General features: G+C 42.9%; 1 protein-coding gene across 2 annotated transcripts; it reads left to right on the top strand.

Annotated features, from left to right (window-relative positions):
* Positions 1–14137: 14137 nt before the first annotated feature.
* Positions 14138–55999, top strand: AQP9 (aquaporin 9; the record flags this gene model as incomplete). 2 transcript variants are annotated; one of them, XM_081083935.1, is made up of 6 exons in its annotated part: positions 14138–14248; positions 40991–41117; positions 46818–46955; positions 47734–47852; positions 50291–50508; positions 54086–55999. In XM_081083935.1, the coding sequence occupies 6 exons, from the start codon at positions 14138–14140 to the stop codon at positions 54258–54260; spliced, it is 888 nt and encodes a 295-aa protein (XP_080940061.1). The 2 variants fall into 2 exon arrangements, with proteins under 2 accessions (XP_080940061.1, XP_080940062.1); XM_081083936.1 differs by lacking the exon at positions 50291–50508 and having other exon boundaries at positions 54086–54097.
* Positions 56000–72089: the final 16090 nt, after the last annotated feature.

The raw sequence follows: 72089 nt of genomic DNA, 5'->3' as shown, positions 1-72089 counted from the left end.
TTAGGATGATGGCTAAAGACAGTGTAAAGGTTGTGTTGCAAAGAAGACTCAAGACAGGGAGAAGTCAATTTCAATTGTTCACACAAAAGATGGGGGAAAGATTTCTAGAAATAAATTATTACAAGCTCAGAATATGTTGAATACAGCTTTCATTAAAATTAAAGCCAGACACCACCAACTTCAATGTCTGTAACTTTCCCATAAGTAATTTTATGAACAGCAAAGTACTTGAGTAACCTGTCACCTTAGTTTATACAGGTAAGAGGGAAGACTAGCAGATACTGTTTTTAAAAACTTAAATTATGTCTATCTTTCTTCTAAGCTGGTCTTCAGAAGGTAGATAGATGTTCATTGTTTACTGAAGAAGACAAAAAATTTCCTGCAATATTTAGAGGTTTCTTTTCAAGTTCCAAGGATTGTTGATTTGAAACACTGAGAATATTAATCATTGCTAAAGAAAGAGTATTGTTTGTTGTTGAACATTGTATTTGTACAGTAAAACTATAAATTATAATTGCAATAAAAAGTTGTTATTTACTAATTACATGCTAATTAATCTGCTTACCATACATGACCTCATTCATGTAGTTGTAACAGTTCACATAAGCCCTGACCTGGGGGCTCAGTTGGTCATCCTGCACACCAAAAGTTTTCAGGTTTGATTCCCGGTCAGAGCACATACCCAGCTGCTGTTGGATCTCTGGTGCGGGCACATAAAGGAGGCAGCTTATCCATATTTCTCTCTCTCTAAAATAAAAAATAAAAACAATAAAAATATACTCTCAGGTGAGAATTTAAAAAAATTGGGGGAGCGGGGGGAAGGATTCACTTAAGGTCAAGAATATAGCTAAGGCTTTCCTTCTTGTAAAAAAAAGCCATTTACCAGGAAAATAAAGAAATGACTCTAAAAGATCAACTGTAAAATATAATGTAGATCTAATTTTTATTCAGCAGGTTGAAAATTGAGGGGTGGGGAAAGATACAGCAAACACTATAAAAACAGAGGTGGCAATACTATAATATGGAACCAGAAAAACATTTAAGGATTTAAAGAGAACTATTTGTTTTGATAAAAGAGGTAGCTCATAAAGAAGTTGTGTAACAACATAAACTGATAACAAAAATAGATCCATAGACCAGGAAGCATCGAACAGACCATCAAACTTGAGAGAAGGCGGGAGGGTGGGGGAGGGAGGGGGGGTAAGAGATCAACCAAAGAACTTGTGTGCGTGCATATAAGCATAACCAGTGGACACAGACACTAGGAGGGTGAGGGCATGTGCTGGGGGGAGGGGAAGTGGCCTGGGAGAGGTCAATGGGGGGAAACGGAGACATATGTAATACTTTAAACAATAAAGAATTTTTAAAAAGCTGTAAAAGTCATGAAACTATGCAAAAACAATTACAGTGGAACCTCATTTCTTGAGCTTAATTTGTTCCGGAAGTGCTTTGTTTGAAAACCAAATCATTTTTTCCCATTAGAAATAATGTACATTGAATTAATTCATTCTAGACCCCCCAAATGAATCCCTGTTTTAATCTTTCTTTTAAATCTTATATACAGTACATGTCTAATGTACTGTTTAATTTATAAATAAGCGTTTCTTTTCTTACATTTACCAAGCCACCGCCCTAACCCTCCCCCCCCCCCCCGCCCCCCTTAGCCTTAAACAAATGTTTCATATATCACTGCCTGGGAAATGCTATCACCAGCTAACTGCTTTTCCTTTATCTGATCAACAACAATTTTTCTACCTATTCAATTGCCTGTGACTTTGGTTTTGTGAGCACTTTCACACCCTTAGCAACATTAGCACTCTTGATGGCCTCTTTATGTTTTAAGATTGTGCTAATCATTGATCTTGCCAGCAATAAAAGCATTCTCTCCTATGTTTGTTGCCTGAGAGACACTTTTTGTTATGCTGAGGTAGGTATCAGCATGAAAGTGTCAGGTCAAAAAGTGAAGTTTTAGTTGACAACCAAGACATTTTTTCTGTGTACAACTTGCTTGAGAACGGAATTGTTCAAGATGGGAGACATTCACGAACCAAGGTTTGACTGATTAGGGTTCAATCAGAGAGGCAGAATCACGTGTGTGTGTATATGTATATGTATACATCTATATCTACATCTATACCTACATCCATATAACCATGTATGCATGTACTAGCATACATATACGTGTGTGTAAAGGTATCAGGAGTCAAAGGAACTAACGATGGAGCCATGGGAAGGTGGGGCAGTGGCAAAAAGGCGAGCCAGCAGACAAAGGCAACACGTGTGAGCTACAAAACAGTCACTGCTTCCATTCTGTTCTCCATGCACATCTTGCACAAGAATTATCTGTTGGCTCACCTCAACAAGAAATACACAGAAAAGGGAATTCTGGGAAATGCATTCAGCCTAGCCAAGTTGACACATTACAAAGCTACCCTAAACAATATACCATGGACATATATTAAGCAAATCTTCCAATAATATAAGGAGAATTTCATAAAATCAATACATATTATGGTGGAAATTTTGATCAAACTTTACTCAGAATTTGAAAGGTTCAGTGTGGTAGGCAGAAATCTAAGATCATCCCCAAGTTGTGTATACTCTCTATAATCTACTCCCCTTAAGAGAGCCAGACTTGTAAATATAATGGGATATCACTCCTGTGTTTATGTTATGGTACATGGCTGAAGAGATTTTGCAGATATAATGTAGGTCCCCAGTTAATTTAGAGTTAACCAAAAGAGTTTATACTGGTGCACCCTAACCAGTTTGGCTCAGTGGATAGAGCATCAGCCTGCGGACTCAAGGGTCCCAGGTTCGATTCCAGTCAAGGGCATATACACCTTGGTTGTGGGCACATCCCCAGTGGGAAGTATGCAGGAGGCAGCTGATCAATGTTTCTCTCTCATCAATGTTTCTAACTCTCTATCCCTCTCCCTTCTTCTCTGTAAAAAATCAATAAAACATATTTAAAAAAAAAAAAAGAGTTTGTACTGGTGGGCCAGATCTCATTTTAATGGCTCCCATAATTAAAACATTTTCAAAGTTTGGCTCCTATTTGTATGTAAATGGGGGCCAATTAATTTCTAAGAAACAGATAATTCTTGGGTTATTTCAGCTGTCTCATAAGATAGAGAAATATGGAAATCTTTCCATTAGAAATATGGAAATCTTTCCATTTTATTTACTCATGACTAGTATTAGTGTGATATCAACATCTGAAAAATAAAATGCAAATCACCTATTTATAATTTTATTTGTAAATATCAAAGCCAAAAAATAAATACTGAAAAATCAAAATATAATTTAATTTAATAATAACATGAGTAACAGAAGAATTTTTGAAATTCAACATCTTCACTAAATATTCAAAAGACATTTGATAAAATTCAACATTCATTTTAGTTTTAACAAAACATTTCTTGTAAATATTTCTCTCTTTTCCGCATCCTGCGAGGCTAGGGAGTGGTCCCGGTTTCCTGAGTAGTGGCTGCTGGGGATTGAGAAAATGAAAGAAAGAGATAGACACAGAGATGGAAGGAAAAAGCTGGGGCCGGGTGGGACCACCGTCCTCTGATGGAGAGACAGGGACAGGGACCCAGAGCCGATACAGCGTGTCTATTTTATACAGCAACAAACAGGAAGTTTTACTAAAAGTCAAGACAAAGGAGATTATGCGCATTCTTGGGTGGGCCCGAGTCATATCCATTCCTGGTGCTTGGCTGGTTTTAGTTAACGAAACCCAGCCCCTGGCACCTGGGCTGAAGGTCAAGCTGACAACACTCCTGCCTCTGGCAAAGCGTGTTTCCAGGACGTGGCTCTGCCAACGCCACTGGATTCAGCTGACAATAATTAAAGAAATGCTCATGTGCCTTCCCAGGTGCTCTCTACAATTTCTCAGTAAAAAAAAAAAAAAGTTTAGCTGGGCCAGTGTGGTTCAGTGATTGAGCATTGACCCATGAACCAGGAGGTCATAGTTCAATTCCTGGTCATAGCACATGCCCATGTCGTGGACTCGATCCATAGTCAGGGGTGGGTGCAGAATTAAAATAAAATAAAAATAGTCTTCGCATAATAAATAGGAAAAATGAAGCTTAATAAATGGGCCACTAGAGGCATTGTCTTTATATATTTCTCAATTTTTATTTTATTGATTTTTTTATTTTTATTTTATTTTGGAGGGAAGAGGAGAGAGAGAGAGAGAGAGAGAGAGAGAGAGAGAGAGAGAGAGAGAGAGAGAGAGAAACAGATGTGAGAGAGAAACATTGATTGGTTGCCTCTCACTTGTGCCCCTACAGGGGATGGAACCCGCAATCTGGGTATGTGCCCTGGCCAAGAATCAAATCCACCACCTTTTGGTGCATGGGACAATGTTCCAACTAACAGCCAAGCTGGCCAGGCAAAACATTGTCTTTAAATTCAGGAACACTATAAAGATGTCTGTTTTCATTATTATGATCCAATAGTTTTACAATGATTTACATCCATACAATAGGGCAAGGAAAAGAAATAAAAAGAAGAATTAAAAAAGGTAGAAAGTAAATAAGGATTATATATAGTTCATATTATTCTACCTCAACAGTCTAAATAATCAAACAAGTTAGGGCTCTCTAATATTGACATTAACAGAAATCCCATTCAAACTGACTTTGAAAAGATAAAATATTATAGGTTTACATAACTGCAAGCCCAGAGATGGAAAGGGACTCAGGGTTGATTGATCTAATAATTCAGTGAAGTCATTTAGGATTCAGGTATATCCTGTCTTCAAGCCCTGCTAGTCTCTGTGTCAGCTTACTTAGGTTAGTTCCCCCACAAGATTGTGGGATGGGTTTCTGTAAAAGTTGGTGCTATAAACTTCCTTGTCATGTCCAGGGGATGATAGAGAACTGGGTTCTTCTAACTTTCAGAGAAATGAGAGATTCCTTTCCAAAGCCCCGGGAAGCTTCTCAAACATCATTGGACCAGATTAAATCATATTATAATTTCTGAACCAGGCATGGTTTCAAGGGACAAAAAAATGATTCTGATAAACTTAAAGTAATCAGTGTTTACCTTTAAACCTGAATATAATCTGTGTTCCACCCAACACCTATAGTTGCATAGACAAAAAGATAGCTATTCAAATGAAAATCTGGTGCTATTAAAAAGAGGGAATAGATGGCAAATAGGCAACTAACAATGTTAACTATAATGTCATCTACAAAACTATTTGAAACTATAAAAATGCCCATTAGGATGGACAGATACAAGACACACAGAAATAGAGATTTGCTTATAATGATTGGTTAGAAAATGGAATAAAAAAGGAAAGCTCATTCTAGTCCCCAAAATAAATATGACTAAATATCAAATGCCTAGAAACACACTTAAGAATTTTTAAGACCAATGGAAAAAACAATGTAACTTGATTTGAGAACTGAAAAGAGACTTGAACAAATGGAGAGATAGAAATTATAATTCTAACTGGGAAAGTTCAATATTATAATTTTATCCATCCATAAAGTTAATGCTTTTTCATTAATTATAGTTGGGAGGGCATGGAATTTAAAAAATTATTCAAAAGTTCATCTAGATAATAAATATTTTAAAATAATAATCAGAAGGATCTACCAGAAAGATAACAAAAAGTGTACCAAAACTAATTAAAATCACAATTTTACTTTGGGGAATTTTTTATACAGAGAAGATGAAATTTCAAATCAAATAGTGTTGAAAACTTGTCAACCTATTTGGAAAAAATATTAGAATTCTACCTTACACTATACATCATAATATATTTTAGAAAAATTAAAGATTTAAGTGTAAAAAGTAAAATCATGAAAATAATATAGGACAAATTTTAATATTTTTATAATTTTTATAATTTTTGGATAGAGCAGATCTTTCTTAACATACCATAAATGCCAAGTTGGAAACCTTATAAGAAAAGTTTATGGACTTAGCACGTAAATTTTCTAAAATTTTATATGGCAGCCAAATACCATCATTTTAAGTGAAAGATAAATAACTGGAAAATTAATTGCTACATATAACAGATAAAATATTTACATTTACATTAATTTTTACAGTATTATACTGTAAAGAGTGACAAAAATAAGTAAAACATTATACATACATGAAAAGAGGTAGAGGACTGAAATAAAAAATTTGTAAAAAAATAAATATAAATAACTAATACATGGAAGATGCTCAGCCTCACAATTAACTAAAGAAATGCATACTAAACAACATTATTTTTTTAACTATTAGATTGGGAAAAGATTGAAAGGATTTACATTGACCAATATTGAAAAGAATGGGAGCCCTAGCTGGTTTGGCTCAGTGGATAGAGCATCAGCCCTTGTTCGATTCCAGTCAAGGGCATGTACCTTGATTGCAGGCTCCCCGGCCCTGGTCAGGGTGTGTGCAGGAGGCAACCAATCAATGTGTCTCTCTCATATTAGTGTTTCTCTTTGTTTCTCTCTCTCCCTTTCATTCTCTCTAAAAATCAATGGAAAAATATTCTCAGGTGAGGATAAATAAATAAATAAAAGAATGGGAGACATAGGTTCTTTTAAAACACTATATATATATTTTAAACACTATATAATTTATATATTTTAAAATACTATATATATTTTTTTTCTTTGACCAGTAATTCAATTTTTAGACATATTTTAGACATTTATGCTAAGTACTCAAATATATACATAAGGATGTTCATTTAATGGGGAAAAACTGAAAATAACCAACTGTTCATCAAAAGAAACATTTAGCCCTGGCTAGTGTGGCTTGGCTGGTTGGAGCATTGTGCTGTACATCAAAAGGTTGCAGGTTTAATTCCCAGTCAGGGCACATACCCAGGTGGCGGGTTCAATCCCTGACTGGCAACTGATTGATGTTTCTCTCTCACATCTCTCTCTCTCTCTCTCTCTCTCTCTCTCTCTCTCCCTAAAAAAAATCAATAAAACATATCCTTAGGTAAGGATTAAAAAAAGAAGAAACATTTAAATTATGGCATATTTGTGCATTGGAATATTACATAATCATTAAAACATGTTATATATTGGCATGGAAAGACAAATGAGATATTTTAAGTGGAATATATACTTCAGTATATCCTATCTAATAAAAGAGAAACATGGTAATTAACCGTAGCTCCAAAACGCTTCCCATTGGCTAATCAGGGTGATATGCAAATTAACTGCCAACCAAGATGGCGGCCGGCAGCCAGGCAGCTGAAGTGAACAGGGAGGCTTGCTTGCTCCAGTGATGGAGGAAGCCAGGTTCCCCCCTGCCGTCCTCTCAGCTGCTCTCTAAGAAACAATGTTGCAAATATAGAAGCTAAACAAAACCCAGAAACCTGCTTTCAGTCAGCCAGGATCTCAGAGCTGGAGTCGCAACAAAGTTTCAAATACAGAAGGTAAACAAAGCTCAGAAATCTGCTTTCAGCAGCCGAGGTCTTAGAGCTGGAGCCGAGCCTCAGAGCTAAAGACAGCTCTCAGCTCCAGTGACAGCCATAGTAGGTAAATAAATCCCAGAATAAAAAAGAAAAAAGAAATAAAAGAGAGGTTGGGAGCTTCAGTCACCCACCAGCATGAAAATGGCCCTCAGGCCCTCACCCAGACTGGCCAGGCACCCCAGGGGGGACCCCCACTCTGAAGGGGGTGTGACCAGCTGCAAACAGCCATCATCCCCTCACCCAGACTGGCCAGGCACCCCAGTGAGGCCCCCCACCCTGAAGGGGGTGTGACCAGATGCAAATAGCCATCAGCCCCTCACCCAGGCTGTCCAGGCACCCCAGTGGGGACCCCCACCCTGAACCAGGGCACCCTTCAGGGAAAACCAGCAGGCCCCCACCCATGCACCAGGCCTCTATCCTATATAGTAAAAGGGTAATATGCCTCCCTGCACCTGGATCAGCGGAGCCACAAGGCCTCCCGAACCCAGGATCAGTGGAGCCATGAGGCCTCCCAGCCTGGGACCAGCGGAGCCACGAAGCCTCCCGAACCCGGGATCAGCGGAGCTGCGAGGCCTCCTGGCACCGGAATCAGCAGAGCAATGAGGCCTCACTGCCCCTGTGTCAAGTGGAGCCACAAGGCCTCCCAGCACTGGGATCAGTGGAGCCGCGAGGCCGCCTGGCCCCTGGAGCAGCGTGACAGGGGGCAGAGCCCAAACCTCCTGATCGCCCTGCGACTCTGTGTGTGACAGAGAGCGGGGTCACAACCTCCCTATCTGCCCTGCTCTGTTCATGACAGGGGAAGGTGCACAACCCCCTGATCGGCCCTGCTCTGTGCCTGATGGGGGGAGCTCCCCAACCCCCTGATCGGCCCTGCTCTGTGTGTGACAGGGTGCAGTGCCCCAACCCTCCCATGGGCCCTGCTCTCTGTGTGACGGGGTGGAGCCGCAACCTCCCCATCGACCCTGCCTTGAGTGTGACAGGGAGTGGCGCCCCAATCCCCCAATCAGCACTACCCTGAGCGTGACTTAGGGTGGCATCCAAACTTCCTGATCCGCCCTGCTCTGTGCATGGCAGGGGGCATCTCCCCAACCCCCTGATTGGCCCTGCTCTGTGTGTGACAGGGTATGGAGCCCCAACCCCCCTGATGGGTCCTGCTCTGTGCGTGACAGGGGGGAGAGCCCCAACCCCCCGATCGGCCGGCTCTGTATGTGACAGGGGGCGGCACCTCAGCCCCCCAATCGGCCCTATCCTGAGCGTGACTGAGGGTGGCATCGCAACCTTCTAATCCGCCCTGCTCTGTGCATGACAAGGCGCGGCACCCCAACTCCCCAATCGGCCCTGCTCTGAGCCAGACCAGGGGCTGCACCTAGGGATTGGGCCTGCCCTCTGCCACCCGGGAGCAGGCCTAAGCCAGCAGGTCGTTATCTCCCTAGGGGTCCCAGACTGCGAGAGGGCACAAGTTGGGCTGAGGGACACCCCCACCCCCCCCCCGCCAGTGCACAAATTTTTGTGCACCGGGCCTCTAGTATATTATAATTCCACTTTTAGCGGGAAAAGGAAATATTTATATAGACCTACTGAAAAAATAATCTGGAGGGTTGTATTTCAACCTATTAAAAGTGCTTAGCTCTGGGCTGGGATTATGACAGATATTTTGTTTTAATTATTTAAATTGCCCTGCCAGCATGGCTCAATGGTTGAGCTTCGACCTATGAATCAGGAGATCAGGGTTCGATTCCAGGTCAGGGCACCTGCCCGGGTTGCAGGCTTGACCCCCAGTAGGAGTCATGCAGGAGGCACCCAATCAATAATTCTCTCTCATCATTGATGTTTCTATCTCTCTCTCCCTCTTTCTTCCTCTCTGAAATCAATAAAAAATATATATTTTTTAAAAAAATTAAAAAAAATAAACACTCCTGAATTATTTTTATTTTGTCCAATTTAATATGATTTTATGCTCAAGGGGAATTGGTTATTGCTTCACCAAGTAGAAAAGAAAGTGGAGAAGACAGTTAAAATGGTTTCCATACAATGAATGTTTGCGTGTCCCCCCAAATTCATATGTTCATGCACTAATCCCCAATATGGTAGTATTTGGAGGTGGGATCATTGGAAGGAAATTGGTTTTGAATGAAGTTATGGGGGTGGAGTCCCATGATAGGATTGATGCCCTTAAAAGGGGATAAAGAAACCATAGCTGTCTCTTGCCATGTGAGGATACAGTGAGAAGGTGGTTGTCTGCTAGTCAGGAAGAGGGACCTCACCCAAACCTGACCACACTGGCACCCTAATCTCAGACTTCCAGCCTCCAGAACTGTGAGAGAGAAAAAAAAGAAAAGAAAAAAACAAAACAAAACACGTTTGTTGTTTAAACCACCCAGTCTATAGATCTTGTAGGCCAAACTGACTAAGATAATGAGATTCATGGTGAAGTAACTTTGAAGAAATATTTTTCAGTATAGATAAGACTTGAGCTTGTTTTAGGCCCTGGGAAAGAAGCCAATGTGGGAAGAGATTTGGGAGGGTGAGGGGAGCATTAACCAGCCAAAGTCCCAGAGGGGCTGGAACAGTACACCAGTATCAGGGCTAACTTTAGAAAGAAGGAAAGGACAAAAGGCCAACATAAATGAAGTTAGGAAATCTTTTTGAAGAGGGAAACAAAAGGTATTAAAACCATTGAACCCATGTATTTTCCCAATGAATTGGGAGAAATGATCATCATTGGAGCAGGAGGGCTAGGACTGGGAGCTGGAGGGGTATAAAAGAGGTATATTGCTGCTGGATAAAATGAAATAGGCACACTATCTGAATTATCAGTTATGCTCATGAAATTCTTGATCTTTATCCCAGATCTACCAAATCATAGTCTCTGCAGGTGGGTGATCCTATTGCACACTAAAAATCTGGAACCTTTGAAACTAAAGGTTAACTAAGGATATGGGGCTGCTGCTGATGCTAGATAACGATTATTTGAAAGAGTCAATTTGTATGATTTTCTCCAGCATTATTGAGAAAAATCAATAGCTGGATATACCCAAAGTTGGGCTTTGGCAATATGGGTGTAGAAGTTAAGTTGATGGATGAATGGAACTTGAGATGCTGGTAAGGGCATCATTAACTTGGGTAATCACAAGGTAAGAATAGGGTGGAGAGAGAGGAGTTGGACTGGAACTTATGAGCAGGATGTAAAGCAGATTTCTAAAAGTCAGAGAGTGGGTGAAATGCAAGAACTACAAGTTCTGGTCAGTGAGATGTGTCCTGGTGTAAAAGATTTTGAAAAGGAGATGGTGACACAGTCCTCACAGTGGCCATCGAAGGGGCTTCTGAACTGCTAGAGTGGAAATAAAGTTGACCCAAGTAAAAGAGGTCAGGGTGTGAGATGGTTATCCTTATGAACACCAGGTTTGTTGGATCCAATGGGTAAAGGTGAAAGCGGAACTCAAGACCAAACCAGATAGGGAAGAAGAAAATGTTAGGGTCAGGGAGGATGAAAAAAAAGTGTGACTGTTGTTTGAAGATAGAATAAAAAGTAACAATAAAGATTTCATTGTTCTCTACCTGAGCATGAAATGTTCAGCCCCTGCTCTCTTCAAACTTTCCCTAGGTAACCTCATCTTTATTCACGGTTTTAATGATCACCTCTATGTGCACACAGGCCTTCCTTCTGAATCCAGATCCGTATCATTTTCTACTTGACACCTATCAGAAGCACCAGAGAACCCCTGAGGCTCACCCTGTACTAGCAGAGTTCATGATCTTCCACTGCAATCCTGGTCCTCTTCCAGAGTTTGCTCTCCCATTGCTTATCACCTCTTCTCCACAAGCCAGGATGAGTCAGCAATCAACTTGGATGAGTCCCTTTTCCTTATCTTCTACCCATCAAGACTTCCAATCCTCTGTAATAAAAGCCTAATATGCTAAGTGTCCTGCCGTTCTTTTGACCGTTTGACCAGCCACTATGACATGCACTGACCATCAGGGGGCAGGCACTCTGACTGGTAAGTTAGCTTGCTGCTGGAGACTAGGAGAGACTGGGCCAGACACACCCTGGAGTCTTCCTTGGTCCCTCCCTGACCTCTAAAATATTTCTTCTAATTAATTTCCTTTCAATGTGCACGAATCCATGCATCAGTTCTTTAGTTTAAGATGTAAAGAACTTGCCCTAACTGGTTTGGCTCAGTGGATAGAGCGTTGGCCTGCGGACTGAAGGGTCCCGGGTTCGATTCCGGTCAAGGGCATGTACTTTGGTTTCAGACACATCCCCAGTGGGGGGTGTGCAGGAGGCAGCTGATCGATGTTTCTCTCTCATCGATGTTTCTGATTCTCTATCCCTCTCCCTTCCTCTCTGTAAAAACCAATAAAATATATTTTTTTAAAAAAAGATGTAAAGAACTCTTGAATCATTATATTTCCATTGTTAAAACCACCACCCAGCCCTAGATTTCTGTAATACCCCACAGTGGGCCCACGTGCACCCCCAGGAGGCCCCCTCCAATTCCCTCTCCACTCACCAGCCAGGATGATCTTTCCAAAACTTAAATCTGTAGGTGTCATGTTCCTGCTTAAACCACCTCAAAGACTTATTATTGGGTTTAGCCCTAAACATGATTTACAAGGCTCAGTAAGGTCTGAGCCCTGCCCACAGCCCCAGGCTCATTTTTGCACCACTCCTTCACTGGGAGCCAGCTGCAATGGGTTTGTTTCATTCTTAGATAGGCATCATTCTATTCCCATCCCCAACCCCAAGGTCTTTCTACATGTTCTTCCTTCCCTAGTACCTGTCATTTACCCCTACGCTCCCTTTTGATCTCAGGTCAGGCATGATTTCTTTTGAGGAGCCACCAGAGATTTCTCCAGCAAGGTCCAATCTCCCTGTTACAGTCATTCATATCCCCCAGTTTTATAGCATACATCTCAGTTGTGATTTCACATATTTTTGTATGTGTGATTATTTCACTTATGTCTGTCTCCCTCACTAGACTCTTAGCTCATGACGGCCAAGAACCCTCTGTGTTGTTGCTAAGCCCAGGCAGGGCGTGACACATAATGAATATGCCATAAATATTTCTTAGATGAGTGAATGAAGAGACCAAAAACCACCTCTGCCTGGTGTTAGCTATAGTCCCAGTAATAAAGGTTTGTTTCTCCTGTCCATCCCTTGTGACTTGGGACTAGTGTGGTCATAATGGACTCTTCTAAGCAATGATATCCACGATAGCTTAACCAGCAGTTAAAGCCAAAATGCTTTATTCTTGTCCTGGCTCCATAGTGGTGTGCCCTCAGATAAGATCTGCATTTTTTTTTTTTAGCCCTAAACTCTGTGTTTTACCTATAGATCAGGTGTCTCCTTTTGTCTTTGAACTTTCAACAGCTGTTTCTCCAAACCTCTCCTCCATCCCTTCCAGCCTGTCTCCCAGGCTGGAGATGACTGCTGGCCTCCTGCAAAGGTAGGCGAGGTCCTAAAACAGAGCCAGCTCCTCCGTGGGAGGGTTGGGAGGAAGTGTGGGACTGCCTTTGTATTCCGAAACAACTGCTGGATTCTATTTCTTCAGACAAACTCGTTTTGAAAAGAACAAGGCTTGAATATTTGACATGACAAGGAGCTAGTTCTAAACACTGTTGCCTGAAAAGGTGTAATTCATCAAACTGAAAACCTAGGAGCCCGATTTAGGTGAATTTACCCCCTTCCTTGTTTAATTGGGCTCACATATATTCAGATTGATCTCTTTCTAGTTCAGTGACGTCTAAGCAGTCTGAGTTTTCAGGCTGCTATTGTTTATTTTCTAGGTAGTTTGCCCAAATATGTCATGGGAAGTGAAGGGGAGAAACTTGGTTTTCACACTGGAATGTTTCTTCGGAAGAAACTCAGCAAGTTGCCTTCTCCACCTTTCTGATTCTTGGATCCCAAACTATCCTTGGTAGCTGAAGTGCAGTTTCAGACCCCATCCTGTGCTATAGACTCGCAGTGTGAAGCTTGTCATGGTCTCTCTCTATGTTAATTTCTCCATCCCTAGAATGGATGCAATGGCTCTAACCAGTCTCAGGAACACATCATTAAATCACGGAAATGATATCAGAGGAAAACAAGAATGACTCATCTCGCAGAAAGGCATAGCTATATTTTCTTCGTGTTCTCCAATGTGCATGAAAATCTCGTTCAAAAAAGATGTATTTGTACCTGATTTGACAACTCCAAGCTGCACCGCAACCACCCACTTCCGAATAGGAGGGGGAAAAAATGAGAACCATTTCTGTGTGCTATTGTGTAACACAGAAATCTCTGGCCTGGAGCCCATCGCTGTGGTTTGGCAACACAATCAGCACATCTCTTTTTTCATCTCTTGGAGAAAAAAAAACACAACACACACAACCCAACAGAGAAAGCACCTTGAGAATAAAGGTAATGATTAATCCATCAGGCACAAAAAAAAAAGGATAAAAAGATCCTTTTGGGATTTCAAAGGTTTTTACTCACTAATTTAAATAAATTGCAGCGAACAGGGAGTGACAATTTCACCAGGAGAGGATTAAGTCACGAGCTGTAATTGGGACAGTGCAGAGTCGAATAATCTTATCAGAGATCGCAAGGTATTTATGAGCAGTTGTCAAAACTTCCTTTTACACGTGTGAGTGAAGTAGGGAGCAGCAGAAGCCGGTACTGGTGGAAAGAGTGGTCCTTGAAGAAGCCACACAATGCAGCCTGAGAAGGAATGGAGGAGGAAAAGCTTCAAGCAGAGACTGGTGTTGAAGAGCAGTTTGGCTAAAGAAACACTCTCTGAGTTCTTGGGCACATGTATAATGATCGTGAGTATTTTCTGATTTTCGGATTTCCAAACCAATAACGCCTCCCTATCAACCTAGTTCCTGGTAGAGAGTTTTGTTTTGGTTTCTTTAAGTTTGTCTGTAGATTCATGTCTTCCAGGAAGCAGCAAGTTACTTCCAGGCTGTTTGACTACTTAATTGTCTCAATATTAGGTTTCCATTTACTCATTTATTCACGAGAGTTGGTGGGAGTGGAAGAGGAGGGAGCTTGGAGTACTTTTTTTATTTCAGAGGTTTACTCGGACTCTAAGGTGGCCTTGTGATTAATGTCAGATATGAAAATTTTTTTTCATTGATTCATTGATTTATACCCTGTTTGTTTCACACAAACATTGGGGTGACTCAGTCACTTGAAATAAGTATTGACAGCCAATAAATATGGATGGTAAGAAACAGTTCATTATTGTGTTGATAGATCACTTGACTCTTAAATTAAAAAATTGCACGAGACAGTAACAGTGTACTGTGCAGTAGCCCAGCTTTGGCTTTGCACCATTTTCTCCTCTAACTCAAGCTGATCTCTAAAGACTTTTAATTAGACAATTACAAGTACCTTCTATATATATAAAGGAAGGGCTGATTCTAAACCTCTTGAGGATTTTATCTAGCGATTTGCACAGCTATTAATAAAACATCAGAAAGTTTACTTGAGTAGCATGGGCTTTAGGTTTTTATTCTGTTGCATGTTTTCTCACATTCTCTGGACCCTGAATTTTCAGTTGGAGCCAGACCATGTGTGTGTGTGTGTGTGTGTGTGTGTGTGTGTGTGTGTGTGTTTAATCCTCACCTGAGGATATTTTTCCATTGATTTTAGAAAGAGTGGAGGAGAGATGGAAAGACAGAAATAGCGATGTGAGAGAAATACATCAATAGGTTGCCTCCTGCATGCGCCCAGATCAGGACCTGGGCCTGGAGGAGCCTGCAACCCAGGTGCATGCCCTTGACCAGAATCAAACCGGGGACTATTCAGTCTGCAGGCGGACACTCTATCACTGAGCCAAACCGGCTAGGGCATGGTGCCAGACCATTTGTGAACAGAAAATTAGATCTTTGATTATTCTTATGTGCAGCAACTACTGATTTTAATTTGTTTTTAAAAATAATCTGCTCAAGGATTCCCTTCTCCAGGTATAAATAATTTTATTATTCTTAAGGTAATAGAGAATTGACCATAAGCTTTATACATTAAACGTTATTTGGTAAGAAAAGAATAAAGAAAAAAGTGATTTGGTAATGTACAGCATGGTGACTACAAATGATAATACTGTAGTGTCTATTTGAAAGTTGCTAACTAGATCTTAAAATTTATAAGAAAAAGTTATAAAACTATGGTGATGGATGTTAACATATTGTGGTGATCATTTCACAATATATCCAAATATCAAAATATTAGGCTGTGCACCTGAAACTAATATAATGTTATATGTCAATTACACCTAAATTTTTAAAAAGTTATTTGCTTTGGGTAAATACATAGTAATTTAGGAGAATAAGCCAAAGTTGAGAAATAAATGTGACCTTGGGAATTGAACTAGCATAAGATGAGAGAGCCATGTTTTGTGGTCTCTGATAGCTTGTTTTTTTGTGTGTTTTTTATTATTTATTTAATTCACTCAAATGTTTTAAAGGCATTAGGGATGATTTCTTGTATTGCTTCTGGGCTGTTCTTACCCACATGATTGCGTAGGGGAGATTGTGAAGGAAAAGAGACAATCAAAGCCCAGGATTCTTTTGATGTTAGTTATTGCTTCCTGGAAAATTGTGCTCAAGGAGACAGACACCCTCAGGCCAGGGTCACGTTACTTGACAATTTGGTCCCAAAGAGGAGAGTGGTTGTCTCCCCTGACTTCTGCTCCACAGTAACCTTGCTTCCAGAGAAAGTGAAGCAAGTTCAGTTACAACTCTTGAGTGTTCTGCAGAGTAGGAAGTAAACACCCATTTTGTAACCAAAAAAGTTAAAACTTTATTTCTTAACAAGAACCTGTTGCATAATCCCATCCAGTCTAGGTTAAGTAAGTGAAAATTGCTTTCTGCCATTCACTATTCTACTGTTAAAAATCAAACACAAAATCCAATTGTGTCAACATAAAGATCTAATTGGCTTTATGAAGTGATTCATGAATTGAGCAACATCCCATCTTAGCAACTAGAAGGGGGTCAGAGGAGTTATACAGAAAGGAAGGTTTTACAGGCAGAAAGAGGTGGCACTAAGTAATTAGAGTGGATTAATTCAGGCAAGACCCATTCCTTTAGGGTAAGTCAGGGTGTTATTAGGAAGGTTTTATATAAAAAGAAAGGATTATTTTTGGGTCAGGACATCTTTGGGGAGAAAGAAGGGAAGGGTTTTTAACATGCAAATTGCCTCTTTCTATGGGTTGGGGGCAATGGAGAGGGCCCACAGCGTAGATCCTTACTGGTGCTAGGCCAGAAAATTCCAGAGTGGTTGATTAAAATTATGTTTCTGTCCCTAGCCAGTTTGGCTCCGTGGATAGAGTGTCGGCCTTCAGACTCAAGGGTCCCGGGTTTGATTCCAGTCAAGGGCATGTGCCTTGGTTGCAGGCACATCCCCAGTGGGGGGTGTGCAGGAGGCAGCTGATCGATGTTTCTCTCTCATTGATGTTTCTAACTCTCTATCCCTCTCCCTTCCTCTCTATAAAGAATCAATAAAATATATTTTAAAAAAATTATGTTTCTGGAGAGGTTGAAACTGCAATTAAATCAGGCATGGAATCTAGTTTAGGTATCATGGCTTTCAGCACAAGTGACCATTTTGGGCCTGTGGTTTTCTGTTTAAAAACTACTCCTACGGCCCTGGCTGTGTGGCTCAGTCAGTTGGAGCATTGTCCCATAAGCCAAATCTCTCTCTCTCTCTCTCTCTCTCTCTCTCTCTCTCTCTCTCTCTCTCTCTCTCCTTCTCCTTCCTCTCTCTCAAATCAATAAAAACATACCTTTGGGTGAGGATTTTTAAAAACTAAATTAAAAAAAACCCTACTCATACAACTAGCACTGTCTCTTCCCCTAGTATTCAAGAGGGGAGCTAAAGAAATAATATCTTACTATTGTATGTTGAAAAATTAGCCTTTGTATCTTCTGCCTAAAGCCAACCTATTCTAGATGAAAGGCTTGATTTCCATCTATACTGTACGCTTATTTAAAGCAAACCCTGATGAAATCTATGATAGTGATTACAAGCTCCAATTTTGTTGAGGCCTGTGGGGATGTACAGACAAGTTGCCACGCTGATGCAATTATTTCTTGATCCATAAATCTATATGGTTTTGCTCAAAGATTTCCAGAGTAGTTGTCTATGCTGTATTAAAGAATGTGCATTTTGCCTTGTTTTCTCTAGTAAAAAGCTCTGCATTCTGATAAGGTGGGGAAAGGGAGCCTTAAACAGATGGCGCGGGATGTTCAGGACTCATTAGTGCTTCAGGTTTGTGAAGCTGGTTCCCCTCCTTCCCCCACCCCAAACTCTCCCACCCTGGGAATTTGGGGCCATTTCCCCCACCAAAACCAACACTAAACAAAACAAACTGCTCTTTGGGGAAGCCATGTCACTTAAACTCATTCATGTCATGGTGTAAATGACTAAGAAGGCCCACTGGTAGCATTAAGGGAAGAAATGGCCCATGAGAAATTCTTTGTGAACTACAGCTAAAAACAATAATTACATCATAAGCTGAGGAACTAGCTCGAATTTGGCTTTCTAGGCACTAAGATGGGCAGGTCTTCTTGCCTTTGCTAATGTCAGGGAGGAGGTCTTATTATCACCCATAAACAGTTGGAGAAATGAAGGCTCAAAAAGATGAAATAACTGGCTAAAACCTGAAAAGCAGCAAACTGGAATTCTTTTTTATTCTAGAGCATATACTTTCCACACCGATTACTGGAACTATTTTAGCGATGTCCTTGATAGTAAGACTCCCTCTGCTTTAACAGAGTAGAGCCATAGCTTGCTTGAGGGCATGTGAGTTGTTCAAGGGCATGTGAGTTTAAACCTGTAAGCACCTGAGACCAAATTGTTCCTTATACCCTGAAGCCAATGTCTTTACTTTCTCGGAAGCTGAAAAATTTGTTCACTGCAGGTAGAGAGGTATGAAGTGACGGTAGAGCTCAGGCCCATGCATGTGGGTTCATGGCCCGGTGATTTCAAACTGCACCTTAAAAACGCTACATGTGAAGTTCCTGATACAAGAAACACTCATTCAATTCCACTTCCTTTCCCCCCTTTTGGCTCCTTCCCCCTTCTGTTCAGAATTCTTATAGTATTTGAAAGCAACTGCTTTGTCTCCTCCTGGCCAAAATCTTGCAGGCTCCTTTCTCCAGCATCTGCCACAGAACTCTGCTCATAATAAATGGGAGCCCGTAAATGTGTGTTGAATTTAAATCTTTTTTCTTTTCTTTTCTTTTTTTCCTGAACATTTTAGGATCTCCAGTTATTTCTCGTATGTTCACTCCTCGCTGTTCTGTGTATGTTCTTTTCTCTTCAAACATTTCAGCATTCTTTGACACAGCTCATCCTCTTGAAAATGCTGAGAATAGCCCAGCAAGCAGCCATGTGGCCTGCGGTGGGAAGACATCCTTCTAGGGCTGAACTTCTGAGTAGGTAGCACCTATTGTGTATTGGGGAAGACCCTAAATTCTTTTCTCACTCCGTGTCAAGCTTGCGCATTAGAGGTCTACTTTTTGACATTTCTAAGAACGAAAAAATGTGAATCCTTCTTTTAAAAGCAACATCCTTGATGTGTGTCCTGAAGGGAAATACAAAAGGTAAAGGCCTGGGACACAGACTATGGATGGGCATAGGGGAGTGGGCAGTGCAGGAGAGAGGGAGGAAATGAGATGAATGGTACATGAGAAACTTCAGGCTCTCCATGTTTCCCACGTCTGCTCCTGTCTTCCTCCATGACTTCATGCCCCAATTCCCTCCCAGCCTGAGTCACTGGGTTAATCATTTCATTCTAGGAAGGTTCTCAGATAGGCTTCCTATAGAAATTCTAGGGCTTTAAAATCATTATTACAAAGTGTGCTCAGAACTTGGAATAGGCCTATTCCACTTTAGAGAGGGTTTGTTTTTTTTTTTAAATGTTTTATTGATTTTAAAGAGAGAGTAAGGGAGAGGAATAGAGAGATAGAAATGCCAATCTGTTGCCTCCTGCACACCTCCTACTGAGGATTAATCCCAAAACCTGGGCATATGTGTTGACTGGGAATCAAACCGGGGACCTCTTGGTTCATGGATCAATGCTCAAACACTGAGCCACACCAGCACGGCAAGAGAGCTTTTTTTAAAAAAAAAAATAAAAAAAAAAATGATTGATTGATTTGAGAGAGAGAGACAGACAGACAGACATTGACATCAATATGTTCCATATATTTATGTATTCATTGGTTGATTCTTGTATGTGCCCTGACTGAAGATCGAACCCGAACCTTGGGATATTGGGATGATGTTCTAAACAACTGTGCTACCTGGCCAGGGCCCACTTTAGAGAGTTTTAGAAACTATATATCCTATCTAATAAAAGAGAAACATGGTAATTAGCCATACGTCCACTACCCTTCCCATTGGCTAATCAGCAAGATATGCAAATTAACTGCCAGCCAAGATGGCGGCCGGCAGCCAGGCAGCTTGAAGCTAACATGAGGCTTGCTTGCTTCAGTGACGGAGGAAACCAACGTTCCCCGCCTGCCTTGCCGGCCTCTGAGCTTGCAGTTTGAAACATTGTTAAAAATATAGAAGCTAAACAAAACCCCAGAAACCTGCTTTCAGCCAGCCGGGATCTCAGAGCTGGAGTTAATACAGTGTTTTGATTATAGAACCCAAACAAACCAGATACCTGCTTTCAGCAGCAGAGGCCTCAGAGCTGGAGCCAGAGCTAAAGCTGGCCCAGAATAAAAAAAAAAAAAGGAGCAGTTGGGAGCTTCAGTCACCCGCCAGCCTGAAAACAGCCCTCAGCCCCTTACCCAGACTGGCTGGGCACCCCAGTGGGGACCCCCACCCTGATCCAGGACACCCTTCAGGGCAAACCAGCCGGCCCCCATCCGTGCACCAGGCCTCTATCCTATATAGTAAAAGGGTAATATGCCTCCCAGCACCGGGATCAGCGAAGCCGCGAGGCCTCCCAGCACCAGGATCAGCAGAGCTGAGAGGCCTCCCGGCACCGGGATCAGTGTGACAGGGGGCAGTACCCAAACCCCCTGATCGCCCTGTGGCTCTGTGTGTGACAGGGGGCGGGGCCACAACCTCCCTATCCGCCCTGCTCTGTTCGTGACAGGGGAAGGCGCCCCAACCCCCTGATCAGCCCTGCTCTGTGTCTGATAGGGGGGAGCTCCCCAACCCCCTGATCGCCCTGCGGCTCTGTGTGTGACGGGGTGCGACGCCCCAACCCTCCCCCCCCCACCCTCCCACCATGGGCCCTGCTCTGTGTGTGACGGGGTAGAGCCATAACCTCCCCATTGGCCCTGCCCTGAGTGTGACAGTGGCGGTGCCCCAACCCCCGATCGGCCCTGCTCTGTGGGTGACGGGGGGAGATCCCCATCCCCCTGATGGGCCCTGCTCTGTGCGTGACAGGGTATGGAGCCCCAACCCCCCTGATGGGCCCTGCTCTGTGCGTGACAGGGGGTTGCGCCGCAACCTCCCCATCGACCCTGCCTTGAGTGTGACAAGGGGCGGTGCCCCAAACCCCCAATCGGCCCTACCCTGAGCGTGACTGAGGGTAGCATCACAACCTCCCGATCTGCCCTGCTCTGTGCATGACAGGGGGCGGCACCCCAACTCCCCAATCGGCACTGCTCTGAGCCTGACCAGGGGCTGCACCTAGGGATTGGGCCTGCCCTCTGCCACCTGGGAGCAGGCCTAAGCCAGCAGGTCGTTATCTCCCGAGGGATCCCAGACTGCAAGAGGGCACAGCCCGGGCTGAGGGTCCCCCCCCCCCCCCCGAGTGCACAAATTTTAGTGCACCGGGCCTCTACTATATATATATATATATATATATATATATATATATAGAGAGAGAGAGAGAGAGAGAGAGAGAGAGAGAATCAAGTATATACCAAATTTAGACTGAAATAGGAAAATTCTGCAGGGCATAATTCAGGGCAGTTTGGGTCTACTACATTATTTAGAATTCCCAGGTACTGGAGGACAGCTGGGATAGGGGTGGGATGGATGGAATTGACCCTTCATATTGATGGGGAAGCCAAGGCACAGGCTGGCACAGTTATGTATCCTGTATCTTTCCTGAGTGGGAGAGAGGGATAAGAGAAGGAGCGGGGAGGGGAAGAGGGAGAGAGAGAGAGATCAGCTCCATTCTTCTAGATTGGGAAACAGATATAATTAAGAGGTTCACCCAAGATCGCCCTGCCCATGAATGCGAAAACTGGGCTTGATATCTTGGCTTCAGTCATTCCTAATATACTGTAATTTGATGAGATATAACTCTTTTCATGTGAAATCCCCACAAGAGCATCACTAATTTTACAGCCTAAAGTACATTAGTTAGTAGAGGTGTCAAAAGATGATTATATAGAACAGGCATCATCATGGCAGGGAAATTTTATAAAAAATCTATTTGCATAGAGGTTTCGGGTCTCTTTATCACCAGGTGGATCTGCCATATCTCTTCATGGCTCCAATGAGCACACTGACCATGTGTTTTCCCCCTTAGGACTTCTATATTCTGTGAGCCAGCAAAGGACCTATAGGAAAGTGAGTCTCAAGAGACCCTGTAACTTCTCTCTTGCTTTCTGCCTCAACAGTCTCCTGCCCTCTATCTGTCTCCTCTCTACTTGGTTCTACTTAATGCTTTGCAAAGGTATGCCCCCACTTCAAGCCTGAGGGGTTCAGGACAGAGGACCCCCAGAACGGGAGCCATCAGTTTGCCAACAGAGAATAGGAAGAAGTCTCTGCTGTCAGCAGCGCCCTGGCTGATTCTGGCCACGCATGGCTAGTCTGCCAGAGGCGTGGAAGGATCCACCATCCCTGGGTTCTCACACACTGGCTTTGGGATGAAGTGGTCTCTGTTGTCCAGTCCCTGTGTCCCTCAGCTGAGGGAACAGAGACCCACATGCTCAGTTTCTGTCAAGTGCCCTTTCTATCACAGGAGGACATCAGAGAGTCCCACCTGTCAATCCCACCTGTTTCTAACTATTTTCTTATGACTTACGTCCTATACTTAGCCTTTCATGAATATGCACTTGTGTCCTGCCACAGCAAGAAAGTCCACACTTCTAAAATCTGAATGCCTGAGCAAGCTAAACACGGAGGGTTCTTGCCCTGTACCTTCACTGGGGTATAAAGGGGCCTTGAAGCAGGAAGCTAAAGAGGCAGGTTCTCTCCCTTCGAATAGTGACAACGACAAAAGACAGTGAAGGGGTTAATATTTACTGATCATACTTTATACCAAGACACTCATTCCTTGGAAAAATCTCATGATATAAGGGGATTGTTCTTATTTTACAGCTGAGGAAATCAAGGCTCAGTAGACTAAGCAACCTGACCACAGGCAAGCGAGTGGTGGAGCTGGGATTAGAGTCAAATCTCTGGTCTCTTCACTGTGCTGAAGTTACTTACCATTCTCCTGTATGCCTTTGAACTTCTACCACTGTTGCCTGTAGCAATATATATTATTCTTATATATGTTTTAAAAATTTACACACATGGCTTCATAGTTTATATACCTTTTACAATTTGAGATTTTCCCCCAAAGACACTTTTTGAGATTCAGCTACTTGGGGACACGTAGATGTAAGGCAATTCATTTTAGCCATTGTGCAATATGGCGGGTTTATATATCTAGTCCCCACTTGAACTGTTAGGTTGATTGTAATTTGTCACAATTACCAATACTGCTGCAATGAACATCTTTGTGTATGCCTCCTTATAATCGAGTTCCAGAGTTTCTCTTGAGTATATACTTAGAAATGAGTTTGGTGGTCCCAGAACTGGCATATTCAACTGGGTGGGTATTGTAAAATTGCTCTCCAAAGTGGCTTTAAAGTTATACTACCAGCAGCAACATGTGAGTTTCCGTTTTCCACACACTCCCTGACCATGGCATCCAACTTTTATATTTCTGTCCTTTGGACATATAGAAAAAAGAGTTCCTAGTGCAGTTGACTATCTTTTCATGTTTACTAAAACTTTAGATTTTCTCTTTTGTAAGTTGTCTGTTTATGTCTTCTGCACATTTTTAAATGATTTCTTATGGGTTATAGGATACTGGTATTTGTTTTAAATTCAGATATTAAAGCTATTTTGTATTTTCTTTTTATAGTTCAGTATTTTTCTTTTTGTATTTACGTCTTTAAATCATTAGAATTTTGTATGATGTAGAGTAGTCATTTCTTTATCTGGAAGGAAAGCCAATTGCTCCAGTACCAGTCCTAAGTCTGCTGATTGTATTGGCCTCTCTATTACATACCAGTTCACTTATAAATGTGGCTGCATGTCTACTCTTTATTTAATTCTATTGATCTCTGTCCAAACCTGCACTGATGCCATATATTTTTGTTATAATCACTTTCTAATTTTTTATCTTGTGTTTTTCTTATTATTTTTTCAATATTGTCTAGACTATTCTTCCACATGCATTTTAGAATTAGTTTATCAAGTTTCATAAATACTCTGTAGAGATTTTGGCTGGAATTGCATTAATTTTATATATTATTCTGAATAGAACTGATATTTTTTAAATATTGAAACTTCTCATTCATGAACATGAAATAAGCTCTCATAGGTCTGCTTTTTATATTTCTTTCTAAATTTTTATAATTTATTTGGTGTTAGTCATATATTTTGCTTGCTATACTTCTAGGTACCTAATGGTTATTGCTACTGTGAATTTTACATTTTACAATTATATTTTCCAACTGGTTATTATAGGGTTTAAGAACAATATTGATTTTTATATGTTGATCTTATATTTAGCAAACTTGGTAACTCTGATTAATTCAAGTAAGTTTATAGATTATCTTGGATATTCTATATAGGTCAGAGCTGTCAAATATGATAGCCAGTAGTAATTGTGGTTACTTAAATTAAACAAATAAAAATGAGTTTAAAAATGAGTTCCTCAGTCTTACCAGTCCCATTTCAAGTGAAGAGCCATATATGACTATTGACTATAATATTGGGCAGCAGGTATAGAACTTTTCCCTTATTGCAAATGATCTGTTGGACTGTGTTGATACAGATTATATTTTTTATCTAAGAAAATGAGACCTTCAATTTTCTTTCTAGTCCTTAAATATTTAAATTTCTCTGTCTTTTTATTGCAGTTAAAACCTCTTGCAATTTATAAGAAGCTGCAGTTGTGGCATTGTTATTTTATTTCCAACTTTAAAGAATGTACTTCTCATGTTTTGCCATTAAGTGTGATGGTTCCTTTAGATTTTTGCTAGACATTCTTGATTTGAGTAAGGAAATTTGTTTATTCTTTATTTACTAAAGTGTTCATTAGAAATGATCACTGATTTTTCAAAATACCTTTTCTACATCTATTGAGATAAGCATATGGGTTTCTTATCTGTTGACGAGGAAAATTACATTGATAAATATGTTTAGCATAAAATTGTCCTTACATTCCTGAGCTTTATTCCTACCTAATCATGCAACATTCAGTTTGCAATGTTTTATTAAGGATTTGGACTATAAATTTTTTTATTATCTTATTCTTGTCTAGTTTTATTACCAAGGTTATATTAGCCTCATGAAATAAACTGGAATTCTTTCCCTCTCTTTATATTTTCTGGAACATGTTGTATACAATGAGGATTATCTGTTCCTTGAAGATTATTTTACATGTGCATTGTAAACAACAACAGCAAGACAGGTGATTCTGAGAGATTTCTCTAGCAGTTACGCCTAATTTAGATTTTCTTTTTTTTTTTCTTTTTTTTTTAAATTAAATCTTTATTGTTCAGATTATTACATTTGTTCCTCTTTTTTCCGCCCATAACTCCCCTCCTCCCAGTTCCCGCCCCACCCTCCGCCCTCACTCCCCACCCACTGTCCTCATCCATAGGTGCACGATTTTTGTTCAGTCTCTTCCCGCATCTCCCACACCCCTTTCCCCCCCAAGAATAGTGAGTCCATTCCCTTTCTATGTCTCTGATTCTATTATGATCACCAGATTATTTATTCACTTGATTCTTAGATTCACTTGTTGATAGATGCATGTTAGTTGTTCATAATTTGTATCTTTACCTTTTTCTTCTTCTTCCTCTTCTTAAAGGATACCTTTCAGCATTTCATATAATACTGGTTTGGTGGTGATGAACTCCTTTAGGTTTTCCTTATCTGTGAAGCTCTTTATCTGACCTTCAGTTCTGAATGATAGCTTTGCTGGATAAAGTAATCTTGGTTGTAGGTTCTTGGCATTCATCACTTTGAATATTTCTTGCCATTCCTTTCTGGCCTGCAAAGTTTCTGTTGAGAAATCAGCTGACAGTCGTATGGGTATTCCCTTGTAGGTAACTGAGTTTTTTTCTCTTGCTGCTTTTAAGATTCTCTCTTTGTCTTTTGCTCTTGGTATTTTAATTATGATGTGTCTTGGTGTGGTCCTCTTTGGATTCCTTTTGTTTGGGGTTCTCTGCACTTCCTGGACCTGTAAGTCTATTTCTTTCACCAGGTGGGGGAAGTTTTCTGTCATTATTTCTTCAAATAGGTTTTCAATATCTTGCTCTCTCTCATCTTCTGGCACCCCTATAATTCTGATGTTGGTACGCTTGAAGCTGTCCCAGAGGCTCCTTACACTATCTTCGTATTTTCGGATTCTTTTTTCATTTTGCTTTTCTGGTTGGGTGTTTTTTGCTTCTTCGCATTTCAAATCTTTGCCTTGATTCTTGTGCTCCTCTGGTCTGCTGTTGGGAGTCTGTATAGTATTCGTTATTTCAGTCCATGTATGCTTAATTTCTAGTTGGTTCTTTATCATAACATCGAGGGTCTCATTAGATTTCTTGAGGATCTCACTACATTTATCGGCGGCTTCTAGACAGTTCTTAAGAGACCTTAAAAGTGTGGTTCTGAACTCAATATCCTCCATTGACAGTTTTGTCCTGTTTCTTTGTCTCCGCATTTTTTATGCTTTCTTGGTGCACCCCCCTAGTGGTCTTTGTGCGCAGTCTTGTTGTAGTTAAGCCTTGATTGTTGTCGGCAATACCGGGTGTGATTTGACCTCCAGGCTAACTGGCTATGAGAGTCCACTGTGTCTGCAGTGGGAGAGCTTCTGTGCTGGATCTCTAGGGCGGTGCTAATCTAGCGTTTGCCTGAGGCTATCCGGCAAATGGCTCTGGGAGGGGCGGGTCCCCGGGGATCTACAGGGCGGGCCAGAGTGAGCAGTTATGGCTGCTCTCAGTTCCATCCCTAGGGGCTCTGCCTCACAGAGTCCCAGCCACCGCTGCAAACCCCGGAGAGAAAGCTGCCTTCGAGTTCCGACCGAAGCCAGACAGTCCCGCTTCTCCCGTTTGAGTCTGGGTCCCTAGAGACTCGCCCGGATCTGGAGCTCAGAGTCTGAAACTCCCTCCCGATTGAAAACAACAACCGCGCCCTCCGCCGCCAGCCTGCTCTGCGTGCGCACTCCGCACCTGAGTATTTCACTTCAGCACTGCGCCTCCTCTGAGTCTGGGTATGATATTCTCTTTCCTCCTAGTTGTAGAATTTCCACTCAGCCAGCCTTCCTGTGGTTCTGGATGATGTCCGTTCCGTCTTTAGTTGTTTTTTGAAGTGGTTGTTCGGGGCAGCAATCTCCGGCGTTAACCTATGCCACCATCTTGGTTTCCTCTCTGCCTAGATTTTCTATTCTTAATTCCATTTTGGCAATTTATATTCTTTCCAGGAAACTACTTTGTTTTTGTTTTCAAAGGTAGTTTTTCAAAATTCTTAGTACTTTCAGGATTAATACAATGAAAGTAATAATTTTGAAATGATTTTTCATAGTCTTTACTTATGGCTTTTATAATCTCTACTTATGGTGAAGTCCTCTTTTTAATTTTTAACATGGTTTCTTTGTCTTCCACACAGTAGTTTGTTTTCTTAATCCTTTCCTTGAATTGATCAGCTTTCTTTATTTCTCTCTTTTCCCCTACTTGTCTTTCTATAAGTATTTGTCCTTACATTTTTAGAAAAGATATATTCTTGAGCTAACAAAATGTGAAGTGAATTAACACATTTGAACAATATTAAAAATTTTAAAATCTTAATTGTAATCAACTATTCCATATTACATGTCATTATTTTCTAATATTTAAATTCTATTCCCGCTATTATTGTTATTGGTGTTTTAATAGTGAGTACTTATAAATTTACTACCATATACTGTTGGGGTCCAACCCCAGCAGGTCCGGGGGTCCCCAAAGGTGTGGACGGAGTCGGCGAAGAAGGAATGACATGGAGGCAGCGTTCAGTTGATCAGCATGGTTGGGTTCTCTCGCCTGGTTCTAGCCAGGATCTCCAGCCAGGTTCTGTGTTTTATTGTCTGGTTACATCTGTATTTATATCAGTTGATTTTAATCCTGTCAATTTCTATTCCAAAGGTTAGGGCGTTTCTTATCTCCATTCCAGGGAGTAAAGATTATGTAGCTTAAGGGTGATTGTTTGTAGTTAAATTGATTAACTACCCGCCTGGCATTTAGTTAAGGGGTTTTATTCCCTCCCTAACTTCAGGGAAAATTCCCTACCTGGGGAAACAACCTTTCTCAGAGAGGTGACCTTGGTTAAAACACATAGTGCCAAGAAGGTGAGCAAACATATTAAGAACAGTATGCCATATACGCCAGGTCCCTTGAAACATATCCTGTGCAGATGTTTCTTCCCTGCAGCAAGTGTGTCAAGCAGCAAGGATGGACTGGCTTCCGACAATATACCAGTTCATTTTCTAATCATTACTGCATGCATCCATTATTTTGCTTTTAAAGAGATAAAATTCTCCTTCTTTGTGCAGTAGAAACTTTCTTTAGGGAATTTTTCATAAAGGATGTGTAAGGAATAAACTTTCTTTGTTTGCCTGAATATCTTTATTTCACTTGGTAAATTTTAGGTTGATGATTGATTGATTTTCCTTGGCATTTCAAAAGTGTCATCCTAATGTGTCTATTACTGCTGGTGACAAGTCTGTTATTGCTGGTTTAATTTTGTCCTTGGTAGTCTGCATTTCTCTGGTTACAGTAGAGTTTCTCTGTTTTTTATTTTGAAATTTCACTATCATATGACTAGGGGTTCATCTTCAATTTAAGGATTTGCAATTTTCACCAGTTCTGGAAAATTCTCAGCTTTATCACATTGCCTCTCCCCCAGTGTCTTTATTTTCTTTGTTTAGAACTACTATTATGCGTGTATATATGCTTGACCCTCTCACTTTTCTTACCTCATTCATTCTTTCATATTTCTATTTCTTAATCTCTCCATAATGAATTTTGTGTAGTTGTCTTGAATCAATCTTCCAATTCACGAATTCCCTACTTAGTTGTATTTAACATCTGTTTAACACACTCATTAACTGTAGTTTCATTAATGTTTTCATTTCTAGAAGTGCTGTCTGTTATTGTTTATTAATTTTCTTTTTTTCTTACATGTTTATGTCTTTTATCTCTTTAACTCACTAGGCTTAATATATTTATGGTATTTTATGATAGAATAATCACTGATTATCACTATTTTATCCACTGATGCTCATTCACAAAGGATCATTTCTTCAGTGTTTTGTAAATTTTTACTGTAAATACTTCAGGAAGGTTCCTTTTCTCTGTGGGAATTCCATATGGCCAGCACACATTTGCATTTGCTTCTGCTAAGTTGCCCAGGGATATCACCCACCAGGAAAAAATATATATCATAATATTAAAACAGAAAAAAAGGAAACTGATGAATGTAGGTGCCTCCTTAAAGAACACTTTCCTCCAAGAATGGCTCTCTGGTCCCTTCCTCCCACATGAGACAGATGACCATGAATGACTAGAAATCCCATGCTATCTCTAAATAGGCTGGTTCTCAAGTCCTTAGACGCTGAGTCAGTATCAGCTGAAGGGAGATTTCCCTTCAGGCTTTCCCTTATTAGCAATGACATCACGGGCCAGACTAACATGGAAACTTTCTGAATTCCAAAGGAACTGGGGAGAAAAGCTGATCCTGGGTTGCTGACCTCTAAGAGCTGCAGACGCCCAAAGCCAAACTTTATTCTGCCAATCAGAACTCTGCTTTTTCATCGTGACCCAGAAATGACTCTGACTTTGAAAGGGGAAATACTTTTGTTTTCTACTTCCCAGAAGTGGGTTTGGTTGGTTTATCTTTAGTGACAAAGTACATTGCAACATGTTTTCATTACTTGACAAGAAAGGAGAACATAAGAATGAGAGCAGAAGTTGGCTTGCTTTTTACTCATCAACCTTGTGATGAAGATGTGGCAAAGTGAAGGACAGGTGAGGAAGACAAGCCTCATAAAAGGGAGATAATCAATATAACTGATCTAAATGCTCAGACAGCCCAGCAGTGAAGGTTACTCTCATCATCCTGTGGGCACCATATTCATGTCTGATCTAGCATTGCTACCTAAAAGCAAAGTAAATGTTTAAGCATAAAGATGCTGGCAAAATTTGCCCAGCCCCCGACACCTTTTCCATCTTGATAGATTGGCTGGTCATGCTAAGACACAGACCTGGGATGGCCAGTCAATACCAAAAGGAAGTGAGGGCTTATAGCCCCTCTCAGACTAGAATCAGCCCACATATTCTAGTCTCTGAAAGTTTAGACTTCCTGAGGAGAAAAATCTTCCCCAAATCCTATGCCTCTATCCACAATGAGTGGTTAAAGAAGTTGGAGTATGCCCTAACCAGTTTGGCTCAGTGGATAGAGCATCGGCCTACAGACTCAAGGGTCCCAGGTTCGATTCCGGTCGAGGGCATGCACCTTGGTTGCGGGCACATCCCCAGGGGGTAGGGTGCAGGAGGCAGCTGATCAATGTTTCTCTCTCATTGATATTTCTAACTCTCTATCCCTCTCCCTTCCTCTCTGTAAAAAAAAAAAAAAAAAAAAAAAATTAAAATATATAAAGAAGTTGGAGTATGACTGAAGAAACCCAAAACACTAATTCAAAAGAATATTTGCCTGAACCCCTATGCTCATCGAAGGGTTATTATAGATGATATTTGTAATATATATGCTAACATAAGAAACATTCAAACCTACAGAGAATTTTTGTGAGTTTGAGTCGAACTGATGACAATTGCCAGGAAGCATAATCCTAAAGGGCTAAGAGAATGCTCTGGAAAATGGCAGTTTTTCACCTCATTTTATACATCGCAATCTAAAGAGGGAGGCGTGAGTGGGTTACATGAAATCCATTGATGATAGATTAGGGAGGCGGGAGAACAAAGGGGTGGAGAGCTCTGGGATTGGATAAAAAGTAAAGTGATAGACATATACTTTTACATAGGTGGGCACAGGATAGTTATTAACACAACAATAATACTAACAATGAGAGGATTTGTGGTCTGTGCCCAGAAGCGTCTGGAAAAAGCAAAGTTACCTTGACATCCCAAAGATATGTTATCATAGATGCAATAGATAGGCTCAATTAAGGTAAAGATTTACTTTTATCAGGGAAGATTCTAGCCTAGGACACGACTACTTGCCATAAACTGCTTTTAGTTAAAATGTTTTAATTTCAGACCATCCTATGTGGTTACTTTAGGTCTCTGAGTTTGTAAGGCTGCCTCACAGACCTCCCCTGAGCTTGCCAGGTTTAGTATGTGGAATATTCAAAGAATGGAATCTTACCACTTGTGACAGCATGGATGAACCTGGGTAGTATTATGCTAAGTGAAATAGGTCAGTCAGAGAAAGACAAATACTATGTGGTTTCATTCATGTGGAATTTAAAGAAAAAATAAATGAACAAACAAAATAGAAACAGACTCATTGACAGCGTGAACATACAGATGGTTGGCTGAGTGGAGGGGACTTGGGGGAATGGGTGATAAAGGTGAAGGGATTAAGAAGCACATATTGGTAGTCACAAAATAGTCATGGCAATATAAAGTACAGCATAAGGAATACAGTCAATAATGTCATAATAACTATATGGTATCAGATCAGTACTGGAAATATTGAGGGGAACAGTTTGTAAAGTATATGATTATCTAACCACTATGTTGTACACCTGAAACTAATACAAAATAATATTGAATGTAAACTGTAATTGAAAAAATTTAAATAAAAAAAAAAGAGTTCATTGCAAAGGGATGCATCCATGAAATGAACTCTTATATAGCTGTTGAAGATAGAGAAGCCAGACTTCATATGCTGATACGGAATGACTCTCTAAGCCAGTGGTTCTCAACCTTCCTAATGCCATGACCCTATAATACAGTTCCTCATGTTGTGGTTACCCCCAACCATTATTTTCATTGCTACTTCATAACTGTAATTTTGCTACTGTTATGAATTGTCATGTAAATATGTGATATGCTATATGTGTTTTCCGATGGTCGCGACCCACAGGTTGAGAACCGCTGCTTAAGCTATCAGATGGAAAGAGCAGGCAGAGAATGGTATTTATCAAATACTCCTGTTTGTATACACACACACATATTTTTTGACAGAATATACCATAAAGTATTGATACTAGTTACCTGTGGAGAATAAAATGTTAAATCTGGGGGTGGAAAAGAGACAAATTTCTTATATTTTATTGTATACCCTTTGTAACTGAAAAATTTTTACATGTTCATGTACATTTTCTTCACTCCCCTTGTTGCAGATAAACTGCCAGGTGGTGTGGGAGAATTAATCAGCTGGGCACTCAGAGAATATTTAGAAAAGTTGCCTTTATTGCAGATTTCACTAGTGCCATGACTCAGGGGAGTCAGTCTCCAAATCCTGAGTGATGAATATGGACGAAGCTTTCCCTTTATACCCTTTAGTTCCTTTGTCCCCCAAATATGGACCAGGCTTCCAGACCGTTCGCAGGCTTTGTAGCCCCCCATGAGTTGGGATGGGGGATGTGCCAGCCCCTCTGGGGATGGTATATGGTTCATGGTTTATGGCCTCTGTAAAATGGGAGTATTTCGGGAAACAGGTTCTGTAAGGCAGGACAGGCATCACAGATAAGAATGGAGTTTGATAAGAATGGAGTTTTTGGCAAGCAAGAGTGTGTGGCAGAAGGCAGATTACTGGCACAGATTCAGATAGCTAGCCCCCCAAATGTCTTATTTTCCCCTTCACCCTGTTGCCCATAAAAGAGTTCACTCAGCAGAGTTTGTCCCTTCCAAGTGTTTTAGGGAATCTCTTGAAATAGGCTCTGAAGAACACTAGTTCCATGAAATGCAGATAAGAATTAAGTGAAAGAAATTATGCTGTCTTTCCCAAATATACTTGGGAAACACTGGCTTAAACTAAGCTAAGCAATTTTTCTCAACTGTGGAAATTGCCATGTTCACTGGAAATCTCTAACAGGGGAATAGAATATGTAACTGTCCCCAGATTGACTTTGCCACAGTTCCCTTTTTTGAGGAGCATCTCATGGAACTATTGATCTGTGAAATATGTTTTAGGAATTGAAGGGCCTAGGATAAATCTAAATCAAGTCAGCTCCAGAATTCCTCCGTCTTCAGGACTCTTCCAGATTGAGAGTGAACCATGGTATACTTGACATCATTGGGCCACTGAATAAACAGAGAATTGACCTCAGTAACCTTCATCCACACACAGCACACTCAGATCCATAGTCATTCCAGTATGAACATGCACACCTTGATAAAGAAGTGCTTTATTGGATTCTTATTCTGGCCCTGTGATTGTGATCAAGCTCTTGTCAAAGCTAACAGTATTTGGGATGAGTTGAGGGATGTGAATGCCTGGTGTAGGCCAGAAAAGAAGAGCATTGTTTTTTTTTTCAGCCCAGCAAAAATAATGGAGTTTAGTCACCTTTCATTTCTGAGGCCCAAGTCTGTTCTTGGTACTTTTTTCTACTGAAAGCACTGAGGTTGGCCATTTGCCTATTCACCTGCTTCTCAAATCTCAACTTTGAGATTCTTCTCTTTTTATGAGCCCGCCCTAATGTCATCTCTTTCAAGTACAGCTGGTTCTTAAGGGTTGATTGATATACTGATATTCTCTCATGCTGCATGCCACCAAATACTTTATTTGTAACCAGAATGTCCAGGTTTCAGTCCTGGTCCTTTGTGACTATTTTTGTTATGATTGAGAAAGTTTTGTTTTTTAATTAGAAAACCAACTGACTGGAAAGCCACGCACACCTATGCATTCTGTCCTAATAAAGGGAACAAGGAGACCTGCCGAGACAGCAGTAGTTTCTCATGGGAGAAACACAAGGATGAGAACCACAGGGCTGTCTGCAGACTTGGATTCTGTCACTTATTTAGCTACTAGAGGCCCGGTGCATGAAATTCATGCACGGGGGTGGGGTGTGTCCCTCAGCCCAGCCTGCACCCTCTCCAATCCGGGACCCCTCAGAGGATGTCCAACTGCTGATTTAGGCCTGATCCTTGCGGCAGTTGGACATCCCTCTCGCAATCCAGGACAGCTGGCTCCTAACCGCTCACCTGCATGCCTGCCTGATCACCCCTAACCACTCTGCCTGCCTGACTGATGCCCCTAACTGCTCCCCTGCCTGCCTGATTGCCCCTAACCACTCTGCCTGCCTGCCTGATCGCCCTAACTGCTCTCCCCTGCTGGCCTGATCTCCCTAACTGCTCTCCCCTGCTGGCCTGATCTCCCTAACTACTCTCCCCTGCCAGCCTGATCCCCCTAACTGCTCTTCCCTGCCAGCCTGATCTCCCTAACTTCTCTGCCCTGTTGGCCTGATCATCCCTAACTGCCTCTGTCTCAGCCCCGCCACCATGGACATCTGGAAGGTTGTCCAGAAGATGTCTGGTCTAATTAACATATTACCCTTTTATTAGTATAGATATGAATTCTGTCAAGTCATCCTGTCTTCCACTTTTTAAAATGGGGATTAAGTATTGGAAAGAATGATGGAAGTAACATATGTGAGAGTGCCTGGCTCAAACCATACATCCTGTAAATGAGTGCCCATTCGCCCATCCAGAGGTCAAAATTGTGCGCATGCTACCTGTTTGAACATGAGAAATTCTCTTGACCTCTTAACCTTTCTAAGCTTTGTTTCCTTATTTGAATAATGGAGACAGTAAGAGAACCTGATTCATAGAAGTTGTTGTATGGGAAGTGCTTAGCTTATAAAAAGCACTCAATAAATATTAGTTGTTACTATTATCATTACATGTTCCAATGGACATAGTCACGTAAACTAAACAGGTGTATATAATCAGGTAGAGCAGAATGTGGGACTTGTGGCAATGCATGCCTACAGCACAGGTGGGAAAGCCAAGGTTTGCAGAGAATGCTGTACTGGTAGATTGGCATTTGTTCTCCTTTCTCTCCAGTTACAAAAAACAAAATGTTTGTAGAAGGAGGGAAATCTCTCCCCAAGTGACTCCCTTCTCAAGAGAGGGGACTGTGTTTTTTGGTCTCCCTAGCACCACCATCTTAAAGTTGTACCTGTAGTCAGTCCTTCGTTGGAAGGTAGTCCAGAGCCTTCCTCCAGGAACTGGGAGGAGTGCTGCGTCTTAGCCCAGGTGTGTTCTATGATATCAGGGGCCAGGAAGTCTCTGGCACCAAAAGCTAAATGGCTTTCTCTTTCCAGGGCTTAAGAATGCAGTCAATAGCCCCAAATCTTATTGTGACCAAACAGGTAATATATACAGTATGTGTGAAGTGAATATGATGGGGTCAGAGAGGAAGTAGATAAGTATGTGCCTTGTCGTAGGAGGCACCTGCCACCCAAACTTCCACTGTGGTTGGGCAGGAGTGGTGTAAATCTTTATCAGATTTACCAGTTTTTCAGGAATTTCCAGACATCAAGTTCTATGTATAATTTTTCTATTTTTAAAAACTGGCAACAATTACTAAAATTAAGAAAAGTCACCATGTGGGCCAAACAAAACACATCTGTGAAATAGTCCTACTCACAGGCTGTCTTCAGCCGTGGATCACCAGCTTGTGCCTGCTCTACAGTGTCCTTAGCCACATTCTACAAAGACAAAATAATCACCAGAAAAGAGCAATGGGGAGATTGTGAGGGCCCAAGGCTTCTGTTCAATACCATTTGTTTGTAAGAGGCCTGGCTATTGGAAATCTAATTCCTGTATGCAAGACTGTGATCTCCCCGCCCACCCCACCCTCATTCTACCACCCAAATTTGTTGAGGCAATAGTATGAAAACTGTTTTTATTTCAGGCAATATCAATAGGAATCTTGATCTCAGGTAATCTTAATCAAGTTTCTCAGTAGGGCCAATCTGTTGTACACTCATGTGCATATAGTGTATAGCTCAGATTTAATAGTATTATGTCAGGTGATTCACTAATTTGAAGTAATAATAAAATGATTCACGAATTTGGGGAGATTTAAATGTTGAAGTAACCATCTTCTCAGTAAAGCTGAATTACAAAACTGTAGTTTTATGCACACTTTCCTAGGCATAAAGACTTAAGCCATTCATTAATAACAATCTTATAACATCAAATGACAGTACCACACTTCATCTATACTTTTCTTATGATTCTTACCAGTTCTCAGCTATCTTATCTCTTTTATTGGTCTACAAGTTCTCAAAGGACCTGTGTGTCTGTGTGTGTGTGTGTGTGTGTGTGTGTGTGCACGCACACATGTGCTTTGTTTTGTTTTTATATTTTTTTATTGATTTCAGAGAGGAAGGGAGAGGGAGAGAGAGAGAAACATCAATGATGAAAATCATCAATTGGCTGCCTCCTGCACGCCCCCAACTGGGGATCGAGTCTGCAAGCCAGGTATGTGCCATTGACCAGAATCAAACCTGGGACCCTTTAGTTCACTGGCCAATGCTCTATCCACTGAGCAAACCATCTAGGGCTGTGTGTGGTTGTTTGTTTGTTTTGTTTTTTTGCATCCTTGCTAGTACCAGATACCATGCATGGCACTTAGAATTTTCAAATGTACACATGGAGGAGAGAAAGGAAGAAATGGCGAAATGACTGCCAACACCCAATTAGAGCTACTTGTAGATGTGGGTGGGGATCTTAGTTTCTGACAATTTGGTATTTTGAAAGACAGACTTCTGCAGCACAAATCTGGACAAACTACTTATCTGGCTCAGATACAGGTGAGGGCAGTTCAGTATAAGTGAAGGAACATGAAACTTTGAACACAAATGTTAAAATTGGGTTTAAAAATATCTTTATTTGTCCTCAGGCAAATATTTTTTTAAAAACAATGTTTTTTAATTGATTTTTGGGGAGAGAGGAATAGAGAGGGTAGCGATAGAAACAACAACGATGACAGAGAATCATTGACTGGCTGCCTCCTGCACACCCCCTGCTGGGGATCTAGTCTGCAACCTGGGCATATTCCCTGACCAGGAATCGAACTGTGGACTTTTGGCTCATGGGTCGATGCTCAACCACTGAGCCACACCAGCTGGGCAGGGCTCAGTTTTTACATACTCACTGGAAAAATACTTATTGAGTGTGTTTTGTGCTGTGTGCTGTGCTAGGAACATCTTGGTCTACACCTTAAAGGAAGTAATAGATGTGCCAGAGATTTGAGAAAGGTCAAATGAAAGAAAATCTGTGGGTTTATTATTCTCTCTCCCCATCCCCAGCATTTTGGATCATGAGCATCACTTCATCACATTAGGTTTCACATTGTGTCCAGTAATTGTCTTGTCATAGGGGTCACAGCTCAGTTGGGAACTTCCCAGCAGTCCCACTGACATTTCTTAGAAATCGCACCTCCCACTTTCACATTCTACCCCAAACTAACTTTTTCTCTTGAAAAGGCATTTATGCTGGGTTTTTTCCATGCTTGTATTTGGATATTTTAATATCTCTCATCAAATATTGTTTAAGCATGGAATATAAAGAAGCCCAAGCTGCCCTAGTGGGCATTTTAGTCTTGGTGAGATACCCCAAGGCAAAGTGGAATATATCGAAATGACATTGTAAAAACATGGTAGAAGAACCAGAAGAGCCCTTGAGGCCTTAAAGTGTCAGAGAAATTTCCACAAAAAAATGGAGGATTTTAGCTCATTGTATAGAATAGAATGAGTTTGGTTGAGGAGGGTGCAGGGCAAAAAGTTTCTGCTGGAAGGCATAGTATGAGCAGGTGTACAGAGGTGGGAATGGGTGTCATGAGTTCAAAGCACTCGAAGTGACTAGGATGCCAGCCTGGCTGATACAGAAGATTTATGCTGAAGCATACTGGGCAGAAAGTGGCCGGGGAACATGGAGCAAGGCACTGGAGAGCCCCTGGGTGCTGAGGGGTTTGTGCAGGCACTTTCTGAGCAATGGGAGAAGGGAGGGGATGTGCCATGCCTCCTCTGGCCCTGGGTGGGGAGACACTAGAAGTGGGGCACTACTCGGAGGCTGCAGAAGAAGGCTCAGAAGGTTTGGGAATGGTTGGCTATGGGTGGCGAAGAGAAGAGGACAGCATACTAAAGGATTCCAGAATGCGTGGCCTGGGTGTTTGGGAATGACTGGGGGTTCCTTGCCCACCAATCAGTCATTTGTAGGAGCTCTGCCTTTCAAGTGGCTTTCTTTTCCACTGAGATTTTTTCTTTCCCTCCTGCTATACGTGGAACCTAGAGTTTTTTTTTAAGAAAGAAGAGAACATGTTCCTGCTGCAAGTTTATTTGGCATCCAATGTAGGGTCTGGAGCCAAGCCTGGGATGAAAGTCAAAGGCAGCCTGAGTTCTTCCCTGGAAATAGCAAGTCCTCCCACTTCTCTCTACTGCCTCGCCGTTAGAACTAACACAGTCGGTGTATCTGGGGACTGGGGACTGCAAGGGGGTTTAAAAGGTCTTCTAGATAATTTCTCTGCCTTCAAGGAGGAGTAAATCATCCCAGATGTATTAAATATCCCGTGTTTGCAAACTGTATTTCTCTGAAGGACCTTACCAATGAGCCTTGGGAGAGCTATTTAGAATTAATTGATCACTATCAGGAAATTGTTCATGTGCAACCTCTCATAGTTCAGTTTCCAACTTCGCTTCTCATTCTTTTGTGAAGAGATACAATAGCTGGTATTGTCTCACTTACCATCATGTTCTCAAGTTTCATCAATATTGTTCCAAATGGCAAGATTTCATTCTTGTCATGGCTGATTTCATTCTTTTATATATATCCATTTCTTACGAAATGTTTCCTTAATGGACCATGATTAAATGGTTTAAATTCGTTATTCAACAAATACATAGACACTTTATATGTTTATTTATATTTAACACATTTTTTAAAATATATTTTATTGATTTTTTACAGAGAGGAAGGGAGAGAGATAGAGAGTTAGAAACATCGATGAGAGAGAAACATCGATCAGCTGCCTCCTACACATCTCCCACTGGGGATATGCCCGCAACCCAGGTACATGCCCTTGACCGGAATCGAACCTAGGACCTTTCAGTCCGCAGGCCGACGCTCTATCCACTGAGCCAAACCGGTTTCGGCAACACATTTTTTAAATAGTAGAAAATACATGGTGCTATGGTCTCAATGTTTGGGCTTCCCCTCCCCATCCCAATTTCATTTGTTGAAAATTTAATGCCCAAGGTAATGGTATTAGGAGGTAAGGCCTTTGGGAGATAACTAGGCTATGAAGGCAGAGCCCTCGGGGGTGAAATTAGCGCCCTTATAAAAAGACCTCGCAGAGAGCTGGTTTGCCCTTTCACCATGTGCGAACACAGAGAGAAGTCTGCAACCTGCATGAGGACCTCACCTGATCATACGGGCCCCTGGTCTGAGGCTTCCAGCCTCCAGAACTGTGATAAATACGTTTCTATTACTTATAAGCTACCCAGTCTGCAGTATGTTGTTAGAGCACCACAAATGGACTAAGACACATGGTAAAAAAGAAAAAGGATATACAAGGGACAGTTTTCTTCTGACACCTGTCTCAGCCATCTCATTTCCTGATGCATGTGTATTCACGGAGACAACTGAGACATATAGAAAGAAATATATATATATAAAATGTATTCTTAATACAGTTTGGCAGTGTGCTTTAACACTGCTTTGCATCTTGTCTTTAAATGTAGTGATATACCTTGGTACACACAGATCTTCCTCATTCTATTTCACTACACTGTACAGAATACTGTGTAATATTTGAAGGCTATCATACTTCATCTCCATGGTACAGCTGCTTCCCGAGTGCCTTTTTCTTCCCAGGGCCATATGGATATTTACAACTTCATTTTCGGGCCTTACAAATTCTCAACGTAAAAATTAGTCTGCTATATTTAACTCACCCCTAATGCCTTGGCAGGGCCAGACCAAATGATTCTGTGGGCCTTATGCAGCGTGCGGGCCTCATGTTCCCCACCCCTGGCTTACAGCAATGTGCTTGGTGTCATGGGGAATACCAGAAGCAGTAAATTGGGCAGCCTCTGCTCCCCAGCAAACTATAGCCCAATCAGAAAGAAAAGACATGGGGATGAGGAAGGCTTGATTGCCATTTCAATTGCCCTGCAGTTTTCCCTGGTTTTCCAGCACATCAGACTCTTTCTAATAAATAGCCTTGCATATGGCTTAAATGAGCTTTCTGCCTGTTAGATGTGCATATGATTGTGAGACTGACCTGGCCTATACTGGGGATCGCAAGCTCAGGTGCCCATAGGGGCCAGGAAGGAGAACTAAGTGGGCAAAGTGGAGTGAGCCAATTGGGAGAGCACAGCTCTGTTTAAAGGGGTAGCCAGCTGCTACTTTGCTCCAGGATATTCTTTCCCTCTGGGTTGCAAGATCTGATTGATTAAAAGGAATCTATGGATAAAAGGCATATGGGGTCTTTTTGTTTTATTTCTTACAACCTCATGTGAATCTACAATTATCTGAAAACTAGAGTCCCGGCCTGTGCCCTCTCACAATCCAGGACCCCTCGGGTAGGATCCCTAGGCCTGGCTGGTGATCAGGGCCTATCAGGGCTTTCCTTCCCCTGGCTACTGGCAGCTGGCCCTGCCCCCACCACTGCCACTGCTTGCCATCTGTGCGGTGTTGCCCCCCTCCCCCACCACTGGTTGCCTCCCTCTGTGGGCAACAGGTGTGGAGTGCAATAGCTGGCCGGCCCCGCACACCTGCCACAGCATCACTGGCCAGTGGCCTGGGCCTCCCTCTGCAGGCTATCCTGGAGCAATGGCGGGGCCCCCCACCAATTGCATCACACCCGCCTTGGCTGGCCTGGCACCAGTGCATGTCATAGCATGGTCGTCCAGACGGTCATTCTGCTGTTTGGTCGATTTGCATATTACCCTTTATTATTAAAGATTAAAAGTTTGATTTAAAATAAAAGCAAATAATAATAATAACAACAATAATAATAACAATATAAAAGCTAGAAATCTGGATCATTGTGTTAAGTTACCTGATTCATAAATGTAGGCAAAATCTTAACACAGCGCGGGCCCAAGAAAACTCACCGTCAGCCAGGTGCAGGCCAGGGACCGCCATCCTGCAGGCTCTGCGTGTCATGTGCTACGTGCTGTTGAGACAGCTCCGACTCCTCAGGATCTGTGCACAGCCAGAGCATTATGATTTGATTTGCACAAAGCCTGTGGCAGCCAAATCCACAAATTTGCTTACAAAGTACTTCTTGTTACTTTGTCAAAGTCTTTGACAGTGGCCATCTCCACTCAGTTGTTGAGTTTCCTCTCATTCCAGGTCCTCGGATGTGGCTGTGTTGCTCAAGCCGTCCTCAGTCGAGGACATTTTGGAGGATTCGTCACTATTAATGTTGGATTTGCCATGGCGGTCGTCATGGCCATTTATGTGACTGGGGGTGTCTCTGGTAAGTAGTAGAAATAATAGCAGCTGCCATTATCTTAACCATTTCCGTGTGCTAGCACAGTGCTTTCTGTGCCTTCATTTATTTAGATCTCAACAGTCCTGCAAGAATATGTGTTTGGTTCTATTTTCAGAGATGCTAAAATGAAAATGTCCAGTAAATAGCAAGTGACGTGTGCACAGGCAGCTTTTAGCAAGAGACAGACATGGGAGTTAGAACTGATTCCTGTATCTGCCCACTGAATCATACTTTTCATCTGTCTGTACCATCTTTTCCTTGCTCTTCCCTGAAAGCTATTGCCCAGGGGACGGGTGAATAGCCCAGTGAAAATGTCACTCCACAGAGGCACAGTCCCTGGACCTTCATCCGTAGCATCTGGGTCACTGGCTCGGGCTTTCATGCAAGTGCAGGTCTGGCCCAGAGGTCTTGGTCTAATTCTGCCTCGAGTGGTGGGCTAATTGACCAGCAGCCTGGGAACTTGGGAAGGGACTGTGAGAATGATCTGGTTCTAAAGGCTCTTGAGATCTTTCAGCAGCCAGGTCTGGTGTTCAGAACACTAGGACAAGACTGTTGGTGGCAAGGGAAAAGGGAATCATGCATGCTGGGCACTGTGCTGGCTGCTGGACATACTTACCTCCTCTCCCCTCTCCAGCAGGACTCAGAGGCAGGTATTAGCGTCTTCCTTCTACAGAGAAAACTGGGGCTCCGAGGGGTTAAGTAAATTGCCAGGACTCTCACAGCTGGTAAAGGGACAGGACAAAGATTTGACTGGGCCTCCATGACAGCAAAGTTCATGTCCCCGTTATTACACAACATTCCCAATAGTCTATGATGGGAAGGGCGTTACAGGCCGGGCACTTCATTGCAGCACTTGAAGTATGATGGCTTAGCCTCCCTGGGAACCTTCTTGGGCTGGGCACCCGAAACTGTCATTTGCTGGCTGGCACCCTTTCCATCTCGCAGTTGACTCCGATCTTGGGGCAGTCCAGTTATAGATGCCTGTCTATGTCATTTGTTTGGCATGAGCAGTGTTTCTGTTCAAACTCCTGCTGAGCCTCTGCTGTGATCCCAGCACTGTACTGCTGATCTGAGTCTCAAGAGGAACCAGGGCACCATCTTGAATATGCCCAGGCTTAATTCCAGCACAGGCCTCAGCCCCCTACACAGGACATGCTCCTGAATTAAAACAAGCACGCAGGAGGCTCCGCGGCCACCTTACATGCTCCCACGCCATTCACACCTGTGATTTCCACAAAGCATGGGATATGAATGTGGGCATATTCTCAGCTAGTTTTTGAGTGTTTGTTTGTTTTCTGGTGGGCATGTGGTTTTGGAGTATTTTGCTTTCATGGCACCCTGAATCGAACATTGTCAAATATTTAGTTAGGATGGCTTTGTCCCACACCCTACCAATGTAACTAACACCTTTTGCCACCACCACTGTCCATGACTGCATTCACTGATGCATTTGGGGAGTCTGGGCCGTCCCCATAGGAGGAAAGGAAAGAACCAGCAGGAAGGAGAAGAGGGAGTAAAGGTTGGTTTGCATCTGGTCTCTGGACTGGGGTTAAGGCCCTGTGCTCAGAGCAGTGAGGGCTAGAACTCATGGAACTGTTTTTAATAGAGTTGTTTCTGGGTGAGGGCCAGGATCTGGCCAAATTGTTTATGAGAGACTGTGAGACCCCAAAATATAGAGCTTTTTTGAGCCTGGCTGGTAAGGTAGGAAAGGGAGCTCATCTCCCCCTCTCTGTTTGGGATCTTAGCACTGTTCGGCTCTCTGAAAACTGGTGGCTTTGGGAGCATGGGCAGACAACATGCTGGCCCACCAATGACATCCATGCAGACTCAGTGTTGGCTCCAGCAGCTGCAGGAATAGGGGAGGAAGGTTGTGTGTGGGAAATGACTTTCTCATGGGGCTGCAGCTAACTTAATGGTGTGTGGGCACCTGCGAGGCCCTCTTTGGGGATTCCAAAAACAACCAAACATATGGGGCATAACCATCAATGAGATCTCATTTTGTGGTTTCAGACTGGTAAGGTGAGCTGACATCTGGTTTTGAAATATAAAACATTACCTGACTGCAAAGAAGTTACCACACCCTGCTTCCCTTGTGAACATGCCAGTGGTCTGGAAACCCAACCAGCCAATCAGACATGACACCCTCATTATGCAGCGTCTTCCACCCAGTGTTACGCCACTGACCTGTACCAGGCTACAGTGCTTGTTTTGATGTAGTATTTCATAAGTAATATAAATTCACTGAAGAATCAAAATAGCTTTGTTTCATGACAAATAACATATGAAAGTTATCTCCATCCTAGAATTGTCTGTGGATGGTGGGGAGGAGGGGACTTGTCTAGAACAGAGCCTTGAGAGAGTTCAGCCTGCTCACATAAGACTTTTATCTCAGGCCTCGTGGGCTCCGACTGCCTGTGGGGCTCTTTGTGTGAACAATCTGATCATCACAACCTTGGCAGGGCCAGCCTCTGAGTGAGGCGCTCCCTGACTCTGGCACTGCTGTTCTTTCCAGTACACTGCTCTGCCCTGTCCTTTGGGTAAGCAAGAGTGACCACTCATCTCTGCAGGGAGACATTTTCCTCATTGTTCTGCAAAGCACCCTCTCAGACACACCTTCCCTGACCTTCCCTGGCCTCCAGCTTTCCCTCTCTGTAAATCCTTGTCGTCTGAGCTAGCTGGATAAAGGCCTCTGACTGTTTATCTCTTCAACTTTTATATCTTTTTTTATCCTCACCTGAGGATATGATTTTATTTATTTGTTTGTTTGTTTGTTTGAGAGAGAGGAGGGTGAGAGAGAAATATCAACGGGAAAGGGAAACCGATTGGTTCGCTTCCCTTTGCACCCCAACTGGGGATTGAACCTGGGTATGTGTCCTGACCAGGAATCGAACCCACCACTTTTTTTTTTAACCCTTATTGTTGAAAGTATTACATATGTCCCCCTTCCCTCCCCCCAGATCACCTCTAGCCCCCCATCCCCGCCCAAGGCCTTCACCACCCTATTATCTGTGTCCATGGAACCCTCCACCTTTTGATGTAAGGGACAATGCTCCAACCCACTGAGCAACCTTGCCAGAGCTCAACTTTCATATCTTGAACACCTAGCTGCCTTGAAGCATGTGAAGTCCAAGGTGAATAACAGTTCCAGGTTCAGAGTGCTTATGAGAGACTAAAACGCAAACACCTACCTGTGGGAAGTTTTATTTTGGGAGAGGAGATTGCTAAGCAAACAACTCTTCCACTGGTGAACCCATCGAAGGGGAGGGATTTTATTTGGAGGATTCAGGAACTGTCCACTGTCTTATGTGCTCCCTGCTCCTAACCCTGGTTTCCTGGTGCATGGACTCCTGCTGGTCTCCAGCATCGTAACTCTCTTGCATTTAAAAGTAAAACAAGATACGTGACGTGTTTGTAAGGCTTCAGGAAATCACCTGGGCTTTGGCATATTGGCATTTTTTGCTCATGTTAGCCCCTGAGGGGCAGGGGCAGGTATAGAAAGGACCCTGAGGGTTAGCCAGCATTCTGAACCCCTCTCCACTGCAAACCCACCTTGGTGTAGAGCAGGGGTCCTCAAACTTTTTAAACAGGGGGCCAGTTCACTGTCCCTCAGACCGTTGGAGGGCCGGACTATAGTTTAAAAAAAAAACTATGAACACATTCCTATGCACACTGCACATATCTTATTTTGAAGTAAAAAAACAAAACGGGAACAAATACAATATTTGTATTTGCATGTGGCCCGCGGGCTGTAGTTTGAGGACCCCTGGTGTAGAGGCTCAGGAAAAGCATGGTTTTCTGCACAGGGAGGGCTTCCAAAACCAATCTCATCTATAGGTGCTGTGGAGGGTCACATATGAAGCATCATCATAATCATCAGCATTGTCATCACTCTTTTGTTTACAGCTATTTCTGTAGCCCAAAAGTCCACATTTTCATATGGTCACATTGACAGGCATTCTAATCCCCCTCCACACAAAATGTCACCTGTATTCTTCAAATGGACAACTTTTACAGGAAGGGAGCCCATACATGCATGTGATTGTTATTTTCCCCTGCCCACGGAGGCAGAGCCTTTATAAACTTGGTGCAGAAGGTCTGGAAGTGCCCGGCCAGCATGGCTCAGTGGTTGAGCATCGACCTATGAACCAGGAAGTCACGGTTCAATTACCGGTCAGGGCACATGACCAGGTTTCGAGCTTGATCCCCAGTTGGGGAGCGTGCAGGAGGCAGCTGATCACTGATTCTCTCTCATCATTGATGTTTCTATCTCTCTCTCCCCCTACCTCTCTGAAGTCAATAAAAATCCATTTAAAAAAGGGGGGGGGGGTGGATCTGGAAGTGACAGAACATAGAACATAGGCCCTAGAGTTCAGAGAAACCTAGATTTGAATTCTAGTTCTCCCACTTTTAACCATGTAGCCTTAAGAAAGTTACTTTAGGCCCTAACTGGTTTGGCTCAGTGGATAGAGCATCGGCCTGCGGACTGAAAGGTCCAAGGTTCGATTCCAGTCAAGGGCATGTACCTGGGTTGTGAGCACATCCCCAGTAGGAGGTGTGCAGGAGACAGCTGATCGATGTGTTTCTCTCATCGATGTTTCTCTCTATCCCTCTCCCTTCCTCTCTGTAAAAAATCAATAAAATATATTTTAAAAAAAGAAAGAAAGTTACTTTAGTTTTGTGCCTCAGTTTCCTCACCAGTGAACTGGAGCAGTACCCATCTCACCAGGTTCTTCTGAAGATCAAGTGCATGTACTATCCCTGTGATAGCATCTGGCAAGTGTTCAATGAAAGTTGTTACTAGCACAGCCAGCTGGGAATATTAGTGACTTACCAGAGCAAATTCTGTCTGACGTTGTGGTGAGAGGAGAATCAAGGAGGCTGATTTCTCTAGCCATGGTTTAGGGCGGGGTGACAGGAGCACTGCTATGTCTGTGTGTGAGAGAAATATACTGGTATTGTTTATGCAGAGCTGCAGAGAATCCACTCAGACACTGTGATCACCTCAAAGTTAACGGAGCCCATTACCTCAGAAGGGGCTCAGCCTACTAACCAAGGGACATTTCCCCTTAAAGAGACATCTCTTTTTCATATATTTTTAAAATTTTTATCAGTTTATTTGAGCCAAACTGGCAACATGCTGGGAAGCAAGATCTGAGCTCCCTTTTTACTTCCAAGATTGTTTTTAATATATATCTTCTGGACATAGACTGAGGAATTGCTAGATATAGATTTAGACTGTATAGGTCTGTCGACTTTTTAAAAAGATATATTGAAGTTAATAATTCACATCAATCTCTTTGAGGTTATTGCTTTATTGATAGAGAAAATCCAGTAGATAGATGATAGATAGATAGATAGATAGATAGATAGATAGATAGATAGATAAAAATGAGCCACTTGAATAAAAGTTTCTTTCTATATAAAAAAGCTAAACATCCTAAACACTGTCTAATGATGCCATGAGGATTATTAGTCCTCCCTTTCTCCCTACTCAAGCTCACTCTCTCTCTCTGTTCTCACTCTCTCTCTTTTACACACACACACACACACACACACACACACACACACACCACTCTGTGTCCTCACATATGGATCCCTACTCAGAGGGCTGAGGTCTCTAGATAAGAATTATTCATAAGGATTCTCCCCAATCTGCCCTCTAACATCATCTTATCTTCCTTGTAGGTGGCCACATCAACCCTGCTGTGTCTTTTGCAATGTGTCTCTTTGGACGGATGAAATGGTTCAAATTTCCTTTTTATGTGGGAGCCCAGTTCCTGGGAGCCTTCGTAGGGTCTGCAATCCTCTTTGGTATTTACTATGGTGAGTAAGACCCCTGAGTCCAGAGGTTAGGGAGAGCTGGGCATACCCTGAATGTCAGAATTACTTGCAAGAGGTACAATAAGACAAGAATAGGGAGCACTCTACAATTGACAGGCAATTTGAAAAGCTCTAAGTTCTAAATAATGGGACCAACATTATCGTTAGGGAAAATTCATGAAGCCTCTCAGTGAAAATGAGAGAGCAGAACTTAAAGGAAGCTCATATTTAGGCCCAACTACAGTGTTAACATGTGCAAAATAAGTAGCTACATGACTTAAATAAATCATCTGACCTTCTGGTCTTGGTTTTCCTTGGAAAAATGAGGGAAATGAACGGTGGTAGGAGAGAGCTGGGGTCGAACTGGTTCTTTGGGGACACCTATCTCCCTTGCTCCAAGGACAACTTCACTCTTCCATGACACCCTCGAATTGTGGACTGCTATTAGAATTATGAATTCTGCCTCGAGTAGGTTCAAGTTCCACATTGGCTTTTGGTCAATACAAAAAATGCCAACAATTCCCCCTAAAGATGATTGTTTCCAGGACCCACTGGCTAAGGATATGGCTCACATTTAGAGTGAACCATTGAGGGCAGCCAGGGCTGTCTGGCCTTGACCCGCCATCCTATGGCTTCTCTGGGCATATAAAGTGAAGAAAGGCAGACAATATGGATCTGCCAAACTAAACCTGAGTGTTTGACTGCGGTGGTGAACACCTGGCATAGACCCCCTCACCCCTTCCCAGAGAATGCTAACCTGCCGGAACTCTGTCTTCCGTAGATGGAATTATGTCCTTTGCTGATGGAAAACTCCTCATCGTGGGAGAAAATGCAACAGCAATCATTTTTGCAACGTACCCAGCTCCGTATCTATCTCTGGCAAGTGCATTTGCAGACCAAGTAAGTATCCATTCAATCGAGAGCTAACTTTGGTGAAAAGACAGGATTTAATGAGGGGACTGCATGGGAGTGCTATGCGCCTATCAATAGGGAGAGGCTGTGTTTCCAAAGTCAGAGGTCACTAGGTATCACCCAAGCTTTCGTGACAGATTTTTCTTTGTCAAAGTTGATGCTATTGCCGAAACCGGTTTGGCTCAGTGGATAGAGCATCGGCCTGCGGACTGAAAGATCCCAGGTTCGATTCCGGTCAAGGGCATGTACCTTGGTTGCGGGCACATCCCCAGTGGGAGATGTGCAGGAGGCAGCTGATCGATGTTTCTCTCTCATCGATGTTTCTAACTCTCTATCTCTCTCCCTTCCTCTCTGTAAAAAATCAATAAAATATATTTTTTTAAAAAAGTTGATGCCATTAAAAGAGTTTTCTACTTCTGCTTTAATATATACACTCGTTCATACCAGTTGAATTCCAGAAGACAGTGGATGACTGAACATTTCAGCCTCTGTAGGGGCAAATGGTATTAGCCGCATGGTTGTGTCTCTTGTGCAAACGATCTAAATGAAGAGACCACAAGAAAAGACATTCTGCCTTCCTCCCAGCCCCTACCCACCCTCCAGGTCTTCACTACCCTATTGCCCGTGTCCATGGGCTATGTATGTAAGTTCTTTGGTTTATCTCTTCTCATCCCCCCAACCCCACATCGAGGTATGCCGGTCTTGCCTTCTATCCCTGACATTATCACCTACAACAGTGATCTGTTACTTGTCAGAGAACCAGGCCCTGTACTCCTCGAATGAGGAACAGCATGGAACTGTACCTGGCTCAGTAGGTGCCAGTAAATATTTATTAGGTAAAAGAATGACTGTCCATTAATTAAATTATATACAATATGCTTGAACAATATTTAGAGGTAAACAATTTAGTAATCTTGAGAGAAGCTGACCCTGAAATGGCCTGGGGCCAGCTCACTCTCCTGAGGGGGCAAGGAGGACAGCGTTGCTAGAGGGCTCGGTGAGAGAGGCTGTCTCTGTGGGAAAGTTATAGGGGCTGAAGGCTTCACTTTGTCATATTCTCAGAACAGAACAAGAGTGTAGGAAGGAGGCTGTGGGTCCAAATCTGAAGGAATTAAGACATTAGCCTTTTCAGGGCAAGCCCAGGATTGAGAGAGAAAGTTGGCTTTCTGGAAAGGGCCCGAATTCACAGGAGGAACCTCTAAAGCTCCTTCCACAGCTCTGGACTCCAGTGTCATCTTCTTCATTATAAGATACATTGGGCTTGAATTACATGAAAAGTAGGATCCCTGAGAAACCTTATGATTTTTCCATATTTTAGATTATTTTCACGGTATGGTTCTCAACTATCCAATGGGGTCAAATTGAATAAATAATTTTGTGGGGTTTAAATGCATGTTGCTAAATTACTGGGGAGTTCCTTTCCAGAAGTGTGGTACATGTTCAGTTCTACTGGGAAAGCCTGGGAGAACTGGTATGATTTCCCTAACATTTGGTAGTATTTGCGTTTCTTTTCATTACAAATCTGTTTTTCCCATTTGTTTCTTAATTCTCCTTTTCTTTAATGAATTTTCTGTTCATTTCCTTTGCTCATTTTCCTACTGATATCTCACATTATTCATCTTGCCAATTTGAATGAGCCTCTTTGTTCATTTTTCCAGCCTGCAGTTTGTCTTTCTGTTTAGCTGGGTAGTGGTTTAGCAGGAGAGTATAGCAAAGTTAGTCTCTAGCAGTGGTTCTCAACCTTCCTAATGCCGCGACCCTTTAATACAGTTCCTCATGTTGTGGTGACCCCCAACCATAAAATTATTTTTGTTGCTACTTCATAACTGTAATTTTGCTACTGTTATGAACCGTAATGTAAATATCTGATATGCAGTATGTATTTTCATTGTTCGCGACCCACAGGTTGAGAACCGCTGCTTGAGCCTAACTCTCTGGGTCCACTGACTGCCATTAATTTTGCAACGCTGGGCATGTAACTAATCTGTAAAGGAAAATATTACCATCACGTTTGAAATTGCTAGGGCAAGAAGAGTGTCTGACCCAGTCTGTGTTGCTCAGTGGTTGAGCATCGACCTATGAACCAGGAGGTCATAGTTCGATTCCAAGTCAGGGCACATGCCTGGGTTGCCAGCTTGGTCCCTAGTGGGGGGTGCGCAGGAGGCGGTCAATCGATGATTCTCTCTCTCTCTATCCCTCTCCCTTCCTCTCTCTCTAAAATTAAAACAAAAACAAAACAAACGAAAACACCCTACAACATATTTCATACACACAATCAATTTTAAAAAAAAGAAGAGTGGCGCAGTGTGCGCACCTAGTGTATGTTAGTTAATACCAGGTTTGTTCTTGACAAGAGGGGCTGGATTTTAAGGTGGGCAAACGGGCAGATTATAACCTAACCCCTTGAACATGTTCTCTTTCCCCAGGTAATGTCTACCATGTTCCTCCTCCTGGTTGTCTTTGCCATCTTTGACTCCAGAAACTGGGGAGTCCCCAAAGGCCTACAGCCCATTGCCATCGGCCTCCTGATCATTGTCCTTTCTTCCTCCTTGGGACTGAACTGTGGCTGTGCCATGAATCCAGCTCGAGACCTGAGTCCCAGACTTTTCACTGCTTTGGCAGGATGGGGGTTTGATGTCTTCAGGTAAGTAACAGTGGTGGGGTGGAGGGGAGAGAAAGATTCCTGCTGTGCTTTATCCGGAAGGGCTGTGCTTTGGATTGGAGTCCAGGAGAGTACAGACAGGAAGGTAGAGGTTAAGTGCACACCTTGGCCATGAGTGTGGAATGTCTCACTGGTGATTTGTGACATGGTAGGGCTGTGTATGTGTGTGTGAGAGAGAGACAGGTAGGCAGGCAGACACCGAGAGGCAGAGAGAAAGAGAGAGAGAGAGAGAGAGAGAGAGAGAGAGAGAGAGAGAGAGAGAGAGAGAAATTCCACAGAGATAGTCCTGTCCTATCTAAAATTGGTGTATGTTTTTTTTGTTTTGTTCTGTTTTGTTTTGGTGTATAGTTTTATGTGCACATTTTGGTTGTATAACTTGTCTACAGATTTACTTTGTGACAAAGTTGGACTAGATTTTATATCTTTCAATACTACTACAGGGCTTTTTCTAGGGAACCATGCTAGCTATGCTTCATTCATCATGTCATTCAACAATTCTTCACTGAACCCTATCTCATGCTGTGTCATTGAGCTGGGCAAGGAAATTTCAAAATTTGCTGAGTCACTAGCCTTGAGCAATGTAGTAAGGACTCTGGCAACCCCTAAAACAAAGTTCCGAGGAGTGACTAACTCTGCCTGGGGAAATTGGGTAAGGTGCCACTGAAGAAAGAGCTGAGTTGGGTCTTAAAAAATTGTAGCAGAACAGAGATAAAAGAGAGCCTGTGCACAGGAAATTTTGCAAGACCCTGTGCTGTCAACCTCATAATGTGCTTGAGGAAGTATGTCAACGGTCAGTACCAAACTCCCAGGACAAAACCTGCCCATTACTTCCTTCCCACTCCCCACTATAAAGCCACAGTAGCTCATCCCATCCACTCATCACTTCTTTGTATAGGAAAGGAACCTACTTTGGTTCATCAGGAAAAACAGAATCTATACTAATAAAAGGTTAATATGCTAATTAAAATGGGCAGACCTGACATCTTCCGGTCATCCAGTCCTCCTTCAGACAAAGCCATGGTGGCGGGGGCCAAGGCAGAGGCGGTTATGGGCAATCAGGCTGGCAGGTGAGCAATTAGAGGTAATCAGGCAAGCAGGGCAGGGCAGTTGGGGGTGATCAGGCAGGCAGGCAGGTGAGTGGTTAGGAGCCAGCGGTCCTGTATTGCAAGAGGGAAGTCTGACTGCCGGCAGTTGGACATTCCCCAAGGGTTCCCAGATGGGAGAGGGTGCAGGCCTGGCTGAGTCCTCACCCCCCACCCCATGCATGAATTTTGTGCATTGGGCCTCTAGTGTCACAATAACAAGCAATCCAGTCTGGCTGGAAGCGTGCATGAAGAAGGTTGGAAAGGGCAAATTTTTGACAGACCATAGAGGCCCTAGACTCCTAAAAAGGAAAATATGGGGGTTTGACTGCTCCCTATGCTGTAGGTTATAGGGAGCAGCAGAGGAGTTAGGGCAGATGTTTGGCATGTTTAGAACTTCAATATAGCAGAATTAATCTGACATCATTATATAAAATGGATTGAAAAGAATCTCTCCTTTAGAGGGGGCAGCAGTCAGTTAGGAAAAGGCCAGGCTTGCTGGTTATCCTCAACCAAAAAGTTCCCAAGAAAACCTTTCAGAGACAGCAGGTCTCCAAAGTGTTCCTAGAGTGTCCCACCCTTTCAAGTTTCTATATCCAAGGTCAGCATCTCAGTAGGTATCCTAGCGTGGATCCACACCCTCAGATAAAGCCAAGAATGCCTTCTTCTCAGACCCTCACTTGCCCCTGTAGGGCAAGCAGTGAGGCTGACTGGAAGTGGGGCAGCAGGAGGTCCGACAAGAGCAAGAGTCAACAGACCTCAGGTGATTCTTCCTTTTTCCGGTAAATGTTAGGCTGTTCCCCATTGGAGTTCTCTCCATGGATTCACATTAAGATGCCAATGATTTGATGAAGGATCTCAGGGGTAGTGTTATTTTTTTAAAAGTTCACCCAAAGGGATGAATCCCTGATGATGGTACCTTAAGCAATTAACATAGACATTTCCAGCTTCCCCCAAAATCATAGCATGCAAATGACCCTGTGTACTTGTAAGACCTGACCTGGCAGGGAACCACATGCAGGCTCCTCCATTTATGACCTATGGCCCTGGCACAAGGCGCTCAGCTCTGAAAGAATGAGGAGGGCCTATTCAGGGGAAGGAGAACATGCGTCCTGGCAGGTATCTTGGACCCCAATCTGTGAAATGACAGATTCACCATAAAACAGTGATGGAGGAAAGGAAATAAAGAACCTCCTAGTCTTTTAAAGCCCCTGTGCCTCTCATAGAAACTTCCATCTGGATTTGGGAGCCCGGGCAGGGTCTCTGCAATGGCAGTTTCGCGCCCTCTCTCTCGTGCAGTAAGAGCGACACCTGGTGGCCATTGTGCTCAGTCTCGGTGCTATTCCCGGGAGCCTGCACTGAGGATCTAAGAGTACTTGTATGATCCAAGTGGAAGGGACCACGGGGGACTTGCCCAAAGTCCTTCTATCCTGAGATTAGAACCAGGTCTCGTGACTCCTAGAACAGGCCTCTTGTTCATGCTTATTTTCTTCATTATCCTTTCTTACCAAAATGTGATACAAAGCAAAGACCCTATGTGTAGCTACTGAGCACGCTGGTGAGACGCACAGCCGTGAGTCCTTCCCTTAAACGGAGCACTATGAAACCCTCCTGTGCACCCGTGTGCTCCTCCTATTTTCTCTTCCTCCTCCACAGTGTCCTGAATTTACTTATGTATTTTTTTGCTATTTCCCTGCTTTTAAAAAAGTTTTATCTCAAATGTATAGCTCCTTAAACCATATATTGTGTAGTGTTGCTTGCTTCTGAGCACTCACGGTCCTTTCTACTGAATTACTAAATGGATTTCATGTCTCCATTAGAGATGGTGACAATTCACAAAGACAGCTGCTTTCTCACAGAATTATACCCTTAACATAACGTACTGACATTGAGGGTTTCTGGAGGGGGAGGGAATCACAGCACAATAGCCTTATCAGAAAATAACTTTAAGTTTAGTTACCTCAAAAAAATAAGCACTGAAGTAAATTATAGTTAGTGCCTAATTCGTATTCCACCTCTGATTTTTTAAATTCATTTTCACTGATAAGCATCCCTGATTATTTTGTGGCTGCCCTCACATTACAATGATGTCCAGGAATCTCTCCACATCTTTCCATTCATAATCCTCGGGACTCATTGTTTTAGGACAAGGAAAAGTAAACTCCTGAATAATCAACCCGAACCTTTATTACATGCCCTCAATTTTGACCATACTGTAGGACTATATTTTCTGAAAGGAAAATAAAAAATGGGACATATTCTCTCCTAAGTACCAATAGGACAATGGTGGACCATCTGAAGTCAGGTGTATTGGAGAATCCAGGTTGCCAAGCTGTGGTGAGTGCTCTTATACTTAGCTCTTGCTGATTGATAAGGGAGCCAGAAGCATGAGAAAGACTAGCTGGTTAGTGAATAACTAGCAGTAAGATGAGGAGGAAAGCCAAGTGGTGTATCACTAATTCCTTGTTTGATTTCAGAGTTGGAAATAACTTCTGGTGGATTCCTGTTGTGGCCCCTATGGTTGGTGCTGCCATTGGAGGCCTCATCTATGTTCTTCTCATTGAAATCCACCACCCGAACCCGAATCCAGACTTCGAGGCAGAACCACCGGAGGACAAACTAGAGAAACATGAGCTTAGTGTGGTCATGTAGTGGCCCGCTCAGCTCCGGGTTCACGGTCGGCTGAGCTGATGCTCTCTCCAGGAAAGATGGCATCCAGCCGCCTGTGTTTTCATAAGACTGGGGTGGATCTGCCAAATGTTCTCTGCTAGCCACTTGGGACACCTGATTGGAAAAGCACCTGAATGAAGTTTTGAAAACACTGACCTCTTCTCTGCCGGTTCCCCCTGCCCTCAGAGTAGCATGGATTGTCTCCTGAAACAGCCTTCTCTCCGCCCTGTTTATTTCATTCTTTCATGTGAATTTTTATTGCTGAGTGAGTACTAATAACTTGAAACTTTGACCTTGGACTTATTTGGATGGCCTCAATTGCATTATCTGTATGAAGCAGCATCACCAAAAACCTTACTTTCAAACCCATAAAGGTTACATTCTGAATATCAACCAAAACTCAATTGAAAGATGAAACAGTGGTTTCAGTTAACATATCCATGAGTTAGGGAGCTAAAGGGTTAATGCTCCAGCTTTGCCGTGCCACTATTATTTATAAGTTTTGAAATTCTCCAAACCCAGGGATGCAGGAAGCAGTAGAATGCAGCTGGAGAGCACAGGAGAAGGACGTTGTGGCATTCAGAAGCCTCAGGAGACAAGATAAATTTGGGAAACCAAATGAAATTATTTTAATGGAAACCATTTATCAGATTAATCTCTTGCTCTTTGCATTTTTAGAGGGCACCAATTAATTTCCTGGTCTTTAGTATGTCATAACCTAAAATACAATCATAACCTCAGTCATGAAAAATACATCACTCTGTATTTTTAGCTCAAATGTATTTTCCTAATTGCCCATGTGAGGACAGACATTTGACAAGTGAAGTCAATGACTGCACTCGTCCATTATTCTATGTATGCCCTAGAAGCCAAAATGGAAAGCCGTTGGCTCCGGGTCTAGTATAATCTTCAGGATGGAAGGTCCCTGGAAATAGCATACCTATTGGGCTTTAGATTACAGAAAGCACTTTCACACCTATGACCTAACTTAATCCTCATAGGGACTGTCTGAGGTAACTACCCTGCTACCCCTTTTCAGATATGGAAACAAAATCTCAGGGAAACCAAGTGAGCGGCCTGGGTCAGGTGGGAAGTCAAACATCTCATGTATCCTACACCTTCCAGAAGGCCAGCCTTTACTGGCCAGCCAGAAGGAGCAGGATTGGCAGCTGCCAGAGTATGTACACCTCCTGGACCTAATTCTCCTGGATCCTAAGATAAAAGGCCCGCGTTGTCCGGTTTTATTCACCCTGCTCTAACGCTTTCAAACGAAAGAGGGAGCGATTTGATCGTATTTTTCACCTGCTGAAAAGCGTCATCAGAAGGCCTCCTTTCCTAGGCCACTGTTGGTATTGCTCAGTCTTGATCTCCCCTCCCTGCCGATCCCAAACCTTACATCCAAGAAATTTCCTCTTGGTTAGGCTTTTCCCTTTAAACTCCTCTAATTGATGTCCTTTGGCCAAAAGAGTCTCTGTCAGTTACAAACAGCAGATAAATTGCTCTACATCAAGTGATGCACCTTCAGTCAAACTTAAAAAGCCCAGAATTCCCAGAGGGATCCCGTTTTCCAATTGCTCTGCGATAATAACGGAACAACGGAAAGCTAAGGTGAAATATCTCCAGTGGCCTGTGTTCTACAATCTACTGACATACGGAGTTTTTTTCTTGCTCTGAAACTACTTGGATATTTCCTACTTGAAATAAAATTGTGTTTTTTGTTTAAGTTTTTATAAGTATTAAGACTGCTAAGTACACTTAGTTCAGAGATTGCCTATTCCTATCTACAAACAGATTTTCTGAGGAGCTTTTAAAAAATATGCCCAGCTGGTCCTTTGTAATGCCTGGGGTGACTCCCATGTGCAGCCAGGGTTGAGCGCATTGACTTGGTGAATTACATGGGTCTAAGGTTCCTTTCAGAACCAAATCTGGTGAGGGCCAGGCAGTTCTGGTCGGATTCTCAGTGTCAGGGTCCTCATGGAGTAGAGAACAGTGGTTCCCCAAAGGGGCCAGTTTTGCCCCCTTCCCACTTCCACCCAAAATCTCCATTCATGCAAGGAGACGTTTGGCAATTGCTGGAGACGTTTTTGGTTGTCTTGCTTGGGAAAGGGGTGTTACCGGCCTCTGATGGGCAGAGGTCAGGGACGCTACCCAACAGCCCACAGCGCACAGGACACCCCAGACCCCCACCCCCTGCAATAAAGAATATTCAGCCCAAAATGTCTACAGTGTGGAGGTTGAGAGATCCTGGAGTGGAGAAAAGGTGAGGAGAGGAGTAAGAATATGCTGAAATCCTATTCCCTGATTCCAGTTCTGCCAAAGACAGAGATGCCAAACAAGTCAGGAACAGGCCCTGGGGGTAGATTATAGAGTAGGAGACAACCCAGCATTTGAGTTTTCAGGTTGGATTGTGGAATCTATAATCCATGCAGGTGTTCATTATTCACTCCTTGGTGATTAATGACTAGGATTACGAAGAGGAAATGTACACTTATGGAAATCAACTCCAGGAAGTTTTTTTTTTAATGGGAAAAAAAAGTCCTTTTGTTCCCGATGCTCACATGCAAGTCCTCCCCTCTCCCACCTTATAGGTGGGTTTGTCTGTGTCGGGTTCATTTTGGGGGGTGGGGGGAGATTTTTAAAAAACATATTTTTATTGATTTCAGAGAGGAAGGGAGAGGGAGATAGTGTTGTAATGTACCCCGCGAATCACAGAAGGACGCCTCAAGAAGTCGAATTAAAGAGTCACATTTATTGCAATCCGGGACTATGAGGGGTCATTCCCCAAATCTCGTCGTAACAAGATGGTGGCAAAACCAGACTTATATAGGCAAAGGTATCGATTATATCTCAAGGTTTGGATTGAGGAACCTGGTTTGCAAAAAAGCAGTTTACAGAAGCAGAATTAAGCATGTTAGTTTTGGGTCTCGGGGTCACTGAATTGACAGAAATACATTATCTAGAGCCCTCGGGTCTGGAATGAGGAACCTAGTTTGCAAAAAGCAGTTTAAACAGCATGTTATAAACACATTATCTAGAGCCCTTGGGTAACCTGGGTTAAACTTAAGGTATGTTATCTGAATTACAGTTTTGGGTCTAGGGCCCTTGGGTAACCTAGGTTTATCTAAATTACAGTTTTGGGTCTAGAGCCCTCTGACCTTGGGATAACTGTGCTGTCCTTCCCAGGTGAAGGAAAAATGTGCTTTCTAAGACCAGTATGACTACAATCCATGGGATATTCACATTACAATCAATAAGGCATTTAATAGAATGGGATGAGTTATATAATTCAGAAAATCAAAATAACCTGTCCATTGTTAAACAAAGCAAATAGTACCATACTTCAATAGAAACACAAAAGATAAGAATAATCGGTTGGATGCCTCCTACTGGGAATTAAGCCACCAACCCGGGCATGTGCCCTCAACCAGAATCGAACCAGGGACCCTTCAGTCCACTGGCCGACGCTCTATCCATTGAGCCAAACCAGCAAGGATTGTGCCAGGTTCTTATCCAAGAGAAGGTCTATCAGGTTGAATGATTGTTATCAGAAGTCAATTAGAAACAACTAACCTACATGTTACATAGATCCTTTAGGAGCTAAAATTGCAGCATGCCCCCTTGCTCTCTTCCTTGTCAACCCTAAACCTTAACAGAAGCATTTATCTTAATGCCAAAAATAGAACTTAGGATTTTCCAACAAGTTGTGATCTCAGGGCATGTCAAAGCTTATAGGACTTTTCTAAGCAGTAAGAGCCAGAGTTAATATTCAGATGTTGAACAGGGTAAGTGGAGTATAAAGGTCACATTTAACATCTGATCCTTAATATATAAATTATTTCCTTTTCATTGCTTTACACACACACTTGTCTAATTTAAAGGTACGTCAGTGCTCAAAAAATGTCATCATGGAAAAAGAATGGCCAGTTACAGAACCTATTGTTCAAATAAAAACATGTGGTAACCCACAAGTAAACCACCAGAGCTGCTGTAAATAGAGAAGGGGTGGGGAGGGGGTGGGAGTTTCATTCTGCCTGTGATATCATCTTATACTGCATCCCCCCAACCCAAGACAGCCCCTGAGAGGTCTCTGAAGAGAAACTGTGGGGTGGGGTCTTTAGAATTTGAAAACAGTTTCACAATTTGAAAACCATTGATAAAAGACTTGGGACAAGTTGTTAAACATTTTTATAAAGGTTTCAAGGGTAGAACATACCAAAAGCCATGTTCAATCCCAAGTAATATTCCAGGTTTCTTAATAAATAAATCAGAAAGTTTAAACAGAATTAATCAATCCACCAAACATTACCCACAAAGAAATGTTGTATGTCAATTCTCAAACTGGGATTTTAGGTAAATCTATACAAATAAGTAGGCAGGCAGGTAGGTAGAGCGGTTCACCAAGTCCCAGCCTCTTTCTTGTTGCTGGAATGGAGTAGCTCTTATTCAAGAGAAGCTGTCTCTGGATTAATGAAAGGAGAACCCTCATATAACTGAATATGAATAAATGAACTTAATTAGCTGAGAGAATCCATGGAACGATGTGTAGATTCTATCAAGCACAATTCGATTCTATCTTCCTCCAGTATTACACGTCTTTTGTACGTCTGGGGCACTTTTGCCTTCTAGGAAATAACCCCATGTCCCCTCCCCCCCCTCCCCCCCCCCCCCCCCACCACACACACACAAATTATAAATTATATTATGGCCCTGCCACCTGCTTCCTCCCCATAGCGCGCCCCCTGGTGTCCAGAGACCAGTCACACAGCGGCCTCTTGCTCCTGTCCCTCAACTCCCTGCCTGTAGGGTCTCAGGAAATAGGACCCAGGGAAGATGAAACCCTAAGTAGGGATGGAGATAAAAAAAAACTTTGGGAGTCCAGGAGAATGTGAGGAATATTCCAGAGGCCAGGCTCAAGGCCATGGGAATCCTCCACATCCTCCACCCACCTTGTGAAGCACCCAGCAGAAAAAGGGATTTCCTGAGCTTTTGAGAAGAAAGCAAGGGGTTCTGGGGCCTGGGCATCATAAGCCACAGGGACCCTGCACTGTGATAACACATCATTCTTGTGTAGTATCTCACAGTTTACAAAGCACGTTCACATCTAGTATCTGATAAGAGTCTCAGAACAGACCAGCGAGTAGACTATTATCCCCATTGAGAGGTGAGAAACTGAGTCTCGGAGGCCTAAGAGCTTTGCACCCTGTTCCAGGGTGAACAGTGGCAGAGGTGGAATACAAATCACACGGCTAAGCGGAGTGACCAACAGTCCCAGGTTGCTTGGGATCCAGGGATTTTCTGGGATGTGTGAGGCCGGTGCTAAAGCCGGGAAGAGTCAGTCACCCTATATCCGGAGTCAAGACCCACACACTTCCCACCACTGTGCCAACTAATATACACTAGCAGAGAAGATAGTATATTGGGAGTACAGTAGTGTAATGGACTCGCCACCAGCTGCAATAGTTGCCAATGCATGGTCAGTGTTGTTTCCTCTATGCCCCTCTCTCTGTCTCACTACTAACCTGGGATTATTTGTTGAAGCACATCCCAGACATGACGTCATTGTATTCACAGATATTTAATATATATCTAAAAGATAAGAATTCTTTAAAAATATTAATATCACACATAAATAATTATCAATGATGTCTTAATATCATCAAAACAGTTCATATATCCAGTGAGACTGTCCTTTAACTCTTGTGAATAACAATGTGGACTGTGGATATGGGAGACGGGTGATGTACTCCGATGTCCAATTCCTCAGGACAACATTGGGCTTTTGTAGTACTAGTTTATCTGTGTTTTGTACTTTGTATCAGAGTCTTCTGTAAGATTTTAGCAAAATATTTTCATTTTTACACCAAAAGGAAAATGCATGTGCCCACTGTTACTAAAAGTAGCCATCTGGCAGGAGTGAAATTCTGTCTAGGAAGGGAGGAAGCCTCAAATTTACTTGAAATTGTGAAAAAGGGCTATTGCTACATGAAAAAATGCATACTCCACAAAATGCTCACAGTTTAAAAGCTAAAATGCACCGTGAAAAGAAATCCAAATTTTTTAACAGCCACAGCCCTCTCTGTATGTGAGACTCTGTGGCTGATTAAGGTAAGTGAATGCCTAAAACTTTCTAAGCTATGATGATCTTTAGGAGCGGTGTTTATTTGATGCTTCATATATAAATATATATATATATATATATATATATATATATATATATATATTTATTTATTTATACTATTTTACCCAAAGACTTCAGACTCTTGAAAATAAAAGCAAATAAGAAGTGCCATAATACAGCCCAACTTTTGCATAAAGGAAGTCACCTCTGCTGAAATGTTTTGTGTGTTTAATATGTTTTTATTGATTTTTAGAGAGAGGAAGGGAGAGGGATAGAAACATTGATGAGAGAGGAACATCATTGATCAGCTGCCTCTTGTATGCACTCCACTGGGGATCAAGACTACAATCTGGGCTTGTGCCCTGACAGGGAATTGAACTGGTGACCTCTTGGTTCCTGGGTTGACACTCAATTGCTGAGCTACACTGGCTGGGCTGAAAGGGGGTTTTGATGGCCCTCAGCTGGCCTATCCCATCTGGTGATATTCTCAGAATAAGATGCTGATACAATAGGTGAGATAGCCACAAAGATCTTTGAGGGTGAAGGGAAAGAGTGGACCATGCTTTGCCCGTATGGGAGTCTAATTTTAGCCTGGGGCCAAGGGCAGGGAGTAGGTGTTTTGTTGCTGAATCACTGAACAAGACTGTGAAGGGGGTCTGTGCATCACAGGTTGAAGGTTGTGTGGTTAGTGCTCAAGAGGTCAGAGTCTGGAGACAGCCAGATTGAATTCTGATTCACTGCTGAATAGCTATGAGACCCTCTAAACCTCAATCTCTTCGCCCATGAAATGGGAACAATATTGGCAAGTGCTTTCTATTGATTGTTGAAAATATTAAGAAAATGGCTGTGAAACATTGAACATAGTGCCTGGAATTTACTTCCCTGAGGATTACTTTCAGCTAATTCTATCATTATTTCATATTTACGTACTCAGCTTTACAGCTGCTTTGCCAACATAAAAAAAAAATACTGAAGGAAAACTATGTACATTTGCTGACATTTAAATAATCCAATTTGTGAGACTGACTTAGCTTTGACAATTCTCTTAATATACTCTGTTGCAAAGAATGCCATGCTTAGTTCGTGAACTACAGTGCTTTGGTTTTGGTGAATTCGTGTAAGATTTCTGGCCCAGAGAACTGTAAGTAAATAAAACTTTGTTGTTTTAGGCCACTAGATACGTGCTAGGTTGTTACAGAAGCTGAACAAACTAATGATAACACTCCCAAAAACAATCTTGAAAAAGAACAAGTTAGAGGACTTTCACTTCAAGGTTTTAAAACTTAGTAAAAAGCTGCAGTAGTCAAGACAGTGTAAGAATAGACATGCAACAACAGAATAGAATTGAGAGTCTAGAAATAAACCTTTGCATTTATAGTCTACTGATTTTTAACAAGGGTGTCAAGACAATTCCATGGCCTTTTCAACAAGTTGTGCAGGAACAACTAGATAACCATTTACGTAAGATTGAATTTGGATCCATAGTTTAAAACATGTACAAATGTTAATTCGTAATTGATCAAAAACTTAAATGGAAAAGCTAAAACTATAAACCTCTTAAAAGAAAACAGGCATAAATCTTCATGAGCTTGGGTCAAACAATGGTTTACACCAAAAGCATCATCAACAAAAGGAAAAATAGGTAAATTGGACTTCCTGAAAATTAAATTTTGTGTTTTGAAGACACAATCAAGCAAGTGTAAAGAATCTGCAGCATGCGTGAAAATATTTGCCATCATATGTCTGATAAGGAGCTTGTGTCATAAGAACTATTACAACTCAACAATAAAAGGACAGATAACTCAATTTAAAAATGAGCAAAGGAGTTAAATACACATTTCTCCAAAGAAGATATATAAATGGCCAAGAAGCACATAGAAATATGCTCAAAATAATTAGTCATTAGGAGATGCAATTCAAAGCCACAGTAAAATGCTACTTCCCACCTACTTGGATGGCTGTAATAAAAAATATGGATGATAACCAACATTGATAAGGCTGTGTAGAAATGGATCCTTTATATATTGCTGGTGGGAATATAAAATGGTGCAGCTACTTTGGAAAACAGTCCCAATAAACAAACAGAGCTACCATATGATCTAGCAATTCCATGCTTAGGTCTGTGTTCAAAGGAATTGAAAATGCATGCCCACAAAAAAAAGTGTGTACATGAATAGCAGCATTATTTATAACAGCCAACAACAACAACAAAATGTCCTTCATCTGATGAATGGATAAATAAATGTGGTACCTCCATACAATGGAAAATCATTCAGCAGCTAAAAGGAATGAGGTACATTCCTTGAAAAAAATTTGCTAAGTATGAGAAATCAGACACAAAAGGCCAGATAGAGTATAATTCCATTTATATGAAATGCCCAAAATAGACAAATCTATAGAGATAGAGTGTAGATTTTCAGCCGCTGGTTGACAGGGGTAAGGGGAGAGGAAATGGGGGGTGACTGCTAATAGTTCCCAGGTTTCTTTTGGTGGTACTGAAAATGTCTGGAATCAGATGCACATCTTTGTGAATAATCTACAAACCACGGAATTATATACCTTTAAAAGAGCAAATTGTATGGCATGTGAATAATTTCTCAATAAAAAAGAATGTTATAACCATTTGCAGAACAATATGGGAGCACTTAGTGATACTAAATATGTGTATCCCTACAACTGAGAGATCTCACTCCTGCCTATATACTTCTGATAATCAGACCCATAGTGGCATATGCATGGGGATGTTTATTGTTGCCTTTGACAGCGGGATGTCAGAAACAAGCTAAACGTCCATTCCTAGGATTGCTCGTTGAGATGTGATGGATACTTACTATCAGACGCCATGCAGCAGTTAGCTGCAATGAGCCAGATAAGCATCCCACACTATAAATAGACCATAGAAACAGTGTTGAGTTAAAAATAAAAGGAAACAGAACAAGACTCAGAGCAAGTACCACTTATGTAAATTTAAAATACATAAGTACAATATATTCTTCAATGATGCATGCAAATGCAAGTATATAGCATCTTAGAATGGCTAACAGTGATAGGAGTGGGGACTGGGAGTAAAAACCCAAGATGAGGGAGGAAAATCTATTCTATATGTGTAAAAGCCTAAGTGACCGTCTGACCATCCTACCAGTAGCTATGACGCACAATGACCACCAGGGAGCAGATGCTCAATGCAGGAGCTGCTGAGCTGTGGTGACTTGGAAGCTGCAGTTCTCAGGTGACACACCTGGAACCAGAGATAAGGGAGCCCAATTCCGGGGTGCATCACCCAAGAACCACTCTCTCGAAATCTAGGACCCCTCGGGGGATGTCAGAGAGCCGGTTTTGACCTGATCCCCGCAGGCCAGGCTGAATGACCCCACCTGCAGGAGGGACTCCGCTCACTCTGAAGACACCCTTCGAGCTGTGGCACCGCCCCTGGTGTGGCAAGCCGGGGAGGGACCATGGGAGGTTGGCCGGGGAGGGACCCTGGAGGGTGTGTCTGGCCCTTCTTGCCAAGTCCTGCCGCCTTCTAATTAATTTCCTTATGTGCACGAATCTGTGTACTGGGTCACTAGTAACAAAATAAAATAGAAGCAAAGCCAAGAACATGAAAATGTTGATAATGTATAGAAAGGGAATGGACTGACTATTCTTGGGGGGGAAAGGGGTGTGGGAGATGCGGGAAGAGACTGGACAAAAATCGTGCACCTATGGATGAGGACAGTGGGTGGGGAGTGAGGGTGGAGGGTGGGGCGGGAACTGGGAGGAGGGGAGTTATGGGGGGAAAAAAGAGGAACAAATGTAATAATCTGAACAATAAAGATTTAATTAAAAAAAAAAGAAGGACAAAAAAGAAAATGTTGATAATGTGCTATGACTGAGAAGTGTAAATAACTCAACTCTCGGACCAGGTCCAAAGAGAGAAATGAAAAGGGGAGGGCAAAAAGGAAGTGGGGTGGAGAGGAGAGGAGGGCTGAAAGAAGGTAACTCAGATGCACCCCAACACTTTAGCCGACTGTCTCCAGGTGGTGGAATTGTGGTGAAGTTTATTTCTCCATCTCCTTCGACACACTCTTTAAAAATATTTTTTAGTTTTAAAAAATTTAAAAAATGACAAAAGCCTTAGATGACTTTTGAGTGACATTTAAGGGCACCTTGATACTATAGGCAGCCAGAGAATTACAACCAGTATCATTCCCTGGGGTCATCAACGTGGATTTAAAATGACTGCCTTGTGAAGTGTAACCCAACACTGCCTCTCCCCATTCTTATCAGGTCTGTTCTAGCCTTTCGTTCACATTTTGAGCACTCAGAGAGTCACTAGTTACCCAGATCCCGCTCAGCTGTCGTCACATATTGTCATCCCAGTGGGGGGGGGGGGGGCGCGGATCTAATAGGTTTCTGAATACCCAGAAATCAGTAAGAGAAGGGCTCTGCAGGATTTAATTCAGGACTGGTTGGAAGAACTGGATGGGATGAGCAGGAGTCTGTAATCTTGGAAATTCTCTTAGAAGATGTCTTATGACCGTGCTTGGCTCTCTGCTGGAGCAGCACAGTAACCCCCACTGCTGGGGCCGCCTAATACCACTTATAGATTCAACTCATACCCAAGATCTGGTCCTTCCCATTTTGGAGGGGGATATAAGAAACCCTGGCTTGGTACTGCCTGGTTACTATGTTAGGCTTGTGCATGATTCTATGACTCGGTACCCAGGTCCTCGCTACTATTATTCAGTTGTACTTCTCCTCCTGCTGCTCTAGTTCCCCATTGTTATGCTCTCCTCTTTCTCCAAGTCCTGCTCTCTAACCCTAGATCCCATGACTTCCTGATGTTAAATGGTTGCCTGGCACAGCTAAATGACGTCTGGGTCTCACTCAGCTCACTCCTAGTGATGACAGAGCCATGCAAAATATGGCAGGAACATACAGAGTGATCCCAGTGGGTCTGTCTGATGGTGGTTGGAGCCCCAGGGAGTTGAGCCATGGGGTTCATGCTAGGGCCACAAAAGGTTTAAGTTGGGCATGGGGTGGGAGACACATTTTAATCAATGTTTTGGAGCATGGAGAACAAAAAAAAGGGATATGCCCATAGCTTTGGGCAGATGGTCAATGTTAACAGATGGCAGAGAGAAGGCAGCACTATTTTTATTTTTGCTACATTCTTCAACACAGTGCCATAAGACTGGGGCCAGGCATGTGTTGTCCAAATTTTCAGATAAGTGAGAAAAAAAGAGGTCAAATTTAGAAACTACAGATTGAGTAACAGCTTGTCATTACAATAATAAAACAGTAACAATAACGAAAACCAACATGTATTGAGTTATTGCATGCTGGGCGTGGTGCCGTGTGCTCTCTGTACATCATTGCATTTTAATGATCACATCAAACCCTCAGTGAAAGTATTATTATTCTCATTTTACAGATGAAGAAACTGAGGCTCTGAGAAGTTGGCTCACTTGCCTTAGTTCACAATAAAAATAGCCAGGATTTCAACCCAGGTGTGTTTGCTGGCCAAGCCTGGGCTCATCAAATTTTAAATCAAATTGTTGCTGATTGTGTAGGGAGTAATGTGTGTTCACTAGGAGACTATGGGTTGATTGGCAGCCAGTGTGTCTGACTATATTTGAACCACTTATTGGGAAAGTTTTACCCAGAAAATTCAGGGGAAAGCTAGAGACCAATTACTCCATGACTGAAGCAAGGCAAATTCTCCGCAATGTCATTGTGAATCAAAAGAAGAAAAGCAACCTAATGGACAATGGATTAGGCAGGTTTCCAGCTGGAATGATCACTTCCTAAAAGTATTGCTCAGTCAACAGAGCAAACCTGCCTGGCAGATCTTTATCACCCCTCCTCCTAAGGACTCTGAACTTGCCTAGCCCCACTCAACAATTTTGTCAATTATTTGAATAAAATATGACGTATTTACCAAGTTGCAGGGGTCACAAGGGATAATGATTTTATTGGATGTCAGATTTGAATAGATTGTTTAACTGGAATGACCATTTCCTAAAAATGTTGCTCAATTAATGTATCTGAATCCACGCAGGAGATCGCTAGTGTCCTGCAAACAAATTGAATTTGCCTGGTCCTATTCAGCAATTCTTTCAACGATTTGGATAAAATGTGTGGGACATGTTTGCCAAGTTGTAGAGAACACGAGAGATCATTGTTATATGAGATGGCAGAACTCAAATCTTTCTAAAAATCTCATCAAGCTCCAATGATGTGACAGCAGACAAGATGAAATTATGAAGAAAAAATATATAAAAATCCCTTATTTAGGCCTGTAATACCACTTATGAAAACATTGGAGAGAAGTAGCCAAATAGCCATTCTATGATGAATGCCAGGGACTTATTGTTTGCTGTACGTTCCATCTGATGGCAGGATGGCTAAATGTAAGCAAGCCTAGGACGGTGTGAGTAGTGTGGGGATAACGGGGGCACCGTTCCTTCCATCCTCAGCATGAGGCAGGTCAATTTTGTTCTGGGAATATGTTTCAAGTTATCTACTGCTATATAACAAACCTCTCAGACAAAGTGGCTTTAAAAAAACCGTATTCTTGTCTCTCATGATTCTGTGTGCTGGCGGGGCTCAGCTGGCTGTCCTGTTGGCTTGGTTTGGAAGCAGTCCTCGGCAGGGCATCCACGATGACGCTCACTCACAGAGCTGACCTCTCGCTTCTCCAAGTGGTATCTCATCCTCTGGGGTTTCCTCTCCAGCAGGGTCACTAAACTCACATGGGGGTTAGCTTCCAAGAGCACAGACATAAGATTTATTTAAGGCCTAGGACACGAAGTGGCACAGTCAAAGCACAGCCAAAGTTCAGTGTGGGACAAACTACACAAAGACATGCATAGCGGGAGCTGTCATTTACGAGGCCGTCTTTGGAGCCCATCAGAGGAGGACAACCAGGTTTATAATAAATCCCATATAATAAAAGCCCAGTGCCCATAACGGCATAACAACCGGAACAATCGCTCGACCAGTCGCTATGAGATGCATTGACCACCTCTCAGTCCCTCCCTCTGGCCCGCAGGCTCCAGTTGCAGCACAGCGAACGGGGAACCACGGGGAACAGGTGGGTGGCGGCGGGGCGGGACTGGGGACCCTACCCGCACACGATTTCATAAGCTGGGCCTCTAGTTATTTTATAAAGTTCTTGTATGATGTGAAAGACTTACCTGAACTTGTGAATTTTAGTGCAGACCTGATTAGGTTTTATAGATTCACGTGAGTTGTTTTCAAATTCTTAAAGGACTGGGTAGAAAAGAGGCCTTAGAAACATGCTATATAGCTCCAGGGAACAAAATTTGTACTAGAAGTAGGTTTCAGCATAGTGGCTGAGTGCCCAGTTGTCTGGGGGGATGCAGAGAGGTTTCTGTCTGAGCAGGAAGTCCTACTCGATGGTCTCTAAGGCCCCTTTCCACTCTTGAAATCTCAGCTTCTAATTACAGGCCTCCTTCTGTTAATTATTTCTTGGTGTGAATCCTGTCTCCTCAGCCAAGTTTTAAATTGGAGGAGCTGCATAAAGGAATAAAGAGATTTCTGGACTAGCGTCTGGTCTTAGCTCTGTCAACAGCCAGCTGCTATGTGACTTCGGGTAAGTCATTTAATGTCCCTGGGTCTCAATTGCTTCATCTGGAAAAGGAGGGGATTGAATTCTAACCCCCATCCTAGTGCAAAGAGAGGATAATAAACTTTGTTATGGTTACATCAAGGATAAAATGGAAATGAAAATGGATAAAGTCCTTTAGATAGTGCCTGGCCTGTTGTACTTAATGTTAGCACTTATTCTTTTCTTTCTTTCCTCTCTTCCTCAAATCAATAAATTTTAAAAAAAAATCTTTATTGTTGAAAGTACTACATGTGTCCCCCTTTTCCCCATCAACCCCTCCAGTGCACCCCCACCCCCCCTCCCCAGCTCTCATTATTTTCATGATGATTATTATTATAGTGTTTTCTGAGTCTATGATTTCCATGTATACAATAAAATCTTGAGTTACTTTAGACCTTCACTGTGTTTGTTCTGCTCAATGGTGATCAGAAAGTGATTCATAATCATTTCTAGTCTAAGTCTCCTCAACAAGTAACCAGGAGCCCACCTTGACCTTGAATAGGGCATGCCTTCAATAAATAATTGAATTAAATCTAAAATCATTTGAGTAACAAATGTGTTCGCTTGCTCCATGTCCAGCAGAGGGAGCCAAAGAAAAGGAACAAGTTCTTTGATTAGGTAGGGAACACAGTAAGATGGAATGTCAGGGGCCTTTAGAGGTCCCCTCATTCACTGCCCCCCTCACACTCCCTTCATTTTGTAGGTTGTGAAACTGAAGCCAAGAGGGGAAAGGGGATTTCCCAAGGTTACCAACTAATAAGTGGTAAGATGCTCAGAAAAGAAAACAAAAAAACAAAAGCCTGTATTCTCAATCCATATCCTTGGGTCTTTGACCCATGGTCCTTTCAATAATCCACACTGCTTTTTTGTTCTTCAAGAAAATCAGTTGTAAATAACTGTGACCTCGACATTCACTTCTCCTCCAATATCTGACAGTGTAGGCTTTGGGTTTGAATCCTGACCCTGCTTCTCACTAACTGTGTGACCATGGGCAAGTTACACAGCCTCCCAAAGAGTCAGAATCACGTCTGTAAAGTGATTATAAATAATTACAGTTCTTTCAAAGGGTTGCTGGGAGGATTAAATAAAATTATATAATGTGAAATGCCTTACTAGATGTAAACACCTATCTTTATTTTTAAAAAAATGGTTTTATCTAAATGAATTGAAGCTGGATAACATAGGTCTCAAACTCAGATGCTTCCAGGAGCCAGCCGTTTACCTAAAGCTGAGAACAAGGCGCTCCAGGGACTGTGGCAAACCTCAGAGTCCATGGCCATGGGAGGTAATCAACCGTCACCAACGGGAAAAACAAGTCCGATGTTGCCAGATTTTCCAAAATGTCAAGAGAAGTGGACATCTGGGTTTTTATGCGTAAATTTCTGTTTTTTAAAAATACTGCGCAGACCAAATAAAATCCAGGCCAGCAGCTTGTTATGCCTGCGTTCACAGCTAATTTTAGGGCTCCATATGCAGGCACACAGCATGCTAGAGCTGAGAAGCGCGGCCCGAAGACTTCAGGAGAAGTATCGCTCTCTTTGGGAAGGAATGTGCCAATAATATAAGCCCACAGGATTGTTTTGCCAAGGGCCTTACTCAGCAAACACATTCAACTTCTGGGGATTATTTGGCAATATCTAGAATATCCTCCAAGTTTCCTTGATGACTCAGGGTTTTTCTGCCCACTCCATGCCTGACGCCACTGTCTTCCAGCTTGACTATACATTACACATTCCACACTGATGTATTTTTTTCTTTACAAGGCAGAAAATAACATTTCGTGGCTTTATATATAGCATTCATTTTTACTTAACATCTACCTTCATTAGATATTCATTGAAAAGAGGTTCATTGTAAGTAACAGCTAGGTTGGGGAAGAGGGGCTAAGTGTCTAGACATTTTTAGACCAAACTTCTAATACACATCCTATCTAATAAAAGAGAAACATGGTAATTAGCATACGTCCGCTACCCTTCCCATGGGCTAATCAGCGAGATATGGAAATTAACTGCCAGCCGAGATGGCGGCCGGCAGCCAGGCAGCTTGAAGTTAACATGAGGCTTGCTTGTTTCAGTGATGGAGGAAACCAACATTCCCGCCTGCCTTGCCAGCCTCTGAGCTTGCAGTATGAAACATTGTTAAAAATATAGAAGCTAAACAAAACCCCAGAAACCTGCTTTCAGCCAGCCGGGATCTCAGAGCTGGAGCTGATACAGTGTTTCGATTATAGAACCCAAACAAACCAGATACCTGCTTTCAGCAGCAGAGGCCTCAGAGCTGGAGCCAGAGCTAAAGCTGGCCCAGAATAAAAAAAGAAAGAAAAAAAGGAGCAGTTGGGAGCTTCAGTCACCCACCAGCCTGAAAACAGCCCTCAGCCCCTCACCCAGACTGGCCAGGCACCCCATTGGGGACCCCCATCCTGAAGGGTGTGTGACCAGCTGCAAACAGCCATCATCCCCTCACCCAGACTGGCCAGGCACCCCAGTGGGGACCCCCACCCTGATCCAGGACACCCTTCAGGGCAAACCAGCCAGCCCCCACCCATGCACCAGGCCTCTATCCTATATGGTAAAAGGGTAATATGCCTCCCAGCACCGGGATCAGCGAAGCCGCGAGGCCTCCCAGCACCAGGATCAGCAGAGCTGAGAGGCCTCCTGGCACCGGGATCAGTGTGACAGGGGGCAGCGCCCAAACCCCCTGATCGCCCTGCGGCTCTGTGTGTGACAGGGGGCGGGGCCACAACCTCCCTATCCGCCCTGTTCTGTTCATGACAGGGGAAGGCGCCCCAACCCTCTGACCAGCCTGCTCTGTGCCTGATAGGGGGGAGCTCCCCAACCTACTGATCGCCCTGCGGCTCTGTGTGTGACAGGGTGCAGTGCCCCAACCCCCTGATGGCCCTGCTCTGTGTGTGACAGGGTGCGGTACCCCAACCTCCCCCCACGGGCCCTGCTCTGTGTGTGACAGGATAGAGCCATAACCTCCCCATTGGCCTTGCCCTGAGTGTGAGAGTGGCGGCGTCCCAACCCCCTGATCGGCCCTGCTCTGTGGGTGATAGAGGGCAGCGCCCCAACCCCCCCTCCATGGGCTCTGCTCTGTGTGTGATGGGGTAGAGCCATAACCTCCCCATCGGCCCTGCCCTGAGTGTGACAGTGGCGGCGCCCCAACCCCCTGATCCGCCCTGCTCTGTACGTGACAGGGGGGAGCTCCCCATCCCCCTGATTGGCCCTGCTCTGTGCGTGACAAGGGGTGGCGCCGCAACCTCCCCATCGACCCTGCCTTGAGTGTGACAGGGGGCGGTGCCGCAACCCCCTAATCGGCCCTACCCTGAGCGTGACTGAGGGTGGCATCCCAACCTCCTGATCCGCCCTGCTCTGTGCATGACAGGGGCCGGCGCCCCAACTCCCTAATCGGTCCTGCTCTGAGCCCGACCTGGGGCTGCACCTAGGGATTGGGCCTGCCCTCTGCCACCCGGGAGCGGGCCTAAGCCAGAGGTCCCAGACTGCGAGAGGGCACAGGCTGGGCTGAGGGACCCCCCCTTCCCCCCTGAGTGCACAAATTTTTGTGCACCGGGCCTCTAGTCCTATATAATAAAAGGCTAATATGCAAATAGACCGAATGGCAGAACAACTGAACAATCGAACAACCAGTCACTATGACATGTGCTGACCACCAGGAGGCGTGTGTGGAACATGGCAGGCATTGGCAGCGGTGGGATGGTGGAGCAGGTGAACAGGGGTGCCAGACCAAGGCGGGGCACTGGTCACTGGTCATCGGGGCGAGCCTCTGGTGGTTACTGAAAATTCTTTGCTCCTGCCCACCTTGGTCCTGCCCGGCGCTCACACCCACTGCCAGAGCTGGCTCTGCTCGCTGTGCCTGTTGCCAGTCCCAATCATTCAGCACCATCAGCAGGTGCAAGCAGTGGCTACCAGCCCTGATTGCCCCTGAGAACTTCTGCACCTCCCCCTGCTCCTGAGGGCTGATCAGGGCAGCAGCTGAAACTCACACCTGCTGATGGCACCGGCCCTGCTCCCACCACCTAATGGCGCCGGCCCCAATCACTCTGCGCCATCAGCAGGTG

This window comes from Myotis nattereri, assembly GCF_964212035.1.
Source record: "Myotis nattereri genome assembly, chromosome: 1".
NCBI lineage: Eukaryota > Metazoa > Chordata > Mammalia > Chiroptera > Vespertilionidae > Myotis > Myotis nattereri.
Note: the sequence above shows the minus strand (reverse complement) of the source record. Positions and strands in the feature narration are given on the sequence as shown.